Source organism: Helianthus annuus, chromosome 2 (genome assembly GCF_002127325.2).
Source record: "Helianthus annuus cultivar XRQ/B chromosome 2, HanXRQr2.0-SUNRISE, whole genome shotgun sequence".
NCBI lineage: Eukaryota > Viridiplantae > Streptophyta > Magnoliopsida > Asterales > Asteraceae > Helianthus > Helianthus annuus.
Window position 1 is genome coordinate 147919239 of NC_035434.2, and position 72089 is coordinate 147991327.

General features: G+C 38.7%; 3 protein-coding genes across 4 annotated transcripts in view; 2 read left to right on the forward strand and 1 right to left on the reverse strand.

Annotated features, from left to right (window-relative positions):
• Window positions 1–17164: 17164 nt before the first annotated feature.
• Window positions 17165–19565, reverse strand: LOC110923725 (protein NONRESPONDING TO OXYLIPINS 2, mitochondrial). Of its 2 annotated transcripts, none has more exons than XM_022167791.2 (3): window positions 19328–19565; window positions 19067–19185; window positions 17165–17404 (listed from the first exon to the last, which is right to left on the reverse strand). In XM_022167791.2, exons 1-3 carry the CDS (start codon window positions 19459–19461, stop codon window positions 17379–17381), a joined length of 279 nt encoding a protein of 92 aa, XP_022023483.1. In that variant the 5' UTR covers window positions 19462–19565; the 3' UTR covers window positions 17165–17378. The 2 variants fall into 2 exon arrangements, with proteins under 2 accessions (XP_022023483.1, XP_022023488.1); XM_022167796.2 differs by having other exon boundaries at window positions 19012–19185; window positions 19328–19561.
• Window positions 19566–21193: 1628 nt separating this feature from the next.
• LOC110897740 lies at window positions 21194–21799 on the forward strand. Its single transcript, XM_022144473.1, has one exon. It carries the CDS (start codon window positions 21194–21196, stop codon window positions 21797–21799), a length of 606 nt encoding a protein of 201 aa, XP_022000165.1.
• A 47823-nt stretch (window positions 21800–69622) lies between these two features.
• LOC110923720 (probable transcriptional regulatory protein At2g25830) overlaps window positions 69623–72089 on the forward strand; it is a 7395-nt gene continuing 4928 nt past the window's right edge. The window contains exons 1-4 of the mRNA XM_022167783.2: window positions 69623–69848; window positions 69963–70126; window positions 71501–71562; window positions 71630–72067. Coding sequence (XP_022023475.1) covers window positions 69758–69848; window positions 69963–70126; window positions 71501–71562; window positions 71630–72067 — 755 coding nt within the window. The 5' untranslated portion in view covers window positions 69623–69757. The remainder of the gene's footprint in view (window positions 69849–69962; window positions 70127–71500; window positions 71563–71629; window positions 72068–72089) is intronic.

Sequence of the window (72089 nt, forward strand, 5' to 3'; positions counted from 1 at the left end):
TTGACCATTGTATTCACGTATAAGCATAGCAGTTCAACAGTAACCTCACATAAACGAAGTCCAATATGCGGCCCAATCAGCTGGGCTCGTAACAGTGTGCAAGTCCAACAGTGTGTATGTGTATGTGGTCTCGAGTCGAGACCAGAGATCTCGAGTCGAGACTAGACGGTCTCGGGTTGTACTGGTTTCACAGTCTCGAGTCGCAACAGGGTAGTCTCGAGTTGTCACGTTCTAGTCGGGACTACACGGTCTCGAGTCGCAACCGGACCCGCAACCGTGGTCTCGGTTTGTGCTGTTTTGTGTCGGTGTGTTGGTCTCGAGTCGAGACAGTGAGTTCTCGACTCGCAATCCAAGCTGTAACTGATTGCCTTAGTTGCAGTTTATGATTTCCGTGATATCAGCTAACATCTTTGGCAGTTTCACAAATCAGATCAAACACAATTATTTCAATATTCAAACATTCATATCAATTCCAAAATCACTAATCAATAACCTATGAACATGTAACCAGATCATGTGATTAACGGATTCAAGAACTATCATGCAACCCTAATCCGATCAACATGAACAAACACAATCACGATTAACACTCGGCTCATGATCCTGATTTTCTAGCATGCATCCTAACAACAACAACATCATCCGGTCATGAACATATGACGGATTAACATCTATATCAAAACCGATTCACATGGACTTTATATCATCTTACAAATGTGGCCGATTAACCAATCATCACATCATTAGCTTATCATGCAATCAATCCGAAACAATACATCATAGCCGATTATACATATCCCGATTTACTAGCACATCATCAAGCTAACAATCTGAATCTTAGAAGCAAAACAGTGGATTAATCATCATTGTACAATTCCAATTTCATAATCATGTAACCGATTAACACTCACATATTTGAAATCAGGCAATCATTCGGTTCATGCAAATAACTCATATTTATTTCGATTACATTCATATGTCCAAACAAAGTAACACGTATTCATCCAGTTTCATATATCAAAGGAACTCGAATCAACAATGATAATGATATACTAACCGATTAGAATCAAACAAGGAGAGAGAGTGATCCGAACAACGAACAAGAAAATCTTCGAGATGAGTGATCCGGCTGCCTCGAGTAGTTCGTGAGAGAGAGAGAGAGGGAGAGAAAACTAGGGTTCTTGTGTGTGTAGGTGTTTAGCAAAACAAATGAGGAACAACCCCCTTATTGTGTGTTGTACGTATAAGAGGAGTGGGCCGGCCCTTACTTGGGCTGCCCCTAATCCGAACCACAAATGATACGGCCCCTAGTGGGCTTGTGTGCATTGTGCGATCGAGTGAGTTGTGCGGTTTGGGCTCAATTAACACAAACAGTTAATACACAAAGCATACAATCATAACATTCAATTAATCATAAAAGTTCATATAAGCACGTAACGTTACGCCAAGTGGGTTCGAAATACGAGTTGTCACAGTATCCCCAACTGAAAAGAAATTTCGTCCCGAAATTTGGTACGCACTCACTGAGAAAGCTAGATAAGTTAAAGCTAGGTAAGTTATATCGTTTGCTGGTTTTCCTGGGGTGTCACATCCTCCCCAACTTGAAAGAAATTTCGTCCCGAAATTCACCAGTGATATCAAGAGTTGGTTCAATCCCTTGAACAATTGAGAACATTGAAGTTTTAACATATCCTTCCGTTCCTATGTGAACTTCAGTCCACGTATTGAAGTTTAACAAGCCCTCACGATTGTCATATGACTCATGCTAGCGAACCTTGACTTCTTAGCCCATGCTATCGATAGATTCCCTGATATATACAACTGATCCGATGACCTCAAATTCCGGTAAGGGTATCACCAGGGTTTCATCGGGCAACCACTGCCTTAAACCTAGGGCATACATACCATTACGATAGTTATCCCGTTTCATCAATTAGCCTGAGTTTGTGAGCCAAGTCACCGTTTGTTCCAGTAATCCGAATGTCTCACGCGTCGTAAAGTAAGCTTGCCATGTTTTCTATAGCATACCGCACCCCCCCCAGGGTGATGCTTTCGATTATGACACGTTTGCCTACAACAAACTCCCAGTGTTTCCTAAGCTAATCAGCTTTCCTAGCGCTCATGCGCTGCCATCAAACAATTTCCGATCTAAGCAATGTTCGAGAGTTTTGAGCTCAAGTCCTGGACCTGCGATTACGTTGTCAACTACATTAGTCCAACAAGGAGATTAGAGTTACTGTCCAGGTTATGCCTCAGCATGGGCTGTATGCATACTATCATGGTGCAGCTGCATTAGAGCTTCTCCCCAAGATAAGTGTCCTTCCCAAGCGTTTACTAAAGTCAGTTATGCACATACTTACAACATGCCTTCGTGTGCTCAGATGGTTCGTCACTTTGCTCGATTGTCCTACAGTAATAAGCCATGTTCATGTCAAGACGTGAGTCAAAGGTGTGCGCCATGCCCGCCTTGAATTAGGTATAATCCAATAGGTAATAGGAGTTGGCACCTCATGCCTATAATCCGTCTCTTCCAGAGAAATTTTCACAAGCTGAGAAGACTCATCAGTTCCCTTGACTGCAAGGAGGTGTGCTGGTCACATTCAGCGATCAACGATTGTTACTGTTTGTGTTTCCATTTCGAGTTGTAAATAGACTAGTGGCAGCATTCATAGCAGTCTGCTCCCATCTTCCACATAGGTGTTGCCAGTTTCTTATACTTCGCCTTGACTTTTCCCAAAGTCAAAAGTCATACCCATACATTGTTAGACGGGTTTTCATGCCCAATCATCAGTACAAGATTTACATGTCCAAACATCTTTCTTTAAAATCCAGTTGAATAGAATTTTCGAAGCCGGTGTGTTTTGCTAACCACAACTTCCCTACCGTTGCTGTGAAATGAGATTTATAGTCGTTCTATGAGTTAATGAATATCGTTCGTTTCACCAAGGTTGCTCTTCCATGCCCCGCATGGACTCAACTTGAAAAATTCTCTCCCGTTAGTTCCCTAGTTTGTACAGGACGAGTTGGGTCAGGTGGGTTAGAGTCGATGGCGAGCTGCAAAGTCCATACACGTTCAGGTTCCACAGTCGTAATCCACCCAGAAGTTCCATCCAACGATGCCATTTACTGATTTAGCTCTTTCGAAACCAGAGTACACGGAAGGCCCTTGTGATCGGTCTAAGTAACGCATTTGGTACCGTCCAAGTAATGCCTCCGTGTAACTCCAAAGACCACGGTTCCCACCACCAGTTGTGTGTCATGCAGTTCTTCTTTGTAATTTCATTACGTAAGTCGTTATTCTCTCGTGTTGCATCGGCGTGTAACTAGGACTCTGATTCGGACCATCGTGGTATACCACTGAATCACCCGCACCCTCGGGTAAAGATGATGCTCAGTGAGTTGTAGGGTTGGAATTCAAAAGCTGAAAAGACGCCTTGCTGTTTTGTCTTTCACAAACGCAACGCCCTGCTGCACTAAAGAGATTTAAGCTGTGCAACCTTCGAATATCCGGTGAGTAAGCTGCGATAGTATCTAGCAAGACCAAGGAGTTGCTGCATCCCCGAAGGAACCTTTGGTGTCGGTCAGTCTCTAACAGGATGCATCTTGGCGAGATTCACGTGCATTCCCACTTCGTTGGTTATATGACCCAAAAAGGGTACATCTCGCATCCAGAAGTTACTTTTATCAAGACTTCGCGCGGTGTGGCTCCTCCCTCAGGAGCTCTCAAATAAGATACAAAGTTGTCCATGATGTTCTTTTCTCCTGAAAAGGGTTCAAAATGTCACCCAATAGCATGGTCGGTTCGCATGATCCATGAGGCTGCTGGTGTGATGATCACTCTAAAGGTCATGGAGTACAAAGTTGTATGGCTGAATTACGTCTGGTAAGCTTCTTTAAGAACTTTCTTCCCTTGGATTTCCATCTGATAATAATGCGCTCGTAATTTAATCCTCGAATGAAAGCTCGTCTCTTGTAACTAGTCGATCGGTTTTCGATACATGGCCGCGGCAAACGGTTCTCAACTGTCGTCTCGATGGGTGCTCGATAATTGGTACGTACACACAAAAAGGCTTATCTTCACGGATATAACTGGGGCTTCCCAAAGTGAGAATTAGGTCCAACAAACTCTTGTGCAACAATTCTCGTAGTACATTACACAGTTCTTGCAACCCTCCTGGTGTAAGACGGTAAGAGTATGAGTATTCGGAGCTCCCTCTAATTGTGAGATCACTGAGTTTCTGACTAATAGTTGTGGTAGTAGACCTGAAAGCTCCTCCAATTGCACTTTGAGATGAGTCACAACAATCGGTGGGTCCTTGATCCTATCTTACTTAGTCTGATCATTAGATATAGTTGCTAATACAGTGAGGTCCTCCTTCCATAGGCGCTTTCGAGGCTGTCATTACTGACATGATGCTAATCTTTTCACCACTCTGGTACTTTAGAGCATATAGTGACGCTAAATTTCTTCTCACAGGGTACGTCCGGGCGATATGTCCTAATACCCACCAACACTAACTATTGCGTCGTAACTACCAAGGATAGCAGAGGTAACACCGGTGTCGAATGTCTGTCCCCCGCAATATCGAGTTTGCATCCCAACTAACATATGCGGTTTCCGCTGACCTGCCATCAGCCGGTTTCATAACAGGTTTGGTTTCAAGAAGCATCAGGGTTAAACGGAATCGAGCCGAAGCGATTTGCTATCCATCCAAACTACCATGTTGTTATTGTCCTGTCGTCGCCCACGTCAATCCTAAATACCCTTTCGCGAGCACCACTGCCGGTGTTATTGTTACAATCACACGGATTTCTACCATACTGTCATCGCTCCCTTGGTTGTTGTCGTCTTGAATTATCAACTGCCATTACATGCCGTAGGCACCTTCATTTCCATACTGTAAGCTACTATTACAAGTACCTTGATGTCACGATAGTTGTTGCTTCTAATGTTGTTGCTCGAAACAGGACTCTACGATCCTTCACCAACGATGTCCATCTCTTCATATTTCGTGCTAAGTTCCAGGGTGCTACTCGTTGTGTTGGAAGTTACACAGTCCACATCCTGGTCGATTGTCATCGTTTACGTTTCGATTGATTCATAAAAGTCGGCCCCCATAAGTTGCTGACTAGAATTAAGGATTCGTTTGGAGTCAAATCGTTGATGTTCATTGTCAATAATTGGAGTCGTTCAAATGCTGAAGTCGGTAGAGTACTATATTTACCCTTATGCCCATCGTTCTTACAAGTTGACTGAGTAAAACACGGTAGGTTTCCAGAGTGTTGCAGGTGTGACCGCCCTTCAGGGTCTGAGATGTGAGTATATTGAGTTCCAACAACAAAGAGGAGTGGGGGGGGGAAAGAAAAGGGGTATAAACCAATCATGGACGCTGCAACATCCACTCAGGGACGTTCGTACAAGCACCTAGCATTCTACTTAGTTCGCTAGGCGTTCAAAGGGACGTTCAAGTAATACTCGATAGCATTGCGATTTCAAAAGGATTCAAAGAGAGGTGAGAAAGTCACATTTGAGTAGGAGACGATCACTGTTATGACTCCTATTAGTTTGTTACGTTTCACACTGATCAATTAACAGAGCGGAACCCCTCCTTCACTTGTTAAGCCTCACTGGGACTCGCATGCACCCCACATTATTATTATGTGTGCACCCACAATAATATTGTGATTTGCATGCTCATCTCAGCTCCTCCTAACTCATGTCGAATGGTTCCCCCAACTCGAATAGTAAACAAAGAGCATCACATAACATAAGTCACGAATGTTTAGGGAATTACCACCCTATCAGTCATATAACACGTGCAAGGGATACGTAAGTTCATACTATCGTGTTTAACGTGCACCAGCATGCAATATCATGTGTAAGTGTCCACTAGTTACGTAGTACAATGAGTATACGAAAGACGAACCTTGCAATCTGGAGCTGAGTGTCATGATCGATTTTCGAAGGTGTTCGGTTATAGTCTGGTTTTACAAAAACGTTTTAAAACCTAGTTCACTATAACCAGTGGCTCTGATACCAACTGTAACACCCCCAAAATTCCACCTGCGGAAACCCCGCGAGGCGTGTTACGCATCGAAGTTCGAGCCACCAATCACATTGAACCAATGTTAAGTATTTAAATAAGTCATGGCATTAGTTACTAAAATAAGATGTCAACACGATATCAATTCTCAAATGTTGTGTAGCGGAAGCATGTAATCGTTTAGCAATCGTTTCATAATAATAATCAAAATCAATGTATCGTTTATAAGTGAATCCAAGAGTCTCGATCCATGACCACTCCAGCACTCCCAAATAGCAAGTCCATGTTCCAAGGTTAACGACCTACAAGCATGCAAACAAGTGTGTCAGACTACGCTGGTGAGTTCAAGGTTTTGTTAACGTGTTTTGTTACCAGATGTATGTTAATGCGATTCAATGTTGCGTTACGATGTTGCTCATGCTAGTTACCCTAGGGAGTGTGCCCATATGTAACCGAGGAGTGTGCCTCTTAGCAACCCACTATGTTGTTCACGCTAGTTACCCTAGGGAATGCGCCCTTACGTAACCGAGGAGTGTGCCTCTTAACAACCATAGTGATACCCAGATAATTAGTTCACGCCCGTCCTTACGGCCCGGTGTGAGGTCTCCCACCTAATAGCGCTATCAACTAATTACCCCATTGCCCTCCAGGCAATCCGATGATAGATTCCATGTTCAATAACCAAAACCGATTAAGTTGTTTACCCAAGGTTTCCCTTCCAAATGTTTACCAGTTGTCCCAAACCACCGGGACGCATGCTTGAGAAAATGCAATGAACTCACCTGGGGTTGCTCGGTATGATACACGAAAAGGTTCAGTTAAGCTACAATGTGATCAACCACGTCCTAGCATGTTTATCATACAAGTCAGGTTTGTATTCAAGTATTGCACGTATGTTCTACACGTATCGTAACAAGTTGTGTACAAGTATTGACCATTGTATTCACGTATAAGCATAGCAGTTCAACAGTAACCTCACATAAACGAAGTCCAATATGCGGCCCAATCAGCTGGGCTCGTAACAGTGTGCAAGTCCAACAGTGTGTATGTGTATGTGGTCTCGAGTCGAGACCAGAGATCTCGAGTCGAGACTAGACGGTCTCGGGTTGTACTGGTTTCACAGTCTCGAGTCGCAACAGGGTAGTCTCGAGTTGTCACGTTCTAGTCGGGACTACACGGTCTCGAGTCGCAACCGGACCTCTCGGTTTGTGCTGTTTTGTGTCGGTGTGTTGGTCTCGAGTCGAGACAGTGAGTTCTCGACTCGCAATCCAAGCTGTAACTGATTGCCTTAGTTGCAGTTTATGATTTCCGTGATATCAGCTAACATCTTTGGCAGTTTCACAAATCAGATCAAACACAATTATTTCAATATTCAAACATTCATATCAATTCCAAAATCACTAATCAATAACCTATGAACATGTAACCAGATCATGTGATTAACGGATTCAAGAACTATCATGCAACCCTAATCCGATCAACATGAACAAACACAATCACGATTAACACTCGGCTCATGATCCTGATTTTCTAGCATGCATCCTAACAACAACAACATCATCCGGTCATGAACATATGACGGATTAACATCTATATCAAAACCGATTCACATGGACTTTATATCATCTTACAAATGTGGCCGATTAACCAATCATCACATCATTAGCTTATCATGCAATCAATCCGAAACAATACATCATAGCCGATTATACATATCCCGATTTACTAGCACATCATCAAGCTAACAATCCGAATCTTAGAAGCAAAACAGTGGATTAATCATCATTGTACAATTCCAATTTCATAATCATGTAACCGATTAACACTCACATATTTGAAATCAGGCAATCATTCGGTTCATGCAAATAACTCATATTTATTTCGATTACATTCATATGTCCAAACAAAGTAACACGTATTCATCCAGTTTCATATATCAAAGGAACTCGAATCAACAATGATAATGATATACTAACCGATTAGAATCAAACAAGGAGAGAGAGTGATCCGAACAACGAACAAGAAAATCTTCGAGATGAGTGATCCGGCTGCCTCGAGTAGTTCGTGAGAGAGAGGGGGAGAGAAAACTAGGGTTCTTGTGTGTGTAGGTGTTTAGCAAAACAAATGAGGAACAACCCCCTTATTGTGTGTTGTACGTATAAGAGGAGTGGGCCGGCCCTTACTTGGGCTGCCCCTAATCCGAACCACAAATGATACGGCCCCTAGTGGGCTTGTGTGCATTGTGCGATCGAGTGAGTTGCGCGGTTTGGGCTCAATTAACACAAACAGTTAATACACAAAGCATACAATCATAACATTCAATTAATCATAAAAGTTCATATAAGCACGTAACGTTACGCCAAGTGGGTTCGAAATACGAGTTGTCACATGAAAACCGTAACAAATTCTCAATGTAATACTTCATCTATAATCACATACCAAAATGATCAATGAATACCTAACTCATGTACCAGATACTCAAATGTATACCAAAATCTAGAATCACGTATCATGTGTGCAAAAGCAGTATCAAATGCTCAATGTAATAATCACGTACCATGTGTGCAAGCAATAACAAATGTTCAATGTAACACTACATATATAATCACGTAATGACTTATATTACAGATCTAATCATGTAATAGCATAAAACAATTAAGTTCTCATTATAATGAATGTATAATCACGTAATAAGCATAACTTTAGAGGAAAAAAACATTATACAATAAAAAACTATAATAACGCAATTACGCATTGATACACTGTCACACCCCTATTTTCCACGTGTCACCGGTGGGCCCGGTGGGGGGTTCCGTGACGTAGTTGATATCGTCATAGTCAAACATACAATATATAAATGCACAGCGGAAGCAAAGAAAGATTTATTTCAACTTAATCATATTGTAATATCCAAGTATCACAAAATAGTCGAAATAGATCCACAGGCGGATCCAAACAAAAAGGAAACTTTATTTCAACAGACTTCATGCATCCTAAGCTTGCGAGACTTCTACGGATGTTAAGGAGTGGCCAGCCTATTACGCGTAGTACCTGCACTTAGCCTTTTTGGAAAATATGTCAGTTTACACTGGTAAATACAATTTAACTTACTCATTTTGAAAATGTTTAAAAATTGATTTAAATGTCCGTGGCACTAAACTTTTTATAACTTGGGATAATTATTTGCTTAATAATCTTGTAAAAGAATTACATGTCTGTTATGCGTTCAGTTGCCCGGGTCGTACCGGGTTAAAGATTAATAGACACCCCACTTAATATAATTCCGCCGTGAGACTTCTCTCGACCGATGATTATACTTTATTGAAATGCACCACGGGTGTACGCCTACACCCGTGTGCGAAGGTCGTGGCCATTCTTCGAATGATGCCAAGGATATCCGGGACATGGTCATCAAACCCCCAAAGGTGTTAAACAAACACCACAACATTTTTAAACGGGTTAATTTGACAACACTTAACCACCGACCGGTTAAGGTCAATTCCCCGACTAAGCGGTATTTTATATACCGTACCCCAAGCCCGTATAAGGGAAAATAAGTTAAACGTATTTACCTGAGCAAGTATAATTCAAATACAGCAAGTACACGTAGCTTTTAGTGGGCTCCTATATCTGGAAATGAAGGTTTTAATAACCTATTAGAATTTTAACGGGCCCTAAGCTTAGACCGGTTAGTTCTAAAATGAAGATTACGGTTTAAACGCACGATAAGGCGAAGACCGTTTTAGAATGTGGTTTTAACCCAACAAGCTTGCATACTTGTTTAATATGGGTAACTTAATCACATTCTGGATTTTGAGACTTAAATGATATGGGTTGACCCGTTTCGGCTAAAATGGGTAAACTAGTTACATAAGCCGATCCGAACGCGTAAAGTGCGTAACGAGTAACCATAAGAGTCAAATACAAGTTTCTGAAGTTAATATGCCTAATATATATTGTGATATCAGAATGATACTTTCCATTATGCCCCAAATGGTTTTAAACCCAAACTATGCCTTATAAGGGCATTTTGGTCATTTTAAAAGGGTGTAAAAGAGTTTAATTAGTATTCTGATTTACAGGTCTGAATAAATCAGTAAGTATACTCATATTATCAAGTTATAACAGTAGGGTAGTAAATATATGTGAACTTTATTACTTCTAACCATTCTATGCTCCGAAGGGGCATTTTGGTAATTTCACTTAGGCCTAAAAGGTCAAACTGGGAATCTGAGTTTAAATTATTTTCCTACTGTTTAAAATATAAGAATTTACTGATTACATCAGTAAGTTTCAACCCCTTATGCTTAACGAGGTTCTAGTGCATACTTGGCGCTAAAAATGCTTAAAAAGGCGATTTGGAGCCAATTCCGGGTTTTATATAAAAAGCTGATATTTTTAATATTCCAGGAGGCTCAAAATAATTTATATAACATATTGAATCAGTAGAAAAAGGTTTGGGGTCAAAAGGATTTGTAAAACTCATTTTATGGCTTAAAAGGGCACAACCGGCATAAACCGAATTAAGCTTAGATCACTAAGTTATGCTCAGCCTAAAAATAAATAAAAATCTCCAAAAATCCCAAAATATTATTTTATAACAGTAGGTACAAAGTTTTGTATAAAAATTTGGGTTTAGATAGGTTATATGCAATTTACGCTATTTAATTACTAAAGAAGCTTCTAATTACGCTAATGAGCATAACTCTTAATCTAGACCTCAAACTGATTTCAAATTTTGGGTGCAAGTTTATAAATCAGTAGCTAAGGTGTCTACCCTTTCACATTTTCGAAAATCATATTTTAAGGTCATTTGGCATAATGGTCAACATATAGGCATTTAACGGAAACATGCATGCGAATAGAATCTCTAATGAACCAAGTTGCATAATCTCAGGGAGTTATACTAACATGAATATAGGTCCAAAAGAAGCTCTAAGGCAATCCTAGACTTGGCTTAAATGGGTCAGAACTGATAGTCAAAGCAATAGTCAAACTATGCGACTTTCGGCTCCGAACCGAGCTTAAACTGAAAATTGTCGAGTTGAACATGTTCTTACATTAATTACCCAAGTTATTTTAATGATCAAACAGGTTGCATGTATCCTACATTGCTAATTATGCATTAATTTGAAAATAAACATTATGTTGACTTTTTAAGATAAGCTTTGACTCGACAATTAACATAGTTAAAGTGGGATTCTGGAAATACCCTTTTAAGGGTTTGTTACCCACATAATTACCTACTTATAGGTATTTTTAATTCGAGATATTAGTGAGTAATTATTGACTAATTATTGACTAATCTCGAAGTCAAACCTTAATTACGATGGTTTGACTTTTAGCTAATTAACTAAGCTAAAATGAATTAAGGATGATTAAGGACACTTACAAGAGTCCTAAAAAGGATTAGGGACCTAATGAGAACTTGTTGTTGTCCAAGGAAGCTCCAGAGAATGCTCCAAGTGAGTGGCACAAATGAATGATCAAAGTTCACAACACTCACTCCCTTATATAGTGGCCAAGATGCTCTAGGATCAAGACATGGAAGTCTAGGATGGTTATAAGATCATCCCAGGTGTCCCTAATAGGCTAAATACTGCCTAGCAAGTCCATTGTTTCGAAAACCATCTCAATAAGGCGGTGCAACAGGCTGAACAGGCAGCTGTCCATTTTCTACTGCCAGCGACAGGCTTACGGACCGTAAGCTTAAGGCCTTGCGGTCCGTAAGCTCCTCTTGCGGACCGTATGCTGAAACAGTTACGGTCCGTAACCGACCTTTGCTGAAATCGCCCAGGTATGCACCTTACGGACCGTAAGCCTAGGGCCTTGCGGTCCGTAACCGGTGGCCAGAAAACAAAAATTTTACAAACTTCAAGCCTTGACCATGCAACTTCGTGGATTCTGAATCTCATGCTATCCTTTTCAGTTGTGGGACCAGTTTGCTCAGCCATTGCATGCTTAGCATGCTCTTACAACTTTGGCATCTTGTAAAGGTCTAAATTGACGGAAACTTCAAGGTTTCAAGTCTTGGATTCTCACAAGGGTTAATTATGTTAGTTAACTACTTTCAATTCCTCTTGTACAAAGGTTTAAATCAGTATTTTAGTAGTAATACCCTTAATGACCCAATTTCCATATAAGAGATGGAATTTTATTTATTTAGGAACAATCGGCTAGATGTTTATCAAATGACTTAAGGATCTTGGGATTTATAAATTTGGGTCGCTCAGAGGTGTTTTAATAACATGTCGTCCTCTTTAAATCCTACCATACATCTCTTTATTAGATCCGGGTTCCTGACACGTTTGTCTTATGACACGTGTCTTTATTTTATTGGACAGGAATTTTCGAGGTGTTACATACACAATCATGTGATATTACACTTGTTACATATGGTATGTGATTATAGACGTAGGGCCACATTGAACATTTGTTACTGCTTGCACATATGGTACGTAATTACAAACTGGAACATAATCACGTAACGTTACACAAATCACGTAAACTTTATAATCATGTAACGTTACACAAATCACGTAAACTTTATAGCATGTAGAATATAATTATTAAAAATTAAGAAAACTATAGCTATAGTTTGCTCAAATTAAAGAGAATGAAATGCTCGTTAATATGATGTAATTTATATATATATATATATATATATATGTATATATATATATATATATATATATATATAGGCTAATGCTAGACAAAAAACCCTTAAAATTTTAAGAAACCCTAGAAAACCCAACCTTCCGACATTTTTTTTTGAAAAAAATAACATATGTAATATACATGTTTTTAAGAGTTTTGGGCCAAAAAAACAAAAAAGCGCCGAAGGATTTTTTTTTTTTTAAATAAACAAATTTCAGCAACTTTTGTGACTAACATGTGTTAGACAAAAAATGCTGAAACTTGTTTATTTTTTTTAAAACACTCCTTCAGCGCTTTTTTGTTTTTTTTTTTTTTTTTTTTTGCCCTAAACTCTTAAAAACATGTATATTACATGTGTTATTTTTTTCAAAAAAAAAAATGTCGGGAGGTTGGGTTTTCTAGGGTTTCTTAAAATTTTTAGGGTTTTCTATATAGCCCAACCCGATATATATATATATATATATATATATATATATATATATATATATATATATATATATATATATATATATATATATATATATATATATATATATATATATAGGGGAATGTTCAAATGAAAACCAATAGTTATTGTGAAAACTCGAAAACTAATTAAAAAAGCCAAAAAAAAATACAATTTTTTTTATTTTTATTATTTTGCAAACCAAATTTCGCAGGTTTTTTTATATAAAAAAAAAATTTCAAAAAAAAAATTGTGTAGTGCACATGTGTAATACTACACATGTGTACTACAATTTTTTTTTTTTGAAAAAAAGTTTTTTTTATATATAAAAACCAACGATTTTTATAAAAAAATTGAAAAAAAAAATTTTGTGTGTTTTTTAGGGTTTTTTTTAGTTAGTTTTCGAGTTTCCACAATAAAAGTGGTTTTCATTTGAACCATCCTCTATATATATATACATATATATATATATATATATGGTTTTCATTTGAACCATCCTCTATATATATATACATATATATATATATATATATATATATATATATATATATATATATATATATATATATATATATATATAGGGAGCCTATAGAATGAGAATCACCTCGAGTTGTAAGAACCGCGAGAACTACACCCCACGGAGCGCCGTTCGCCGCGATTTTTTTTTACAAGTAGATGTGTGCATTATAAACACGGCCGTAAAAAATCACGGCGAACGGCGCTCCGTGGGGTGTACTTTTTTACACCTCAAGTTTGGTGAAAAAAAAAAGAAAAAAAATTAAAAAACACCAAACTTGAGGTGTAAAAAAGTACACCCCACGGAGCGCCGTTCGCCGTGATTTTTTACGGCCGTGTTTATAATGCACACATCTACTTGTAAAAAAAAATCGCGGCGAACGGCGCTCCGTGGGGTGTAGTTCTCGCGGTTCTTACAACTCGGGGTGGTTCTCATTCTAGCAGCCCCCTATATATATATATATATATATATATATATATGTATTATCGTATGAAAAAGTTATAATTGTTTGAAAATTAGGGGTGAAGTAGGTTGAAGGATGAAAAGACCATAATATCTTTCCCTTTTAAAATTTAAAAGAACACTTGCCATACCCAAATTTTTACGTACACTTCGTATGAAAATATTTTCCTTGTATTAGATCCATTACCTATAAAGTTTACTGTCATATTTATTTACTCTACTAAAGATATAAACTGTATATAGTTTTTGTATAGCTTTGATAACATGAAAAGTTAATTATATCTCATGATGCACACTTAATTACCCATTTTCACGTAAGGGTAAGATAAAAGCATGGTTTTAGATTTGATTTCATGGTCTTATATAGGTATAAGAGTGATTAACAATTCTAATTTATTTTTTATATAGTCTTTAATAGAAAATAATCATATTAAAAATAGTGAATTAACATAATTTGGATGATTGATAAACAATTATTAAAAAATAAATGAACAGGGGTTGATAATCGTGTTATGTTCACGGTAGAATTGATGAACCGGAATACTACACACGTATTTTCAGGTAGAAAAAAGTCAAATCTAACCCGAGCACACGTAAAATCACGTAAACTAAACATAATACATATAACCTGTTTATCTAAATGTATCGAACATATTGAATATTGAATGTATACAAAGGGGTTAAACGAGAACATGTTTGATTTATGCAATGATACATGTAGTCTTGTTTAGTTGTTTTATATACTTACACATCATAATAATTGTATGAAATGATGAAACATGAAATTTTATGAAATGGTTTAAGAATGCAACTAGGGTAATGGTGGGAGAAAGTATTTTGAATTTAGAATTTAGAATTTAGAATTTAGAATTTAGAATTTAGAACTTAGAACTTTGACTTTTGTTTGAAACATGGTTGACTAGCAGGTAGTGGTGTAATGGTGTATGGCGTGCGCTTTACGTGAGACAGGATTCATAGACATATCTTTGCTTTGCTGACCCCACACGCGTGACTCACATACATGGACACCAAAACACTTTTCAATCTTTCAAAAATATATATTATGTTTTTTCTTTTTTTATTTAGTGGTTAACATGTACTAACTACTTGAGATTTAATAAATAAGTAGTGAAATGTGAATCAGATTTTCATAAGGCGCTCCCTAGTCGGTCGACCGGAGAGTTGAGAGTACCCGGCCTAGGCTGAGAGTACACCGGAGTACTCGGAGATGCCAAATTATAAAGAAATTAATTTTCGGAAATTAAATATATGTCAAATAACATAAATTACTAATATTTATAACAAAATACGTGAAATTGATATTCATTTTTTAATATGATAGGAATAGAAATTATGTTTTACTTTATTTTAATTCAAACTCGGCCCGAGTTGACCTACTAGATCCGATTTTGGCCAATGTTGACCGCATTTGATCAATTCCAAGTAATTAGTCGGAGTTGAAGAAAGTCGCCTCGACAGCCTACCTTGTAGCGATTACTCGGAGAGTACTCGGCCTTGGAGACCTTGTTTTACAACCATGCGTGAGACAGGATTCATAGACATATCTTTGCTTTGCTGACCCCACACGCGTAACTCACATACATGGACGCCAAAACACTTTTCAATCTTTCAAAAATATATATTATGTTTTTTCTTTTTTTATTATTTAGTGGTTAACATGTACTAACTACTTGATATTTAATAAATAAGTAGTAAAATGTGAATCAGATTTACATAAATTACTCTTAAACAATTGAGAGCACATCTTATGGGTAAAAAGTAAATACGGAAGGTTACATCACCATTGGAGTAACCGTCCGGAAATATATGTGTGTGAGGGCGTCCGGATTTTCAAACACATCTAGATGAGTGGAGGTGGGCCTCTCTCTCACATACAACGCTTATTTAATACATACATGTTGGTTTTATAAGTTTTTCTTTTAACAAATGGTGTTTGAAAGTGGACGTAGCATTGGAGAGATAATGAGTGTGTTTGAATATAAGTGGAGATTTGATGTGTTAGCGTTTGTGAACGTTTGAAGGTGGATGCATTGGAGTGCCCTAGAAATTGTCGATTTTGTAATTTAAATAACTTGAATAGTTTTTTTAATCATGTGTGTTTCATTATCGGATTAAGGGATATCGAGCAAACCAAAAATTCTGTAAAAAACCAACAAACTTTATGTGAAAAACAAAGTTCTGATTTTTCAGCGTTGTAACCCAAAAGAACTCCTTTAAGGGGGGTTAAACCATCACAACGATTGATTTGAAACGTTGCAACTCTCTGTGAAAAAAGTACAAAAATTAACGATTATAATTGTTGATGATTATTAGTTATATTAGTTAAAGCTTTATGAGAAACTACATTAGTAGTAACCATCTTGCTACTAGCTACTACCGCCATAAGTAGTTGCTCGGTTGATGCTAAACTCAGTTACTATTGCTCAATAGTAACTTACTACTGGATGACTTATTTCTCGCCGATTAGTACATTGTTATCTACCATATGCATTAGAAAAGCATGATGCATTCGGAGGGATTCATACCGAAGTGATAGGTCGCCGGTGTAAACACGAAGACGCATGCATCATGTACATGAGACGCAAAATATTTATGTAATGTACATGAGACGCAAAATATTTATGTAATAAAATTTAAATTTATGATAGATTTCTATAAAATCTGTCGATGCACAAAATCTACCATGTACAAGTGTCGCGCCTCATGTGGACCTGTTGCCTTGCACTATCAAAGGCGACTCTTTTCCCACATGAGGGCAACTGGTTTCTAGACGCACCTAAACGCTCCTAAGACACGCCGTTTTAATCCAAGCTCATGTTGACCTATTACAAAACCCAAACCGGGCGATCTTGCTACCCCTCATGCGTCACTTTCTTAACCTAATTTTAAAGTAAGCACAACTTGACCCGTTACCTAAACCAACGGATCTTGCCATGACTCACCCAAAATCCAACAAATCGACGGGATCAACTGTAAATCCAAGATCATATCTCAAAACAGGTATTTTCAAGAAGCAACTCAACAAAAAGATCATGGTATGTTTCATTTTTAAATCTTCATAAAAAACCGAACTCAACAAACAAAATATAGCAAGACAAGTCTGGAAAACGAAACAATAATATTATAGAATGAATTTTGAGGACAACTGTTGCAAAGCTATTGCCACGTTATGCGAAACTGTTGCTAAAAATCTTGTAAAATCAAAATGCCGCCTTCCGTGCATGATCCTTCTTTATCGAGGCACGCTGAGACCCATCTCTGGAGGAAAAAAAAAGTTAAAAAGTGCATCAGTTATGATTAAACATGCACATTTGAGACCAAGCGTTTTACACCTCCATGCATATGATACGATGCCAACAAAAGTCGGCATATAGTTGCAATTTTCTAACCATAAAATGTTGGATGTTTATCTAAAATGCATGAAACTTGGGGAACAAGCAAAAACCACGTTAATAAGCTTCCCTATTAAACCTGATACGACCTGGATAAATATTGACGAACAAAATATGGCTTAAAGATATGCCTTGAAGGAGAAGGCTAAATATAAGATTTTTGTTAGTTTTCTTATTGTAGGTGTTTTCTAGTTTTCATATAGTAAACGTCTATGTAGTCAAGAGACCCAGGTGAAAACACAGCCAAAATGCCTTGCGGCCAATGCCATCAAGACGCTCCAACAAGATTCTAGACAGATTCTGCAATTCCGACCTGAACAGGTCTGAACAGTTGATAGTGGTCTGGAACCAGCGTTAAACTAGGCCTAAAACATGTCTAAAGCCCCTAAAAATTAATGTACTTTAAGCGCACTCAAGGCGCATAGGACTCGCCTGGGGCCTAAGCGCAAAGCGCAAAAAAAGCGAGGGCCTGAGAAAAATTAAGCGCATAATGAAAAAAAGTTAAAAATATATTATGTATTAGAAAAAGAATACTATTCTTCAAATAAAATAAACAAAATCTATTATATAAAATTATATGTCATCTATTTAGAACCAAAAGTTCTAAAAATATTAGTGTATTAGTGTAGAAAAGTAGTTTCCTTAGATAAAAGTAGAAATCTGGCTAGAATTTTGTCGGAATTTAGAGAATTTGGCCGGAAACTATCCAGAATCTAGGAATCTCGCCGGAATGTGCGTCTGAACCATCACCTGGAGAATTAAAGCGCAAATTCCTCGACTTAAAGCGCAACTGCCTCGCCTCGCCTGAAAAATGGGCCTAGGCGCAAGAGGCGATGGCTTTTAACTACTATGACTTATATCGTATGCGTGCTTAAATAAGCCCTCGTTTATTAAAGTGCACCTAGCGCCTTCAACTACCTAGATAAAAGTAGTTTTCTACTTCTATAACTATTAAGTTTCTTTTAGTAGATCTTCATTATATTGCTTCAAATGACTTTCTGAACTGTTCGAAAACCCAAGCCATCTGTCCCCAAACCACCACCCGGGCATGTTTCCTTTTTTTCCGAACTGAAACCAGCCCATGAAGCTGTTCCAACACGACCCGCGGTTATGCCTACGCTGTACAAACTAACCGAAACCCGCTCAACAACATCACCTCCACCCCCTTTGCAAGATCCATTTCCGCTTCGACCATAATTTGTATTTTGTAGTCCATAGAAGGTTAGGACCTCACTTCAGCTAGCTGTGAAGAAACATATCGTGCCGAAAAAGAGAACAGTTTATCCTTGAGGACAAGGATCATTCGAGCGGGAGGAAATGTTACGCGTATTGCTTCTATCTCTCAAATCCTATAAAACTATCCAGTCCATACACATGTCAACAATCACATTCCATCCAACCCTCAAACAACTAATTCTAACTATATAAAAACATGTCATAACGTAACAAAATATAACAAAGTAGTATGCTTACAGATAAACACAAGAGAGAAAATATCAAACTCCCGGATTTGCACTGGAAAGCATACCCTGAGACAAAGACCTCGACCCTTTCGAGTCAATCCCAAGACAAGACGTCAGCCGAGCAGACGACACCGCTGTATGTAGCGGCAACAAAGATTGCACACAACCTGTTCGACGAAATGCCCTGCAACAAAAAAACAGTTTTTTTGGTTCAACTTATGAATTTCAACTGACCCACTGTTTCAAGATGTGTAAAACATGAAAAGCCCTAAAAATGGAGTTATAAATTGGGTGAATTTGATGGGGGGGTTTGGATAGGGTTTTACCTTGTTAGAGATGATGTCGTTGGAGATGAATGAGTTGTGAAAGATGGAATTGAAGTGGGTTTAGGAGATGGGGTTCTCATGGATTTGAAGATTGTTGAAGCTGGTTTACAGATTGAGCGGTATCGAGACGCCATTGATGATGATTGTGAAATGTTTTCGAGGGTTTGTTAGGGTTACAGATGGAGATAGGTCGAAGAAGGGTTTAGGGGAGAGTTTCTGGTAGGCCCGTCCACTTTTACCCGGAATCCAAAATCCGACCCGATTCTGAAGCCACCAGAACTTAATGCTCGAAAAACTCGAACCTCACCAACCTGAACCTTATATGGACGGTTATCGAGTCGCTTGTTTTCAACCAAAAACCTGAACAATCCAACCTGATAAAACACGAAAACCTGAAAAACTTGAAGATTTATTGTTTTTTTTATAGATGTGTTTTGGTTTGGAGTCTCTAGTATTTGAAACATTAAGCTTTGAGATTTTCGAATATTATCATATCATATTGTCAAATTCTGTTTGAATTTTGATAATATTTTTTAGTAGCAATATAAATTTTGTAAAACCACCCTTTTTTTCTCATTTTACATATAAACCCGAAAACATAACAGCCTAACTAATCCAAACTAAAAATGGGTCGGTTATCATGTAACTTTTTCACGGATAAAAATCCAAATAACCCAACCCAAAAAACCCAAAACCTAAAAACACCCTAAGTTTGTATGAGGAAATGACGGTTGATACCCTTTTTGCATATGCGAGCAAATTTAAATCTCATGTATGGGGAAATGACGGTTGATACCCTTTTTGCGTATGTGAGCAAATTTAAATCTCATTTTCTACAAACCCATGGTTGTGATTGTGGGGTTGGTTAATTTTTATTAAGTTTTTAAGATATCGTTGTCTTTTGGCTGTTTTTTGGTTCATGTTAAAGAGAGTAAAGGAGACGCGACTGATGCAGTGGAGAGAAGTGGCATTTTTTTTGTGTAAAAAGGCTCAATTACGGATTATGTGACGATTGGAGGCTAAAACGGGCCTTAAGATCCTAGTTGGCAAAAACGGGCGATGTTGGGTAGTATGAGATGTCAAACGTTACAAATAGTAGTAGAGTCTCTAGTGTCTTTCATGATGGACTCGTTAAAGATGATGAGTCCCCATGGGTGTTTGGAACACCTTAAAAGAAGCCTACGATGGCGAGCAAATCTCATTGAGAAAGAAGGATCCATAAAGATGGGTAATTGTAACACTTATAAAAGATGTTGGATCGTAACAAAAAGTGTCACATCTCAAATATCACCGATGCGTTATCGACGCTATATACATCCACAGTTAAGCATCATCAGGTAGAGTAATATGAAAATGAGTGACATATTCTCCATCTTGTTAATAACAATCTAAGAACTCATAGCTTGCAATATATACACACAAATATTACAATACCAAGTGTATATGTATTGTTTTCTCTGTAATATAACTAAGTGACAGTTGACATGACACCTACAAGTCTACAACTAAGTTATATAACTTATAAGGTACAAGTTGACATCGCTTGTTGAGTACCTCAAATCCACTTCCATAGAAAACCACCTTAACAATCAACATACCCATCTTTTCCGCCTTATTCCCCTCCATATTCCTTACTTCAAAACGTAACCAATAAATTCATCCAAAGAGTTTTATAACTTACCCATAAATCTAGGAAATCAATTTCTTCAACCTTAACAAAGTCAACACACTAAATTTAGCAACTCATTTTAATTCACATAAACATGTCTCAATCTAACTTATCAATCAACACTAAACACACCTTCCCCATTATCATATAAATAGAACATAACTTCACACCAATAACATTCATTTGTACACCTCAAAATGCAACAATCTCCCCTTTCACATCCACCACAACACATCACCCGCATCCGCCTCCTCCACCGTTCCAACGCCACATTCTTCATCCTCGGTACCACCGGAAACGTCTACACAGTCACCCTCGCCACCACACCGACATGCACATGCCCCGACCCCACCGTACCATGCAAACACATTCATTTTCTCTACGTACACGCTCTCTCACTTCCCCTCAACAACCCATGTCTCCATCGTCGCACTCTCCGTCCATGTCAACTCACACGCCTCCTCTCCACCAAAATCTCCAAAGAAGCGGTCGCTAGTGCACCGATAAGAAGGCGTTTCCATGAGTTGTACCGTCGTTCGAACGGTGGCAAGTTGTTGGTGCATGTAGAGGATGGTTCTAAGTGTCCGGTTTGTTTGGAGGAGTTTAGGGTGGGTCGTTGGCGTGTGGTGGCGTGTGGCGCGTGTAAGAATCCGATTCATGTGGTGTGTTTGACGGCATGGAAGAGTAAAAGTTCGAGAACTTGTGTGATTTGTAGAGCAAGGTGGAGAGAGACAAAACAAGAAGACAAGTATCTTAACCTGTCGGCTTATGTTGGTGAAGATGACAACATGGTTAGGACTTAGGAATGTTATTGTGGAGATTAATGTTAATTGGTTGTGTTTGGGCTAATGTTTATAACAATGTCTTAAATTTTATGATTCATGGTGAAAATATTAGTTTCGTATCATCGTTAATTCTCCTTCTGTCATCATCAGTTGATTAATTTAAAAAATAAATTATTTATTTGGAATGAACCAATTACAATTTTTGGTTCATTATGATCTAAAAAAAAAATTACAATTTTTAGTGACTTGGTGATATATTATTGTTATTGTTATTTTTTCGATTTGTTAACTTATGAACCTTATGTCCTTAAGTTTTGTGAACCGTGAAATTAAGTGATTGTTAATTGTTAAAATAGATTTGTATTGTAATTTGCTTAAAATTTGCTAAGTGTTTCTAGGAATATTAAATATTGTAGTGTGTTTCCGACGACTTTCCCATGAAAAACGACGTTGAAAAATAATCAGTTGTTTGGTAGCTAGTGTAGTCTTGTGAGCTTCATTAGATGGGTATGCTAGTGATCGGTTCATTGTAGGTTTTATGGTGCCTGAAGGTTAATATAAAACTTGCATTAAACTTAAAGATATTAATTACTATTACTATTGAATTACAATTGAAGTTTAATGTAATGTAATGTATTCCTAAAATACTCCTAGACTTAATAAAAAACTGACATATTCCTAAAATACTCCTAGACTTACACATTGTAGGATTTGTATCTTTCACCTTTTGGATGGAGGAAAAGAACCTTACCACTACTTCATGTCTCTTGGACAGTGGCGGAGCTTGACTAAAGGTTCCGCGAGGGAGGGGGGGCGGGGAAGTCATGAAACCCAATTTATTTATTGTATAAATATTTAGGGAAAATAATTGGTGTAACAACCCGACTTTTGAAGTCAAAGTACAAGTCAAGGTCAAAGTCAAAGGAAGAAAAGATTGCTAATCAGATCTGTTATTTCTGACTTAATTATTGCTTGTACTCGCCGACCTCGATAATCGATAATTTAATTAACGCTGTTTTATACTACGATTTGTTAAATGTGAAGTAACAATGCAATAAACGCAATTAAACGCTAATCTACTTAACGCTATTACATCGCTATCGCATCACAACTCGAACCGCAGTTATTTGATTGTTCTATGTGTGTGTGTTATTATGTGTTTTACTTGTGCATGTTATATATGTTAACGGTGTTTAATCGTAAACGCAATCGCAACTTTGTCGTAACGCAATCTCATCGCGGGCTCGAAAACTAAGTTATACGTTTATGTTATGCGTTAGTTATGTTATTTGTGTAACTATTGTTTAATACTATCACATCGCTTACTCATAACTCGCTTAAACGCAACGCAGCGCTCAACGCACGAAACGAAAGTCGGAAAACTAACCCACACGCGCCGTCCGAACGGATGACCATTCGATCAAATGAACATCCAACCGGATGACCATCCGATCAGATGGCCATCTGATCGAACGGCCGTCCGACCCGTCAACTCTGCACCGCCTCTTCTCCTCTTCACCTATAAATACCCCTCCTGTCACATCACTGTTCATTGATGGGACAACTGTTGGATCGTCGTTGACCCTGAATGAGTCGATCAGAAGAGTCGTTTTCCAATTCAAAGGCGGAATCAGTGAATTAGATGCTCAAACTAAATAGCTTGGATCGCTTTTATGAACATTGTTCATATAAGCGGTCCAACATGATAATTCACCAGTTCTCGTTTCTCGAACCTCGTGCACTGGTTTTTCTAACCTATCCTATCCTATTACATGATACAAGACGAAGTCAATAGACGTAGTACACCAACAGACTCCCCCTCGGATATTGACGAAGTCTTCAGTGAACATTCTCTGTTATGCCACCTCTTCAGTCTTGATCATCTTTGCCAACTTGTTCAGATTGTAACTATATAAGAATCCTTTAATCTTTCACTTTGATCATCTTTACAACTTCATCATCAGTAGGCTCCCCCTCTCGTCAAGCTTCTGTGCTTTTAGAGATCATCACCTTGCTTTTCTCACTTACAACTTATCTTCAGACTCCCCCTTAGACTCGGCTCTTCGGGATCGTAATCTGAATCTTTCCTGTAATTCTCAAACATTCATAAGTAACAATATTTTCAAAATCATTAAACATGTTCTCTAATACACTCCCCCTGTCAACAAACTTAACAGATATGGCAATATAAAGAATCCAATTCTCTCACAAATTATCATTCCAGTTCAAGTTAATGACCTTGAAGATATCACACATGTTTTTTTTTAAAATTTTCAAAGAAATTTCAAGTTTCAAATTAATGAACTCTTTTTGTTTTCAGAAACACAATCAGCATACTTAGATTTTGAAACTCAGCAACTCAGACATCGGTTTATCGAAAATAACGCAGAAATCAAAATCTTTTTGTGTTTCCTGAAAATATAACGCTGTAAAGAAATATATACAAACATATTTACAAACAATATTTTTGTTTGAGAATGCACCAGAGGATCATATCAGTTTTTGACTAGTCACAAGTACCGTTAAGCTTTAAATCATACTTAGAATTAAACAATTCACTTAGATTATCGATATACTGATCCATTTAAATTTTCATACAAATTTCAACTGATTTAGGATACTATTTAGATGTTTTAAGACTTAAACTCATTCTTGTGTCCCACCTCTTGAATATACTCCCGTATCCAGAACCCCAATATTCAGTCTTACAGGTAAGAATACTACAATGATGTCTGTACATAAATTAGGGTATGCGAGAACTGAGGGATCTCAGGTCAGAACTTCCGTTCAGCAGAGAGATATCAGCTTCGACTTTGCAGTGTGTTCCCTTTAGAGAATCTTTTCAGCTACAACAACTGATTATCAATTTTATTGTCTAATCAGCTGAGGGCTATAATGCTATGTTTCAAGCATTTTGGATAAAGTATTAGCCAAGGACTAGGTCAGAACTACCGTTCAGCAGAAGTCCCGGAATAATACCCCAGACATTATAGAGTATAAACACCTAGTATATCAGAATACGAGACCTTTCAAACGAGATTTCAGGAGTTACCTATATATCCAAGTAGTGTTCCCCACGAAATAAGCAAGTTTTGAATTTAGGTTTATATCCCGAAAAAGCTTACTAAATGTATAAAAGCCTATCGACATATCATCAGTGAGACTGTTTAATGCTATTTAATCATTACATTTCTTTAGCATACTGTAACTGTCTACTGATGTACTATCATTTCCTCTTTTTACGCAAAACTCAAATTTTTTTGATTTTATCATGTTTTTGGCTTTTTCAAATTTTTCTAATGTTTTTGTATTTTCTAACAATTTTTCTCCCCCTAAAATGCAAAATCATTAAAGCAATTTGACAAACCGATACTGATAGCTTTGTCTCGCCATCCATTTTCTGCTTCTCATGCTCTATTTTGCAGAAAATATAACCACAAGTACCCCCATGATTTATAACCCATTGATTTTGACTGTTAGAAAACCGTTCTTCAACTTGTGAGTAATCATGTTTGTTCCGCCGTGAGGGTTTCGGCATAGTCCATCACCACTTATTCTAAGTAAACTAACATCAAACATCACAATCATCAATCCAAACAAACAAACAACAATCATCAAACACAACACAAATTCATACAAAACAACAAACAAACACCCTGTCTGACCAAAACCAGGGATCTTTAACGTCTTCCCGTGCAACACTCTCACAATCTTCATCAGCATTTAGCACCTGCACATTCAAATTTTATCAAATACTCAAACAATTTTGTATAAAACTTTCAATCAATAAAGATAGATGCCGATTCATGCTTCGCGATAAAGGAAGCTCCGGCAATTCCAACCGCTTAATCAAACATGGTGTCCACCCAGGCCTCAGCAGCCTTAGGTGTAACCTTGATTCTAGCAACCTGAATTTTAAAGTTTTCAGCCTTGAGCGGTGGAAAATTTGCATCATAGGCAACCAAAGCTGAATCCTCAGAAGTTTTTACCTCAGAAGTTGAACATATTGTTTCAGTTTTTGGTTTCCACATTTGTTTCTGTTTCTCATCTTTTATCAAATCAACACGTTTCTTAACCGACCACTTTTGACCTTCAGGAACACCTCTTTTATAAAAATTTGTTTCTTTCTGAACCTGTTGCTCGTGAACAACATTTTTAGGTTTCCAAATCTTTTGAGGTTTTGTCACACCAACCGATGTTTTCTGACTCCATGATATTCTCATTCTGGGTGTGTGAGAATTCCAGGTCTGTCTAGAATTAAAGTTGTTCGGGTTTGATTTCCAATTTTGATTTGAGGCAAACTTGTTTGTTGTAAACCTCCAAGTTTGTCTTGAATCAAATCTGGTTGACCTCAGTTTCACACTCTCAGATTTCTGTAGCTCACCATCAACAGACTTTAGATTTGGACACTTTCGTGCAACATGTCCAATTTTATCACATTTAAAACATACTTTCTTTGAAACATCCTTTGCCTGTTGTTGTTTCTTTTTCATAGCCTCAAACTCTGCATTCGATTGTTTTCCAATTTTGAATTTTTCTTCTTCGGTGAAACTTTTTCCTTGAACAAAATTCATTTTTGTCTGAAAATTGGACCTTTCAGTTCTGTTTTGATTATGTTTCTTCTTATACCCCAAACCAGACTTCATGTTTTTCTTCTTAGAACTAGGTTTGTTATACGACCCTTTGAAACCTTTACCAGCAAACTTCGACATTTCAGACTTCTCAATTTCAACCATCTTGAAAACTTTGTCAATTTTCTCTGAAATCACATTCTAAATCGGGAAAACCACATCCAAGAATAATTTGTCCGATCCAATCATGGTATAAACCAATCCTTTTGAATCATCATTCAAATTCTTCTCGGATTTTGTATCTTTCAGATATCCATCATAAAGATTTCCTTCATCTTCATCCTGTGATTCAGACTTTCCTTTTAAAACACTATCAACCACCTTACTCACCACCTCTGAATCATCAGCATCATCAGATTTGGTGTAAGTAACATCGATACTTTCAGGTAGTTGGTCAGCTATGTTCAAACCCTTTGCCACCTTTTCCTCATCATAAAAAGTGTAATTGTCTCTCAATGGTGGTGGTACTTGATGATATTCTGAACCAATACCCTTTTTACAATGATTAGTATCTTTGTTATCAGGTGTGATATTGAAAATACGTTCGAGAATGTACGAAGAGTCATGATAACTTTGAAGTTTTGTAACAATCTTTTCTTTTTCAGCCAAGACTTGTTTAAGATTAGCAATTTCATCAATACGCTTGTTCAATTCAATTTGCTTTTCTTTAAACTGTCGTTCATACAAATCTTTAGTAACTAAAGTTTCAGACAAACGTTGATCAAAACTCTTGACTTGGCTCTTCAAAGTATCATAAGCTTCTTGTACTCTCTGACTTGATCGTTTTAAAGAATCATATTGCTTTTGTAATTCTAGAAATCTAGATTCTTTTTCAATGCAATTAACACATTTTGTAGAACATTTTTCTTTCAAAACCATATTTTCTTTTTCAAGATTTTCACATTTTTGTGTTAATTTCTCGACTCTTGATTTCAAATTTTGTTCCGATTCAATTCTTTCTTTACATTTTTCTTTTAAAGCATTTTCAAGTTTATGCATTTCAGCATCTTTTGTTTTTATTCTATCTTCTTTTTCAGTACAGTTTTTGCATTGTTCAATGCAATTCCTGCACTTGTTTTCTTTATCCACCATCACTTCATCATTTAATGAGTCAGAAAATTTTCTTACCTCAGTGATCGACGACACATCGGCTGCCTCTGTCTTCTGTATCTTCTCAATCTTCTCTTCAGCATCAATCTTTACCACAGCCTTGACTTCTTCAATCATTTTCTTCAAATCTTCTTCTTTTCTCCTCTTCATCTCTACCACCTTCGGTAGGCTTGCCTCAAAAACCTCTTTCAATTCTTTCATGAATTCCACCAAATAGTTTTTGTCAGAGAGCCTTTTTGTGTTGTAAACGCCTTCACTTGGAAACGCATTAGTTACCGCATCAAAATCAACTTTCGCTGGATCAACCACCGGATTACCATACGGATCCAAATAACATTCCAACTCTTCACTCCACCTCCCAGCTCTCTGTGCTTCTTGAAACGGAGCATACAACTTGCCAATCTCCCATCTTGCTCTGTCTCTTCTCCACCATTTATCATGCTCATCATTTGCAACAAATGCATACCCAACAGCATCTTTTTCCGGAAGAACTTCTTTGCTCCAGTCATATCCTTCATCATCATAAATGACCGCAAGAGCTCTTGATTTCTCTTCCTGCTGCTTTAATCTTGGTGGCTCAGACTTGTTCTGATGGTAAATTGCTCGTTTGTAATAATCTTCAGTGAAAGGATTCTCAGAGTCATCAGCAACATATGAATTACGGCACTCGCGTTTGAAGTGACCTTTTTGTTTGCATTTAAAGCATGTCACCTTGGATTTATCAAAACCCAATTTGGTAGATGGCCCTCCAATCGACTTTCTCCCCGTGATCTCCATAAAACGTTGTGCACGTCTAACAGCACTTGCCATAGCCCATCTGATATCCATCAGCTCCATTTCTTCAGGGTCTATTTGATCATACTCCTCTTTAGTCAAGTTGGTATTTCCAATCTTACCTGCAACAAGACCTTCATATGATTCCAATACTGATGCCAAAAAGACCATCTGTTGCTTAGCCATCTCCTCATTAAAATTTTGTCCATTCTTCAAATCTATCGCGATATTGCACGAAAAATTAGCATTAGACTGATTTGTAGAAGATGTAGAACCAATGTGATAACCACTGTGAAGACTCTCTTTGTTCACTGAATTCGAGCTTTCTGCAGAAAAAGCTGTTTTTGGAGACCCAGCTTGTGGTATATGACTTCTGTAGTAAAGTTCCACATTCTGCTGATATGATGGATTGTTGACTTTCGATCTCTTCAATTCTAACTCATGGCTTTCAAGCCTTTCAATCAGCACGTCAATCTTTAACTCCTCTGGCTTAATTGTGTTTTTCAGCATAAGCGCGAAATATTGCCATTCCTGGTCATTTGGTAACGAATCAAACAACTTATCTACCATCAGATCTTCATCATAACTAATTCCATGCCTTGTCAACTCCATCTTCAAATGTCCAAACCTTTCAAGCATACTACAAACCGATTCATTTTTCATGCAGCTAAACAAATCAAACTCTCTACGCAACAACTTTTTCTTGTTTTTAACAATCTCATTACTCCCAATGCATTTTCTCTCCAAAGCTTCCCATAATTTCTTTGACGTTTTTTCGTTTTCAAGCAATGAGATGATATCTTCTCTAACTGATTGTTTGATCAATGTTATCATTCTGTATTCAGCCACAACATGCTTCACATCTAATTCTGTAAAATCTTTCTCTTCGATAGCCCCTCCATCTGTTTTCTCTGGTGCTTTGTATTCAGTCACTAACTTTAACCAACTCTCCGGTGCAAAAGCTTTCACCCAACCTTCAAACCTATTCTTCCACCAATTGTAATCTTCGACTTTCATCAATTTCGGTGGTTTTTGTTGACTACCATACATATTCTCAAACTTCAAATTTTCTGATATCTCTTTTGAAACTTCTCGCATCTCAGTTCTTCTTTCTGACGATTCGGAAGTAAATGCGTTGTAAAATGTGTTGAAAAATTCTTCTCCATTGTTCGACATCTTTGAATACCTGAAAATCAATGACCTGGAAGCAGACAAACAAACTTAATCAGATCAAACAATATCAAGTAAATTGAAATACACTAACACTCGGTTGTCGTGAAATAATCTTGACACTTGAATGAAATCAAATTGATCGTATGAGCGAAATCAGAATGTTCAAATAAGCGGACCAAAAACTTTGACAAATGAGCGAATCTGGATCGGACCAAATAAGCGAACCAGGACTTGTTACACAAGCGGTCCAGAAAGTGTCACTCGAGCGGTTCAAGGTTGTTTATATGAGCGGTCCAGAATGATTGTTCGAGCGGTTCATAAACGCGGACCAGATATCATCATACGAGCGGACCAGGATAGTACACTCGAGCGGTTCAAATCAGCGGGCCAAGTTTGTCCGTTCGAGCGATCCTAGTTTGTACGCTTGAGCGGGCCAGATGCAACAATTGTACAAATGAGCGGTCCTAAATTGTTTGGATGAGTGGTTCAAACACGTTTTTGGAGCGGTTCAAACAACTTCTTTCGAGCGGTCCAGAATGTTCGAAAAACGTGAACCTTAGTTTTAAGCCTGTTTAACCCATTTTTAGTCCGAGTTTTAGTCTGAAAGTTTCAAGGGTTTGTTATTGTCCAAAAATACACGTCCTGTGAAAAATTCGTCCGATTTTAACCGTGGAAACTTGTCTAAATCGAAAAAGAAGGTGTAGAAGACAGAAAACGGATCAAATTTGAGCTGAACTCTTCTTCCTGAGCTCTGATACCACTTGTTGGATCGTCGTCGACCCTGAATGAGTCGATCAGAAGAGTCGTTTTCCAATTCAAAGGCGGAATCAGTGAATTAGATGCTCAAACTAAATATAATGCTTCACTTTATTGATTCTGATAATGTTTACAACCTGGAAGCAATTCGGCAGCACTTCGTTACAAGTTCCGAGCCATTACAAATGAATCAACCAGTGCCCTATTTATAGAGATCTTGAACCGCTTATACGAACATGACACAAAAGCGGTCCAGACAAGATAGCTTGGATCGCTTTTATGAACATTGTTCATATAAGCGGTCCAACATGATAATTCACCAGTTCTCGTTTCTCGAACCTCGTGCACTGGTTTTTCTAACCTATCCTATCCTATTACATGATACAAGACGAAGTCAATAGACGTAGTACACCAACAACAGCTCCCTCCAACCCGTGCACTCCCAAGCTCTTTTCTCTCGATTTCTCGCGATTCTTGTAAGTTTTCACTCTAAATCTTGTACTTCCTTGTTCACTACGCACTTTCTCATCATCCTCACCATCAAATCTTACATTTCCAAGAATGGTTCTTATGAACATTGAAGTGTGACCTCATCTCACCAAGAATGGTTCGGATCTAATGGATTTCTACATGTTTAAACACTGATTTCATCATAATCTAAACATTTTCCAACTAGATTCAAACTTTTCTTCAACATCTTTCACTTTTTACTCAAAACCATTAGAATCTGTGTCACACCCCCAAATCCACACGTGGAGTATCACCGCTTAGAGGTGTGACTGACCAGGATCAAGCCACCAATCATATTGAACATTGCAAGTAATAAATAAAGTTCAACCCATCAATATAAAAGGTGTTCAAATCAAATCATAGTTAAGTGTTTAGTGGAAGCATAAATGTGAAAACCCAACATAAGTATAAAGTTCAAAATGTCATAATGTTTTTAACATGGCATCCACTGTCCATGTCCCACAACGACCGCGCCTCCCTGTGCAAGCTCCATGAGTACCTATCAACCTGCAAGGCATGTAACAGAGTGTCAACAACAAAGTTGAGCGAGTTCACAGTTGATTGTTCAGTTAATGCTTTTGTACAGAAATCGTAAGTTCGTTCGTAACCATGCGTTACCCAGTACCCTTGTTTCCAAATCTATATACAGTAATAAGTGGGGGCTTCCCATGTTGTAAGTACTAGACTAGTTGCATATATAGGTGTCCTTCCCAATCCGAGGACAGTGGTAAGCATAAGTTTACGTAGGTTTTACGTAAGTGCCCTTTCCTACCCGAGGACAGTAGTACGTAGCGAGTACGTAGGTTTAGCGCTGGTGTCCTTCCCAATCCGAGGATAATAGTACGTAGGTTTTACGTAGGTTCTAACACTGGTGTCCTTCCCAAACCGAGGATAATAGTACGTAGGCTTTACGTAGGTTTTAGCACTGGCGTCCTTCCCAAACCGAGGACGGTGTTAAGTAGTCTAGTAGTGATGAAAGTACGGGTAGTCATACTGTGACAACCCTCACCAAATCAGGTATTCGTACGACCTAATTAATATTTAATTACTGCTTAGTTACTGTAGTTGCTTACAATTGTGGGTAAACTGCTACATGATTTCTGAAAATTACATAACCATGCATCATACTTTATTAGCTGTCACTCCATTTATTTACACAAACTATAGTGACAAACTTGATGTACAAAAGCACAGTAGCACCATGAACGGATAACCCAGTAAACGTGCTGACATAGCCAGCACCAGGCAGACACTGCCTCTAAGGCCAGTATGAGCCAGAAATAGTTTACTACACCTGTAGAGAGTGTAGGGAAGTGAGGATTGTAGAACTGCGTCACTAGGTATAAGTTATAGTGACCGGATGTGCCAAAAATATGATTTAGACACAAAATTCTGCACTTTAATATAAAATTCAGCATTTTAGCTAACTGGTAAAGTGCAAAAACATGGGAAAATAATACCAGACACTTTCCAAAGTGTCGGGAATTCTTTGTGTCACTAAAAATAACATTAAAGACACCTTAAAGCTTGTTAAGCACTTTAACGGATCAGTATCCAACCGAACAACCGGACTTTACCCGGAACATAAAAATATTGTCATTGACACTGTTTTTCTTTTTCTGGGCTAGTTAGGGTCCCTGAATACCCTAACACCCGTTATATCTTACAACACACATAACACACTAATTAGACTTCTAACTAAACTAGACTCTCACTAATCATCTAGTTGGAATTCAACCATGAACCCCCCCCCCCCATGACCGAACTCGGTTCCCATGTGGGGACACCCCACTAATTTTTTTTATTATAATAATCCTTCATGCTTAAAATCTTGGAGACACTTTATCCCATGGTTAAAACATTCACAAGGTCTATAAGTAAGACCTTAGGATCACACATTCACATCAAACACACTTAGACAAAATTTGTTCTTCTCCTTGATTCTCGGCCGAGAGCCAACCCCCACCCATCATCATTTTCCGACTTTGATCTTGCAATTCCAAGTATACTCAAAGGTGAAGGATCACGTATAAGGAAGCTTGGTGCTTACGGATTGCCAAGGACCTCACCACAACGCTATTAACCACCCATTTTTCGTCTAGTTTCTTCCCTTGCCTTGAGCTGGTAGTAAGTGACTCTAATCACCTTCTTGATCTTGTCTAAAGTGGTTAATAAGAGGTTTGTCGGATGAAAATCATAAACACTCAAGAACAAAACGTAAAGTCTACTAAAAATGATGAACATGGTGGTTAATGAGTAAATATTAGTGTAAAACTCTTGGATCTTATTTTGTTATGATTCTTTTATGTTGTTTGATGCTAGTAGTAGTTCGGATCGTCATCTAACCCGGCTAGGTCATGTTCATGGAACATGAACTAGTGTATGTTAAAGTGTGAAAATGATTAGATGATGAACTCTACTACTTATGAACATGAACTTGTGTAAAAATGATTTTTCTTATAAAATGAAGTTCTAAACTAGTAGATCTAAGGATCTACAAGTGGTATTTTCGAAGAACCAAGTGTAAAATGAAATCATGTTTAGAAGCCGGATCTTTCTTAAAACAAAGGTGTTTTTGCGAACGAACAAATGTGTAGACACTTGTGTAACAAAAAGATTTAACAAAAGAATGTTTTTGAGGTTTCTGACTAGAAGTTGTATAAATGCAGTTTCTTTAAAAATAAGATTTTAAAGAAACCGATTTCATTTATAAAAATAGAAAGATCTACTAAAAACATCGGAAGGTTACTACCTACTTTTACACAAACTGCAAGTTCATATGTTTGCGATTTATGTATATTTTTGACTAGTTGATGTTGGAATATTGTTTGTTGATGTTGGGAAAATTGTTGATTGAATTTTGAAAAGAAAATGATACGCTAGAAAGCGTGGCCACCTCCAGTTACAGAGAAAACTCTGACGAAATTTTTCCAGAAATATAACACTTGGAAATATTTTTACAACAAGTGTTATGAATATATTTTTAACTTGTTTTCCAAATAAATTTCGCCATGATTTTGTTACAAGATTACCAAGTGTCGGAGGTGGGCTATTCATAAACAAAACTTGTTAAATATATATATTTAGTATATATTTTTCATAGTAACACTAGTGTGAATTTCATGATTATTTTGTGAACTACATAAATATTATTTTTAGAGTAAAAATAATATTACTGGATCATACTGAATAATAACGACTTCAAAATAATACTAACGCCCTCACAGTAAATATTGAAGTTACACCGGTATTATTATTATTACCACCCGAACTTTAACTGTAACTTACGTATTTTCAGAAAATACTCTTAAACGCGTATTTTGATAAAAGTATTATTTTGGAAAAATCATATGGAATAAAATATAATATTTTTGGGAAAAATATTTATATTTTGGAGATAGAATTAAAATGTATTTTTAAGTGAGACTTAATAATATATTTCGAAGTTATACGAACGCACATGTATTAAAACCCCCATCCTTGGGAAGGAATAAAATTACTAAATCATTGAGAAGTGTACACACGAAATAGTTGTCTAACTATTTCCCAAAGACATTTAACCTTAAGCTAAGGCACGACCGTCCGTCTAATAGAAGTTAGTACGTGTAGGTCGTCGCACAGCAGGTTAACTGGGAGATTTCTAGTTAGAGACGCACTTCGGTGAGTTCATGTCCCCCTTTTCTCTTAACTGTTTTCAGTTTTTAAACTACGGGGGTGAAATACATGTTACTATGATTATGAGTACTTTTACACATGGTATGATTAGCGTAAGGAGGGTTACTACTTAGATCATGTGAGTGGGTAGGCGGGAACTGAAGGCCATTAATCCTCAGTGTAGGACCGAGGGACAGTAGCGGTAGATCTATCTGGGTGTAGCGAGCCCAGCCCCAGGCTCAACAGAACGGACCTCGGGGTGACTTTGTACCCAACGCAAAAATCTGCGAGGTTTGAGTCTTCCTACTGCACATCACACATATCAATGGCCTTGCAAACCATTGGTGATCTCTTTATTTCCTTATTTGCTACATACCAGGATTTTTATACTTATAAAGGTTTTACATACTCACTACACATGAACTCGCTCAACAATTTTTGTTGATTTTTCCAACTTACATGTATTTCAGGGAACTAAGGATCTGGCACGGTATGATACGTTTCCACGCTGCGTTAGAGTTATGGGATCATCCTCGTTTAGGGATTGCGACTTTTACCTGGACGAGTCGCAAGTCTTAAACGGTGTTTAATTTATGTTGTGGTTGTGTCTTAAGAACAATGTTTTTATTTTGTAGTGTTGTAAACTCGATGCATGTGTCTGCATTTTAAAACAATGTTGTGGTATTTTGTTTTTAAGACTTTAATCAATGGATGATCTGCATGGTTTTACTTTCATATAGCTTTGTTGTGATTAAGCTATGGTATTAAGAAGTCACACCAAATAAACCCACGCTTCCGCAAAGCCAGGGTGTGACAGCTTGGTATCAGAGCTTTGATCATAGCGAACTAGGATTCCTTCTCGAGTCTAGACTATGATCACTAGGGCTCTCACGAAAACATTTTTACATTGCATACCACTTAAGTCCAGATCCAGGTCACAAAAAGTTTTTACAAACAAAAGTTGAGCACATTTTATTTGTTAGTTATGGCTCAGTCTGGGAGGCTGAGGGAGTGGTCTAGTGGGACTAGGAGGCTCAGTCTGGGAGGCTGAGGGAGTTGTCTAGTGGGACTAGGAGGCTCAGTCTGGGAGGCTGAGGGAGTTGTCTAGTGGGACTAGGGAGTCAGTCTGGGAGGCTGGGAGAATTGTCTAGTGGGACTAGGGAGTCAGTCTGGGAGGCTGGGAGAATTGTCTAGTGGGACTAGGGAGTCAGTCTGGGAGGCTGGGAGAATTGTCTAGTGGGACTAGGGAGTCAGTCTGGGAGGCTGGGAGAGTTAACTAGTGGGACTAGGGAGTCAGTCTGGGAGGCTAGTGGGACTAGGAGGACTATTTGATTGCTTATTGTTGATTAACGTGCTTATATGACTATATGATGATTATTTGTGCATATGTGTGTTTGTATTACAGACGACATGCCTTCATCCGGCACCAGAGAGTCGGACACCACAGACCCTGTGCCCATAGTATCGGACGACAGAGTGTCATCAGAGCACGAGGTGCATACTTTGGACACCACTAGCACGGACGACGATGATTTCCAGCCTTTTGCGCTGCCCGATGTTGTTGCTGAGCCCGCTGATGGCCCTATCGCCGGGGACTTGCCACTCGTGGTGATCCCTGCTCCTATACCCCTTGCTGCATACCCTATTATTGACATGCCCCTTGACGTAGTCGCTGACGACGACGTCGACTTGTTTGACATGGATCCACTAGAGGATGACTTTGAGGGCGAGTCCCACATAGCTGCTGGCGATCTCTTACTACTCGCGGATGCTCCTGCAGAGGAGGCACCCATCCATTCACCCGTCCCAGACTCCTTTGAGTCTGTGGCATCTGCACCATCACATGCGCAGGGAGTGCAGCACTATTCGGATGATATAGACCCTGATAGAGCGTCATCCGCTGCACCTGCCCCTGCCCCTAGTTTTGCGATCGATCATGACATTGATGATGATTCAGACCCCGTTTTCCCCCTGGTTTTGATCCAGACCAGAAGATTGAGTTTATTCATTTAGATCAGCCCATGGAGGATCCCATGGCTCCTGTTGACCCTGTTTGCTGATCACGCTGATTTCGAGATGGAGTTTGACGATCCGGAGCCTGCTGTGGCCCCCGAGCCAGTAGTTGCTCTAGACCCCGCCTTCGAGCATGACCCTATTCATGCTGATGTACCCTCTGTTGATCCTTTGATTGCTGATATACCTGTCGATGATCATCCTATTGTTGCTCCACTGTTGGAGGATGATCATGCTGTTGATGCTCATATTGATGCCCCTCACATTGCTGACATTCCGGCTGATCCTGTTATTGCCCCTCTTCCTGACCCAGTGCCTGTGGAGCCCGATCATGTGCCCTTTGCGACTCATGTTGACCCTCGATATGCGCACACCCGAAATGGGTGGATAGACGATGACGATGACTACCCGCCTTTTGTGGTACCTGTTACACCTGCTTCAGTTCCTATTGATGCACCTTTGTTTCCTGCACACGTCACTGATGCGCATCGCGCAGACCTTCCTATTACATTTCTCCAAGACATACCCCCACCACGTCCTGGAGAGGGTTCATCTCGTCAGCCTTTTGACCATGCACCTTTCATGCCTGGAGGAGATCAGTTTGTACCATAGATCTCTCATCATACTGCGGTTCCCCCTGTTGCACCGTTTGCGGTACCATCCTTTGCTCCATCTAGTGAGCCTTTTCTTTGGACTTCGCCACCCATTATGCCGCCATCTGATCCTTATCATCCTTATCACATGGGTTCTTCTGCAGAGGATGTTCTCAGGTCTTTCATAATACAGCAGGAGGCGCTGACTCGTCACGTGCAGGAGCTTGAGAGAGCTCAGCGACCATCATGCCAGTGCCAGGGCCAGACTCACCCTGCGATATCACACCCTCCTCGTCCATTATCTCCTGATTACGCTGCTCGTTTTTGGACTCAGGAGCAACAAATAGCATATCTGTTGCATTCTCATCGAGCCATGGAGGAGGATTGGCTTCACATGCGACGTTTGCTCTTTTCTCATTTTCCCCCTCCTCCACCGCCATCAGTGTAGGACTATTTTGTACGACACGGGTAGACTTTTGTTGAGAAGACGGCGATTGCACAGATTGCACAGCTTTTGGGAGACTGCATATTGATCCTGACTTTTGTTGTTATGTATATTGGATATTGTTGACACTGATTTGATATTTTTGACTGGGGTGATGTAGCCCTTAGTCGTTGGTGTTGTATGATACAGTTATATACTTGTAAACATTACATTGTGGTCTCGATTTATGGCAATGCAATCGCAGTATTCTCATCATATGTGATGTTTGATTGATTGTTTATGTTCTATAACATGAGATGTTATGTGTTTGGTTTATTTATAACATGGGATGTTATGTGTTGATATTATTGTTACATACGTATACCTTTATTTACTATGGCCTGACCCACATGAACACATCTTTTAGAAGATGCCACCAAGACGTCAGACACGCATGCCTACCAATGAGGCAGAACTTCAGCAGGTTATCGCTGCCGCCATTACGCAGTACGCAGCCTCACAAGGAGGAACTAGCGGGAGTAATTCAAACAACAATGGCAATAACAATCAGACTCATGGTAATACTAAGTCATTAAGGCATACCATGATACAACTGGATGTGCACCCTGCACATACGTTAGAATGTACAAATGGCATTAGCAAACGTGTTGTTAGAATGTACAAATGGCATTAGCTAACGTATGTGCAGGGTGCACCTACAAGCAGTTCCTAGATTGCAAACCTGTAAACTTTGACGGCACCAAATGTGCTGTTGCTTTTGTTCGATGGGCTGAAAAGACAGAGTCTGTTCTCCGGATGAGCAAGTGCGCTCTAGACCAACAAGTTACTTACATTTCTGGGCTATTCTTGGACGGAGCCCTGTCTTGGTGGAACTTACAAGTTCAAACTCTTGGTGAAGCCGCTGCATACGCAATGACTTGGAATGAGCTGAATGAGCTCATGCGAAGGAAGTATTGTTCACGCGCTGAAATTCAAAAGTTGGAAACTGAGTCTTGGCATTTGAAAATGGAAGGTCCGAAAATTGCGGAATATGTTCAGAGGTTTCACGACTTATCTCATGTGGTACCTTATATGGTTACACCAGAATTCAAGCGAATCGAGCGCTTCATTTGGGGTTTAGCTCCTCAAATCATAAGTATGGTGACCTATTTAAAGCCAGCAACAATCACTGAGGCAATTGATCTGAGCGTGGCTCTTACTAAGGAGGCTATCCGCCTAAACAAGTTTTCTGATGTTGAGCAAAAGAAGAAGGAGACTCACGTAGAGTCGTCCGGGGGTAATAAAAGAAAATTCTCGAACTTTAAACAAGGCACAAGCGGTGATGGCAGGAAAGGAGAACCAAGCGCACCAGTCCAAGCTACAACTGGTATTGGAAAGAAGGGAAAGGGAATATGGGTACACACCCCAAGTGTAACACCTGCCAGCGTCACCATTCTGGCCGATGTGGGTCAAAAGTATGTGAAGCATGTGGAAAGGTTGGTCACTCGAAGGATACTTGCTGGGCCACTGTTGGCCGGGGAGGCCAAGGAGGTTTTGGAAATAGAAACAATAACCGGGGTGGAAATGGAAATCGTGCACAAGGAAATAATGGAGGAAATGGAAATCGAGGCAACAACGCGAATCAAGCTGGTACAGTGAATCGAAATCAAAACAACAATCAAGTTGGGAATGGAGGTGGAAACGGGCAAAGACCGGGTTGTTTTAACTGTGGTGACATTGGGCACTATAAGAGGAACTGCCCAGAATTGAACCAAGCTCGGGGAAGAGTCTTCAATATCGAAGTGAGGGAAGCGCGCCAGGATCCCAATGTTGTTACTGGTACGTTCCCTATAAACCAACGCTTTGCATCCGTTTTATTTGATACTGGTGCCGATTATAGCTTCGTGTCGTTAGAGTTTAAGAATATGCTTGGGTTAGCCGCTAGTAAATTAGATATTCCCTACTCAATCGAATTGGCTAATGGAAAGCTGGTTGAAGCTAATGAAGTTGTCAGAGGTTGTGTAATCGAGTTGGGAGAGCGTGAGTTTGCTTTGGATCTACTACCAGTCGAGTTGGGAAGCTTCGATGTGGTAGTAGGAATGGATTGGTTATCGAGCAACAAGGCAGAGATTGTCTGTCACGAAAAGGTCGTACGCATCCCAACCGAGGATGGTGAAATAATTGTGGTTCATGGGGAGAAACGTGATACACCTTTGAGAATCATCAGCTGCCTGAAAGCCCGTAAGTGTTTACATAAAGGATGTGCTGCCTTCCTGGCACACATCATGGATAAGAAAGCTGCAGAACCAAAGATCGAAGACATCGCTGTCGTGAGAGAATATCCGGAAGTCTTCCCAAAAGACTTTCCAGGATTGCCACCCCAGAGACAAGTGGAGTTCCGTATTGACTTAGTTCCAGGCGTCCCGCCTGTAGCTAGGGCACCATATAGACTTGCACCGTCAGAGATGCAGGAATTGTCGACACAACTTCAAGAGTTTCTAGACAAAGGATTCATCAGACCAAGCTTCTCACCTTGGGGAGCTCCGGTCCCGTTTGTCAAGAAGAAGGACGGTAGTTTTCGAATGTGTATCGACTACCGGGAGTTGAATAAGTTGACTATCAAGAACAGGTATCCTCTACCAAGGATCGATGATCTATTTGACCAGCTGAAAGGTTCAAGCTTTTACTCGAAGATCGATTTGCGATCAGGTTACCATCAGCTAAGGATACAAGAGGAAAGTATCCCGAAGACAGCCTTTAGGACTCGTTATGGACACTACGAGTTCCTAGTTATGTCGTTTGGGTTGACAAACGCGCCTGCAGTTTTCATGGATCTAATGAATAGAGTTTGCAAGCCATACTTGGATAAGTTCGTGATTGTGTTTATCAACGATATTTTGATTTATTCAAAGACAAAGGCTGAGCACGAACAGCATCTAAGAGCTATTTTGGAGCTGCTAAAAAAGGAACAGTTGTATGCCAAATTCTCTAAGTGCGAGTTTTGGCTACGTGAAGTCCAATTCCTTGGACATGTAGTTAATGGGGATGGGATTCATGTGGACCCCACAAAGATTGAAGCGATAAAGAATTGGGAGACCCCAAAAAAGCCAACCGAGATTCGACAATTCTTGGGTTTGGCTGGCTACTATCGAAGATTCATTGAGGATTTTTCAAAAATCGCTCAACCACTGACACTCCTCATGCAGAAAGATAAGAAGTTTGATTGGGGAATCAAACATGAAGAAGCATTTCAGCTGCTAAAAGACAAGCTCTGCAATGCGCCAATCTTAGCACTACCAGAGGGTACAGATGATTTCGTGGTATATTATGACGCTTCGCGTCAAGGATTGGGTTGCGTGTTGATGCAACGCCAAAAAGTTATAGCTTACGCGTCCCGCCAATTGAAAGGTCATGAAAAGAATTATACCACACATGATTTGGAACTCGGCGCAGTGATATTTGCATTAAAGATCTGGAGATATTATTTATATGGTACGAAATGTACAATTTTCACAGATCATAAAAGCCTGCAGCACATATTCGACCACAAAGAGCTGAATATAAGACAAAGACGTTGGGTCGAGCTGTTAAACGATTACGACTGCGAGATTAAGTACCATCCAGGGAAGGCGAATGTGGTCGCCAATGCCCTAAGTCGAAAGGAGAGAATCAAGCCCATAAGGGTTAGGGCTTTAGAGATGATCATCCATACAGATCTTTCCTTGCGCATTCGTGTCGCGCAGAAGGAGGCGTTGAAAGAACGAAACATTGAAGAGGAGTATCTCCGTGGGATGGAGAAGCAATTAGTGCCAAACGAAGAAGGAACGTTATGTTTTATGAAAAGGATTTGGGTTCCTTTGTTTGGTGGTTTGAGAAATGTTATTTTTGATGAAGCTTACAAATCACGGTACTCTATCCATCCAGGAGCGGATAAGATGTACCAGGACCTTAAAGACTACTATTGGTGGCCTAGAATGAAAGGCGACGTTGCTGTTTATGTGAGCAAGTGTTTAACGTGTGCTAAGGTTAAAGCTGAATACCAGAAGCCTTCGGGACTACTGCAACAACCTGAGATTCCTAAGTGGAAATGAGAACAAATTTCCATGGATTTTATAACGAAGTTGCCAAGAACGCCAAAGGGTCATGACACTATTTGGGTAATAGTGGACCGGCTAACGAAATCTGCGCACTTCTTACCTATCAGAGAGAAAGATAACATGAGCAAATTGGCTGAAATTTACATGAGAGAAATCGTTACACGCCATGGAGCGCCTCTCTCAATCATCTCTGATGGAGACGGAAGGTTTGTGTCAAGGATTTGGCAATCCTTCCAAGAAGCTTTTGGCTCGCAATTGAATCTGAGCACTGCATTTCACCCACAGACCGATGGACAAAGCGAACGAACCATTCAGACGTTGGAAGATATGCTGAGAGCATGCGTTATGGATTTGGGCGGTAGCTGGGATAAGCATTTACCATTGGTCGAGTTTTCATACAATAACAGCTACCACACCAGTATTGGTGTCACGCCATTTGAAGCTTTATATGGCCGCAAGTGCAGATCACCGCTTTGTTGGTCTGATGCAGGTGATAAACAATTGGTTGGTCTTGACGTGGTCCAAGAAACCACAGATAAGATTGCACAGATCCGGGATCGCATCAAGGCGGCCCGCGATCGTCAGAAATGTTATGCGGATCGAAGAAGGAAACCTCTAGAGTTTGAGGTAGGCGATATGGTATTGTTGAAAGTATCACCCTGGAAGGGTGTGGCACACTTCGGGAAGCGTGGAAAGTTGAACCCGCGATATATTGGTCCATTCAAGATTCTAGAAAGAATTGGGTTAGTAGCGTACAAGCTGGACTTACCTGCCGAACTGAACGGTGTTCACGATACATTTCATGTATCAGATTTGAAGAAAAGTCCAACGCAAGATACTGTTGTTATTCCCGCAGACGAGATCCATATTGACGACATGCTCCATTTTGTTGAAGAACCCGTTGAGGTTACAGATTGGAAGGTGAACAAAACCCGCCGGAGCAGTGTCAAACTCGTCAAGGTTCGTTGGAATGCAAGACACGGTCCAGAATACACCTGGGAGCGTGAGGACCGAATGAAAGAAAAGTACCCCCACTTATTTCCCAAGACTCCTGCAACTAGAAGCAGAGCCTAAAATTTCGGGACGAAATTTTTCTAACGGGGGGAGAATGTGGCAACCCTCACCAAATCAGGTATCCGTACGACTTAATTAATATTTAATTACTGCTTAATTACTGTGCTTGCTTACAATTGTGGGTAAACTGCTACATGATTTCTGAAAATTACATAACCATGCATCATACTTTATTAGCTGTCACTCCATTTATTTACACAAACTATAGTGACAAACTTGATGCACAAAAGCACAGTAGCACCATGAACGGATAACCCAGTAAACGTGCTGACATAGCCAGCACCAGGCAGACACTGCCTCTAAGGCCAGTATGAGCCAGAAATAGTTTACTACACCTGTAGAGAGTGTAGGGAAGTGAGGATTGTAGAACTTCGTAACTAGGTATAAGTTATAGTGACCGGATGTGCCAAAAATATGATTTAGACACAAAATTCTGCACTTTAATATAAAATTCAGCATTTTAGCTAACTAGTAAAGTGCAAAAACATGGGAAAATAATACCAGACACTTTCCAAAGTGTCGGGAATTCTTTGTGTCACTAAAAATAACATTAAAGACACCTTAAAGCTTGTTAAGCACTTTAACGGATCAGTATCCAACCGGACTTTACCCGGAATATAAAAATATTGTCATTGACACTGTTTTTCTTTTTCTGAGCTAGTTAGGGTCCCCGAATACCCTAACACCCATTATATCTTACAACACACATAACACACTAATTAGACTTCTAACTAAACTAGACTCTCACTAATCATCTAGTTGGAATTCAACCATGAACCCCCCCCCCCCATGACCGAACTCCGTTCCCATGTGGGGACACCCCACTAATTTTTTTATTATTATAATAATCCTTCATGCTTAAAATCTTGGAGACACTTTATCCCATGGTTAAAACATTCACAAGGTCTATAAGTAAGACCTTAGGATCACACATTCACATCAAACACACTTAGACAAAATTTGTTCTTCTCCTCCCTCTCCTTGATTCTCGGCCGAGAGCCAACCCCCACCCATCATCATTTTCCGACTTTGATCTTGCAATTCCAAGTATACTCAAAGGTGAAGGATCACGTATAAGGAAGCTTGGTGCTTATGGATTGCCAAGGACCTCACCACAACGCTATTAACCACGCATCTTTCGTCTAGTTTCTTCCCTAGCCTTGAGCTAGTAGGAAGTGACTCTAATCACCTTCTTGATCTTGTCTAAAGTGGTTAATAAGAGGTTTGTCGGATGAAAATCATAAACACTCAAGAACAAAACGTAAAGTCTACTAAAAATGATGAACATGGTGGTTAATGAGTAAATATTAGTGTAAAACTCTTGGATCTTGTTTTGTTATGATTCTTTTATGTTGTTTGATGCTAGTAGTAGTTCGGATCGTCATCTAACCCGGCTAGGTCATGTTCATGGAACATGAACTAGTGTATGTTAAAGTGTGAAAATGATTAGATGATGAACTCTACTACTTATGAACATGAACTTGTGTAAAAATGATTTTTCTTATAAAATGAAGTTCTAAACTAGTAGATCTAAGGATCTACAAGTGGTATTTTCGAAGAACCAAGTGTAAAATGAAATCATGTTTAGAAGCCGGATCTTTCTTAAAACAAAGGTGTTTTTGCGAACGAACAAATGTGTAGACACTTGTGTAACAAAAAGATTTAACAAAAGAATGTTTTTGAGGTTTCTGACTAGAAGTTGTATAAATGCAGTTTCTTTAAAAATAAGATTTTAAAGAAACCGATTTCATTTATAAAAATAGAAAGATCTACTAAAAACACCGGAAGGTTACTACCTACTTTTACACAAACTGCAAGTTCATATGTTTGCGATTTATGTATATTTTTGACAAGTTGATGTTGGAATATTGTTTGTTGATGTTGGCAAAATTGTTGATTGAATTTTGAAAAGAAAATGATACGCTAGAAAGCGTGGCCACCTCCAGTTACAGAGGAAACTCTGGCGAAATTTTTCCAGAAATATAACACTTGGAAATATTATTACAACAAGTGTTATGAATATATTTTTAACTTGTTTTCCAAATAAATTTCGCCATGATTTTGTTACAAGATTACCAAGTGTCGGAGGTGGGCTATTCATAAACAAAACTTGTTAAATATATATATTTAGTATATATTTTTCATTGTAACACTAGTGTGAATTTCATGATTATTTTGTGAACTACATAAATATTATTTTTAGAGTAAAAATAATATTACTGGATCTTACTGAATAATAACGACTTCAAAATAATACTAACGCCCTCACAGTAAATATTGAAGTTACACCGGTATTATTATTATTACCACCTGAACTTTAACTGTAACTTACGTATTTTCAGAAAATACTCTTAAACGCGTATTTTGATAAAAGTATTATTTTGAGAAAATCATATGGAATAAAATATAATATTTTTGAGGAAAATATTTATATTTTGGAGATAGAATTAAAATGTATTTTTAAGTGAGACTTAATAATATATTTCGAAGTTATACGAACGCACATGTATTAAAACCCCCATCATTGGGAAGGAATAAAATTACTAAATCATTGAGAAGTGTACACATGAAATAGTTGTCTAACTATTTCCCAAAGACATTTAACCTTAAGCTAAGGCACGACCATCCGTCTAATAGAAGTTAGTACGTGCAGGTCGTCGCACAGCAGGTTGACTGGGAGATTTCTAGTCAGAGACGCACTTCGGTGAGTTCATGTCCCCCTTTTCTCTTAACTGTTTTCAGTTTTTAAACTGCGGGGGTGAAATACATGTTACTATGATTATGAGTACTTTTACACATGGTATGATTAGCGTAAGGAGGGTTACTGCTTAGATCATGGGAGTGGGTAGGCGGGAACTGAAGGCCATTAATCCTCAGTGTAGGACCGAGGGACAGTAGCGGTAGATCTATCTGGGTGTAGCGAGCCCAGCCCCAGGCCCAATAGAACGGACCTCGGGGTGACTTTGTACCCAACGCAAACATCTGCTAGGTTTGAGTCTTCCTACTGCACATCACACATATCAATGGCCTTGCAAACCATTGGTGATCTCTTTATTTCCTTATTTGCTACATACCAGGATTTTTATACTTATAAAGGTTTTACATACTCACTACACATGAACTCGCTCAACAATTTTTGTTGATATTTCCAACTTACATGTATTTCAGGGAACTAAGGATCTGGCACGGTATGCTACGTTTCCATGCTGCGTTAGAGTTATGGGATCATCCTCGTTTAGGGATTGCGACTTTTACCTGGACAAGTCGCAAGTCTTAAACGGTGTTTAATTTATGTTGTGGTTGTGTCTTAAGAACAATGTTTTTATTTTGTAGTGTTGTAAACTCGATGCACGTGTCTACATTTTAAAACAATGTTGTGGTATTTTGTTTTTAAGACTTTAATCAATGGATATTCTGCATGGTTTTACTTTCATATAGCTTTGTTGTGATTAAGCTATGGTATTAAGAAGTCACACCAAATAAACCCCCACTTCCGCAAAGCTAGGGTGTGACACATACAATTCCATTCCCAACCCACCGGGAATCCCATGCCTTGGAAGAGTGTTAACTCACCTTGGTTTGCTCGGTATGCTAAGGTATATGCTCACAAATAATCAGTCAAGGCCTATGGTATACACGTGTACATAATCAGTTTATATTCACAAAGTTCACGTATAAGTACAATCACAGTGGGTATTGAATCAGTGATCACCAAATAACACAAAGCACATATTCAATCTCATGCAATTCATGCTTATCATTTAACAACAGTTAACTAACCCAGTTATCCCTTAACATACTCAAACTTAGTTACTGTGCAGATTAGCAACTCGACGAAACACCCTTGTTTCGTCGTGATTTCTTTTCGACGAAACATCCTTGTTTCGTCGTGCATGTCCTCGGCGAAACACCCTTGTTTCGTCGTGACTGCCCTCCGGCGAAACGCTTCCGTTTCGTCATCATCGGCGTTTCGCCAATTATGTCAGTTACGTCATGCCAACAGTTACACACAAAAAACCCTAATCATCTTGAACAGCCGTTTTACACTAATCATCAGCATTAGAACTTATTCATGAATCGCATATTACCTGATTATTAACATCACATAACTGAAATGCTTATTCCTTTAACCACCCTAATAAATGACATCAAGATACAACAACATCAACAGAAAAGTATTGAGGGCATAAATAAATGCAATCGCAACATCAGATTTAGTCTCGTGGATTAGCAGTAGGGTACCCAACTCTATCTATTTACAATACCATCATTTAATCATCTCAAAAGCGGTAATCGGATCCGCCATTACAATTATCATTAACAATTAAATTTCTATCTACATAATCATCATAGCAATCATCATTAATCAGTCAGTGAAATCAAACTATGAGAATAAGCACTCAAACAAAACAATCTAACACTTGAACCGAGTCGGGTTATCACGAAACTAACCGGAGACGAGATGGGTTATGCAAGGACTTCTGGAGATGGAGAGGATGATTGCCGTCGAGTTGTTTTGAGAGAGAAGAGTAGGGTTTCTAATTGCCAAAAAGTGTAACGAATGAACCATAATAGTCGATAAATATCCGCGTAACGGACTAGGCCTTTACTGTGCCTCGGCAAATCAATGGGCCGGCGAAACGGCTTGTTTCGTCGGGGTACTTGTGGCGAAACACTATCTGTTTCGTCGATATGGGTTATGATGAATGATCCGGTTTCGTCGAGTGTGGGTTATGGCGAAACACTCCTGTTTCGTCGATCACCTTCAGGTTTAACAGTTTAAGTTTTTCAAACAGGTTGCATGTTATTTCAACAAACATACAGATGCAACAATCACAAAATGTTTCAATACAAATCATGCACGAGTACAATTACAAGGCAAACAATCAAACAACTAAACAGTTAACGCGCAATTAATGGGAATCTGGAATCTTGGAAACTCGAGTTGTCACATTATCCCCAACTTGAAAGAAATTTCGTCCCGAAATTTAGCATGCGGTTACTGAGGAAGCTAGTTGTGTTGTTTAGTTTACTGGTTTTCCTGGGGTGTCACATCATCCCCCCGTTGATTTGGAATTTCGTCCCGAAATTCTGTAGTAGCTTCAACCTTAGTAGTAGTTGCATTATTCTTGAACAACTGGGGATACTTGAGTTTCATTTGATCTTCTCATTCCCAGGTGAACTCTGGGCCACGACGGGAGTTCCAACGAACTCGAATAAGAGGTATTCTGGTGTGCCTGAGGACCTTAACATCTCGGTCCTGATTTCAACTGGTTCCTCGACGAATCGCAACTGATCGTCGATAGTGAGCTCCTTCAAAGGAACTATGAGGGTCTCATCTGACAGACATTTCTTCAGATTTGACACGTGAAAAACGTTGTGAACTCCACCGAGTTCTGCTGGTAGGTTCAGTTTATAGGCCACCTTGCCTATTTTCTCGATGATTTCGAACGGTCCAACGTAACGTGGGTTAAGTTTACCTCGTTTGCCAAAACGAACTACACCTTTCCAAGGAGAGAATTTGAGTAGCACTCGATCCCCAACCTGGAACTCGAGTGGTTTCCTGCTCTTATCAGCATAGCTTTTCTGACGGTCACGAGCTGCCGCCATTCGTTGTCGTATCTGAGCAATTCTTTCCGTTGCGTCTACTACAAGTTCTGGACCCGTGATCTGACTATCACCCACCTCTGACCAACAAAGAGGTGATCGGCATTTACGCCCGTACAATGCCTCAAATGGAGCTGCTTGAATGCTGGTGTGGTAACTGTTGTACGAAAACTCCACCAAAGGGAGGTCTTTTTCCCAGCTGTTGCCGAAGTCGATTACACATGCACGGAGCATGTCTTCTAGGGTTTGAATAGTGCGCTCAGACTGCCCATCCGTCTGAGGGTGATAAGCTGTGCTCATGTCCAATCGTGAGCCAAAAGATTTGTGCATAGCTTGCCATAGTTCAGAAGTAAAACATCCATCATGATAAAAAATAATGGAGGTTGGCACCCTGTGCCTCGAAACAACTTCCTTAAGATAGACGTCTGCTAGAGTGGAGAACTTATCCGTCTCCTTGATAGCCAAGAAGTGTGCAGACTTAGTGAGTCGATCCACGATCACCCAAATAGTATCATTCCCACGTTGAGATCTAGGCAGCCCAGTTACAAAATCCATGGAAATTTCCTCCTATTTCCATTGTGGTATCTTTGGTTGCTGGAGTAGGCCTGATGGTTTCTGATATTCCGTCTTGACTCTCGCACAAGTCAAACACTTGCTAACGTAAGTTGCTATGTGAGCTTTCATGTTAGGCCACCAATACGTAGTTCTGAGATCGTGGTACATCTTATCCGAACCTGGATGTACTGAGTAGCGAGACTTATGTGCCTCATCCATCACTAGCTCGCGTAAGTTTCCATAATGTGGGACCCAAATGCGTCCTGTTACATAGTAGGCACCGTCTTCCTTTTGTTCTAACCGTTGCCTGGAGCCGCGTAAGGCTTCAGCCCTGACGTTTTCTGGTTTCAATGCTTCTACCTAAGCATCTCGTATCTGTGCAGGAAGATTAGATTGAATAGTGAGTTGCAACGCTCGTACACGCCTAGGTGTAGTATCCTTTCGACTGAGGGCGTTGGCCACAACATTTGCTTTGCCCGGATGGTACTTGATGGTACATTCGTAATCATTCAATAGCTCGACCCATCGACGTTGTCACATGTTTAATTCCTTCTGTTTGAAGATATGCTCGAGACTCCTGTGATCGGTGTAGATGGTGCACTTGGTACCGTACAGGTAATGCCTCCATATCTTAAGCGCGAAAACAACAGCTCCCAGCTCTAGATCATGTGTAGTGTAGTTCCTCCCGTGAACCTTAAGTTGGCGTGAGGCGTACGCAATGACTTTATCCCGTTGCATCAATACACAACCAAGACCCTGAATTGATGCGTCGCAGTAAACCACAAAGTCGTCTGTGCCCTCTGGCAATGAAAGAATAGGTGCGCTGCAAAGTCTATCCTTTAAGTGCTGAAATGCTGATTCCTGTGCATTGCCCCAACGATAAGTGACGCCCTTCCGCGTTAGTGAGGTGAGAGGTTGCGCAATCTTAGAGAAATCCTTGATGAACCTCCTGTAGTAACCTGCCAAACCCAAGAATTGGCGAATTTCCGTTGGTGTGCGAGATGCAGGCCAGTTCTTAATCGAGTCTACCTTGGATGGATCAACATGAATCCCATCCTTGTTTACCATGTGGCTTAGAAAGTGGACTTCACGAAGCCAGAAGTCGCATTTCGAAAACTTGGCGTACAGCTGTTCTGTTCGAAGGAGTTCCAAAATGAGTCGTAAATGCTCCTCGTGTTTCTCCTGACTCTTAGAGTAGATCAGAATGTCGTCGATGAATAAAATAACAAACTTATCCAAGTAAGGCTTGCACACTCTGTTCATAAGATCCATGAAGACTGCAGGCGCGTTTGTTAACCCGAATGGCATGACCAGAAACTCGTAGTGGCCGTAGCGAGTTCTGAATGCCGTTTTGGAGACGTCCTCGTCCCGGACTCTCAGTTGATGGTAGCCTGACCTCAGATCAATCTTTGAGTAGTAGCTCGACCCTTGCAACTGGTCGAATAAGTCATCAATGCGTGGAAGAGGATAGCGATTCTTCACGGTCACCTTGTTTAGTTCGCGGTAATCTATGCACATGCGGAAAGTACCATCTTTCTTCTTAACAAACAACACTGGAGCTCCCCAAGGCGAAGAGCTAGGACGTATGAAACCCTTATCCAAGAGTTCTTGTAGTTGTATAGATAGTTCTTCCAATTCTGATGGAGCTTAGCGATACGGTGCACGAGCTATTGGTGTTGCTCCAGGAGCTAGTTCGATTTGAAATTCGACCTGGCGATGAGGGGTAGCCCAGGTAAATCTTCAGGAAACACTTGAGGAAAATCGCGTACTACTGGTATATCCTCTAATCTCTTCTCTTTCGTTGATGCGTCAGTAACAAGCGCTAAAATAGCGGTGTGGCCCTTTCGCAAACACTTCTGGGCCTTAAGAAAGGAGGTGATGCCCACCACAGCACCACTCTTGTCGCCTTGAATTTCGAGAGGTTCTTTACCAGAAGGGGGAATACAAACAATCTTTTCCTTGCATAGGATCTCTGTTTGCTGTTGGGATAACCAATCCATCCAAATGATGATGTCGAAACTACCCAGAACTATAGGAATGAGATCGATAGAGAAGGTCTGACCAACGAGGACAAGATTACAACCCTTAACTATGTGTGTGGCCTCTAGACTTTTACCATTTGCTAACTCTACGACATGCTTGGTGTTCAAAAGTGTTGGTGTGTGCTTGAGCATTTGACTAACTTTTAGAGACACATAACTGGTATTGGCACCCGAATCAAATAAAATAGTAACATAAAAGTCGTCGAGAAGAAACTTACCCATCACCACGTTAGGATAATTCCTTGCTTCACCCTGACCCAGCACGAACACACGACCCCTAGCACCGTTGTCATTATTGTTTCCCCCATTGTTGTTCCCGTTATTGTTCCCGTTTCCTTGGTTGTGGTTCTGATTCTGATTCTGATTCAACTGTGGGCAGTGTCTCTTGAAGTGACCTTCAGCGCCACAATGAAAGCATCCCCTGTTACCCTGTTGCCGCTGCTGATTCTGTGGTGCTTGCTGTTGCTGCTGACGATTCTGATTTGTAGGCCGTGAGCTCCTGCAATCCTTAGCTTCATGACCCATCTTGAGACACCTCTGACAACGACCCTTGTTGCACTGACCACTGTGGTGTCTGTTGTATCTGTTCCACCTTGGGTGATTTCCTCGATATCTACCCTGCCCCTGACTACCAAAAGATTGCTGACCAGGACTCTGGTAGTCATCAGTCTTTCGCTGCTGTGTCTGGGACTGAACTGTAGTCGAACCCTTGCTGGAATCTCCATCCCATTTTCGCTTGTTGTCACTGGGAATAGCAGAAGTAGTAGTAGTGGTAGCAGCACTGATACGTTTAGGCAGCTTGTTCTGTTCCACTGCCTGGTCTGTGAGACGATGAGCAAGACGAGTAACATCCTGGATGGTAGCAAGATTAGCAGAGGTCACATGGCTTTGAATCTATGGTACTAAGCCTTTGAGGTACAGCTTGATACGCTTGATGGGAGGATCCACCATAGTTGGACACAAGATGGCCAGCTTGTTTGACCTTTTCGTATACGCCTCTATCTCTGACCTTGTCATCTTCAGGTTAAAGAAATCCACTTCCAACTTGTGGATGTCATCACGAGTGCATTATTCCCGCTTGATCAGTTCCTTGAAGTCGTTCCATGGGGTGGCATTAGCAGCCGCCAACCCCAGCATCTGAACTTGCGCATTCCACCAAGTCAGCGCAATGCCTTCGAGAGTACCAGTGGCATACTTCACCCCACGAGCCTCAGGGCATTCACACATCTCGAAGACCGATTCGAGCTTCTCGAACCAGTGGAGGAGTCCAACGGCCCCTTCAGTGCCACTGAATGTGCGAGGACGATAGTCCATGAAAGTCTTGAATGTGCATACAGGTGGCTAAGCGTTCTGACCTGTTGTGTATAAGAACAGGACAAGGTTAAACACAAGAGTTGGTTTAGGAGTGTAGGATCTAAAGATCCTAGTGTGAGTTGCGACTGCAGGGTATACCTCCTGCTTGAGCGACTGCAAGTGCCGCAACAACTTGTTCGTTGATCAAAGCCGTCAAATGGGCTTGAGTCATATTGACACGTCCACTCATGATCTTCATAACAAAAGGGAAACATGAGTGAGAGAGGTTTGCAAAAATGCGATGACAGAAGAGAGTAAGCACACATGTGTTTCAAACGATAGTTGGTACGTTTATCTAAGCATATCATGAGCAAAGTTCTATGTAACTAACAAGTAGGCAATAAAACATAAACCATATCACCTATAGTGTTGAGTCTTGCACGTGGACCGAAGCATCGTTGTGGATCGTTGAGCATTGTACAGGTTACAGTCTGGTTTCAATAAAAACTTTTTCCCTTATTAAAACCAAGTTCACACCCCCAAATCCACACGCGGAGTATCACCGCTTGGAGGCGTGACTGACCAGGATCAAGCCACCAATCATATTGAACATTGCAAGTAATAAATAAAGTTCAACCCATCATTATAAAAGGTGTTCAATCAAATCATAGTTAAGTGTTTAGCGGAAGCATAAATATGAAAACCCAACATAAGTATAAAGTTCAAAATGTCATAATGTTTTTAACATGGCAGCCACTGTCCATGTCCCACAACGACCACGCCTTCCTGTGCAAGCTCCATGAGTACCTATCAACCTGCAAGGCATGTAACAGAGTGTCAACAACAAAGTTGAGCGAGTTCACAGTTGATTGTTCAGTTAATGAGTTCGTACAGAAATCGTAAGTTCGTTCGTAACCATGCGTTACCCAGTACCCTGGTTTCCAAATCTATACAGTAATAAGTGGGGGCTTCCCATGTTGTAAGTACTAGACTAGTTGCATATATAGGTGTCCTTCCCAATCCGAGGACAGTGGTAAGCATAAGTTTACGTAGGTTTTACGTAGTGCCCTTCCCTACCCGAGGACAGTAGTACGTAGTGAGTACGTAGGTTTAGCGCTGGTGTCCTTCCCAATCCGAGGACAATAGTACGTAGGTTTTACGTAGGTTCTAACACTGGTGTCCTTCCTAAACCGAGGACAATAGTACGTAGGCTTTACGTAGGTTTTAGCACTGGCGTCCTTCCCAAACCGAGGACGGTGTTAAGTAGTCTAGTAGTGATGAAAGTACGGGTAGTAATACAATCCCATTCCCAACCCACCAGGAATCCCATGCCTTGGAAGAGTGTGAACTCACCTTGGTTTGCTCGGTATGCTAAGGTATATGCTCACAAATAATCAGTCAAGGCCTATGGTATGCACGTGTACATAATCAGTTTATATTCACAAAGTTCACGTATAAGTACAATCACAGTGGGCATTGAATCAGTGATTACCAAATAACACAAAGCACATATTCAATCTCATGCAATTCATGCTTATCATGAACAACAGTTAACTAACCCAGTTATCCCTCAACAGACTCAAACTTAGTTACTGTGCAGATTAGCAACTCGACGAAACACCCTTGTTTCGTCGTGATTTCTTTTCGACGAAACATCCTTGTTTCGTCGTGCATGTCCTCGGCGAATGTAACAACTCTCACTAAAATCATTACTTAGGATGGTAATTGTCTATTAAGGAAACTCTAATTGAGACACCCAAGTAATTTGGCATAAACCCTAAAATTTCCAGAACAATCGGAATCAGGATCAGAGCCCCTAAAACTCAGGGGGGGTAAAACCTAGCCAACGATTATCACAATAACTCGTTGTCAAAATTTTAAAATAAAATTCTGTCAAGTCAGCAAGCCTAGTCCCGAACCCAGCTACCCTATAAATAGACTGCTTCCCTTACGGACCGTAAGGGACAAGGCTTACGGTCCGTAAGCGAGGTCCAAAAATTAGTATAAATAGCAGACTTCGGGACTTGAATTCTGTCTTTGGAACGACGAAAAAACTCACTGTGGACGTCGAGTTATAGCAGAAACAATACAATTAACACACACGATTCACGAATCGCTGCCGCAATCAGGGTAATAACTCGATTGCTATTACGATTTAACGTCCGATCGATTGTAACTATCCAACGATTGTTTAAGTGCTGCTCAAATTGAGCTTATACTTTGTTATTCATCGTGATTTCGACTTGAATATTTGAGTATTGTCTGAATCCAGACTATGCTCTGTTATTCGTTGTGAATCCGTTGAATTGTTAAGTATTGCACCTTATTAATCGTTGTGAGGGTTTAATCTCGTGAATTGTCGTAACTGCTGTATTAAGTTACTAACCCCTTTGTGTATGCATTGTTGTTTAAATTAGGTTAATCAAAGGCTAATCAGTAGGCTTATACACTGCTCGTTAAATCTGCAATGTGAGTCATTCTCTTTTTATAAACTATTTTACAAAATTCCCAGTTATTTTTCAAAGTTATAATTACAGGGATTAAGTCTTTGTAATCACCAAATTACAGCCGGTATGTGGGGTTTTGTATACATTACTTGATAACTGTCACTATTGGACAACGAGTTAGCCAATGAGTGATATGACCATAGTCACAGACACCATCGGGTAAAGAGGCTACCGATGGATGTTCGAGTGACAAGTACTGTGGGTAGTTGGTTTGATATCAGAAACATTGTAATCGCTCTTAATACTGTAAATTATAACCAATGTGTCATTTTTAGTAAAATGAATGATTCACTCAGTATTTCCCTGCTGACAAAACCTTTTTCAAAACATGTTTCAGGTGATCTGTTGTGAGCAAAGAAAAAGTGCCGTGGAGCACTACAAGCTTAGAAAAGTGGCTCAATGTAAATAAATAAATAAAGAAACATGTTTTGAGAAATAAAGATTTCCCAGTGAAATCACCTTATTGTAAATTATGGGATTTATCCCTGTATTATATAAACGAGCAGTTTTAATATTTAAAGATCCTGTTTTAAAAAAAAACTTCCGCTGTCGCCTAAAATAAATACCACGGGATTTCCTGCCTCGCGGCTCTGGACCGGGTCAAACCGGGGCCGAGGGTCGTGACAGGAAAAGGTGGTATCAGAGCCACTGATTTAAGCTTACTATTGATTTTAGCCTATTGAGAAATTCTGATTGCCATTCTGTGAATATATGCTTTATTAACTGATTAATTGTTAAGTTACAGTATGGGTAAACAAAAGCTTTCTGCTATCTACCACAAATTAGATACTGCAACCACAGAAAAAGGAACCTCTTCCTCAAAATACCCAGCAGATCTGGAAGAAGGGATTTTTGTCCGTAAGGCAAACTATGAAAATCCTCTCACCCCAGATAAAAGAAATGCGATTCTTAGGAAGGGACAGGAGAAAATAAAGAAACCTCAAGTCAAGAAAGTGAGGTTTAATCCAGAAATCCAAGAATTAGGCAATAGTCCACCTTGGGAAGACAAATTAGATGAAAAACGGGCAAATCTTTATATGCTAGCTACCGTAGCAGAGAATGCAAACCTTTAAACTACCAATAAGCCTCGTCTAGTAGAAAACTACTATCCAGTAAATAAATAAATCCTAGTGTGTTCTCTTTCCTGTTGTCTTTTGTACAAATTAGTATGCAATAAAATTGCAATGTTTATTTGTAAAACTTTGTTCCAAAGTTTTAACTTAGCATTTTTGTGCATTTTGCATATATGCTATCCAGCATGAATGAGATATCGGAAGCATTTCAGAATCTCAACCTATACCCAGTACCAATTGAAGTCTCCCACGACTTTACTGGTTATATTGCTGATATAGAGGAACCTCTGGAATTCCAAGCTCCACCGCTGGAAAAAGCCAAACCTAAAAAGAGAAGAAGATACGTAGGATGGAGGAAAGTACGCAGAAGAAAGCCAGCCACTAGGAAACTTCCAAAAATAGAAAACCCTATAGACAAAGGAAAAGGAATCGAAACCGGAGAAAGCTCTAAGCCAGCAGAAATAGAAGCCAGGAAAGATTCTAAACAAAAAGGAATAGAAATTGGAGAGAGCTCTAGACAACCTGAAGAAATCACCTTTCAAAACGAAATAGACCGTCTACTGTCAAATTGTGATGTTATTAGCCCTATCCACAATAATCTATATCCTTACCCGGCCGAAAACCAACTTCCTATAAATCTGGAACCAGCTATTCCAGACCCACTAATCCACACTCGACCTTTAGGCCAAATGGAAGAATGGTGGACAAATGACTGGCAATTCCAAAATATGATCATCAGTCCTTATTCCTTCCTCCCACAGTTTAATCCAGAACCTATCCCCAATCCTCCAATGAGCAACGAAAACTTAGCCGAACTTCGTCAGTTCGGTGAAGAGCTGATAGGTACAGGGAATAGGATCCGGGAAATGGGAGAACAAATCTCCTGGAAGTACGACGAGAGGGAGTGTCGCTACTAAAACTGCCAGTTGACCAAAGGATAGTGAGATGGGAAGTGTGTCTGTATCATAACAGTAGTAGAAAAAAATATAACTCTGTAAAATGGGAAATAAAACATTGTAAGATAAACAGTGTGTATGGATGCCTATATAATCTATAAAACAAAATAAAAGTCGAAACATCGACAATTTTGGCTGTATATATATGTGTGTTGTAGATTTATGTGATTACTTGCTATTGTTTTATTTACAATCATTTGATACTAATAGTTATATCTATAATAATTATCAGATGGAAAACGCTAGTAATGAACCAGTTAATGAAGGAAATCAATCTGAGCAAAATCAGGAAAACCAATATATGACTAGACAAGATATTGAAAATATCATCACTCAAGGGATAGCTAATGCTTTTCCTGCAATCATGGCTGCTGCTCAGAAACCTGTTGAACCGCAACAAATCATTCCTAGTAAACGTACTCAGGAAGACAATTTTAGTCATAGTGTAAATGGAGGCGGCAATCATGATGATAATAATCCACGACAAGCTCCACTTCTTAAGAAAATGAAAGCTGCAACGCCTGGTTGCACTTACAAAGAATTTCTTGCTTGCAAACCCGCTGAATTTGCAGGTAACGAAGGAGCAACTGCAGTACTGCGTTGGTTAGAGAAAACCGAAGCAGTAATTGCAATAAGTAAATGTGCCGAAGAAGATCAGATTATGTATGCGTCAAATTTGTTCAAAGAAGGGGCACTAGAATGGTGGAACACCGTATTACAAGCAAAAGGAAAAAGGATGGCTTATGCTATGAACTGGGAAGAATTTAAGAATCTTGTAGAAAGAAAATTTTGTCCCGAATATGAAAAAGAGCAAATGGCAAATAAGTTCCTAAGCCATCGTATGGTAGGTGTAGAGTGTCGCGGTTATACTTCGACATTCTTTGAATATGCTAGAGTGGTACCAACACTGGCTTCGCCAGAACCGGTACTTATTTCCCGTTACGTTTGGGGATTAATTAGTGAAATCCGTAACGTCGTTAAAGCTGCGAGACCTCGCACTATTGACGATGCTGTGGAATTAGCTTATACCCTAACTGATGAACTGGTACGTGCAAGAGAAGAAGATCGAAAGAAGTAATTGGCACAAAAGATTACCCAAGGATTTCGTTTGGGTAATAATAATAATAATAATAGGTTTAAAGAGAGAGGAATGAGGCAAGCCGCAAATCCGCCTTTTTGCAGAAATTGCAGAAAGAATCATTTTGGAAGATGCAATGTAACCTGCAACTTTTGCAAAATGATAGGACATCGCGAGGAAGATTGTAGAAGAAGACCAGGGTCTGCTATAATTGCGGAGAAGCTGGACATTTCAAACCTGAATGCCCTAAATTGGTTAAACCAGCAGATAACAAAGGCAAACCAGCTGACGAAGCTACTAAGAAAAATGCTAGAGCATTCCAGCTGACCACTCAAGAAGCAGAACTCATCCCAGATGTAATAGCTGGTACGTTCTTAGTCTACGATGTTTATGCAAAAGTATTATTTGACTCTGGTGCAAACCAAAGTTTTATCAACACTTCATTCTGCCAAGCTCTTAACTTACCCTTAACCACCCTTAGGCAGATTTTTACAGTTGAAACGGCAGATGGGAATTCTGTTAACGTAAGTAAGGTTTTGCAAGAAGAAAGATAGAACTTTTAGGTCATAAGTTTTCTGCAAACCTGTTACCTATGAAATTAGCCGGATTTAATGTGGTATTAGGAATGGATTGGTTAGTAGCCAACCATGCTCGAATCCTTTATGATAAGAATTCCGTAGAAATCCGTACTCCCACAGAAGAGGTAATTTTAATTACAGGAGATAAACCACGAAAGCCACTGAAATTCATTTCAGTAATGAAGTTGGCTAGTTATTCAAGAAAACATGAAATGGTGTATATGATTTCGGTAATCATTAACACTAAAAGTAAGGAACTCCAGGACATCCCTATAGTCTCAGAATACCCAGACGTCTTTCCGGAAGAATTACCTGGGTTACCACCTGATAGAGAAGTAGAGTTTAGAATTCATCTAATTCCGGGTACTACACCGATAGCCAAGGCACCTTATCGATTAGCACCCACCGAAATGCAAGAATTGAAGAAACAGTTAGATGAATTACTAAGCAAAGGATTTATACAACCTAGTTCATCCCCTTGGGGAACACCAGTGTTGTTTGTGAAAAAGAAAGATGGATCGATGAGAATGTGTATCGATTATAGGGAACTAAATAAGGTTACAATTAAGAATCGGTACCCATTACCTAGGATTGACGATCTTTTTGATCAACTTCAAGGCGCTAGGTATTTTTCTAAGATAGACCTAAGATCCGGATATCACCAGCTAAAAGTACAAAAAGAAGACATACCTAAAACTGCTTTCAGAACTAGGTATGGCCATTATGAGTTTACAGTCATGCCCTTTGGACTAACAAATGCCCCAGCAGCATTTATGGACATGATGAATCGGATCTGTAAACCATATTTGGATAAATTTGTAATCGTTTTCATCGACGATATACTTATTTATTTCAAAAGTCAGGAAGAACATTGCGAGCACCTACATGCACTCTTAACTTTGTTAAGAAAGGAAAAACTTTATGCCAAATTCTCGAAGTGTGAATTCTGGTTACAAGAAGTACAATTTTTAGGTCACATGGTGAATCACGAAGGAATTCACGTAGATCCTGCTAAAATAGAAGCAATCACCAAGTGGAAGGTCCCGCAAACAGCTATGGAAATTAGAAGTTTTCTAGGCTTAGCAGGATACTACAGACGATTTATTAAGGATTTCTCTAAAATAGCTGTACCCTTGACTAAGTTGACCTGTAAAGCCGCTAAGTTTGAATGGGGACATAGACAAGAAGAAGCTTTTAAAATTTTAAAGCACCGATTGACGAATGCTCCAATTTTAGCATTGCCCGAAGGAATAGAAGATTTTGAAGTATATTGTGATGCTTCAAAATTAGGATTCGGATGTGTGTTGATGTAACGCAAGAAGGTAATTGCGTATGCCTCCCGGCAGTTGAAAAAGCACGAGGAAAATTATACAACTCATGACTTAGAATTAGGAGCCATAATTTTTGCCCTTAAAATCTGGAGACATTATCTGTATGGAAGTAAGTTTACCATCTATACAGATCATAAAAGTTTAAGGTACACATTTGGGCAAAAAGAGTTAAATATGAGGCAAAGAAGGTGGATGGAAATCCTGAGCGATTACGACTGTGATATTCAATATCACGAAGGAAAGGCAAACGTAGTTGCAGACGCCTTAAGCCGTAAATATCATGAGAAGCAAAAACGAGTCCGTGCTCTTAGATTAAATCTACAAGTAGATTTAATGGAACAATTGAAGGAAATTCAGGAAACAGCAATCAAGGATGATGCTGAAGGAATGAAAGGTTACATAAAAGAACTAGAACAAGGAAATGATGGAATTTGGAGATTCCACAAGAAACGAATTTGGGTACCTAAGAAGGGAGAATAAAGAAATAAGATTCTAGAAGAATCTCATAAATCTAGGTATACCGTACATCTAGGAAACAATAAAATGTACCAAGATTTAAGAAACAATTTCTGGTGGATAGGAATGAAAAAGGATATAGCCGAATACGTATCTAAGTGTCTAACCTGTTCACAAGTTAAGGCCGAACACCAGAAACCTTCAGGACTACTACAACAATTGGAAATGCCTGTATGGAAATGGGAACTCATAACAATGGATTTTGTTACTAAGTTACCCAAAACTAGAAAAGGTAATGATGCGATTTGGGTAATTGTGGACCGATTAACCAAATCAGCTCATTTTCTACCAATGAAAGAAACCTTTAGCATGGAAAGGTTGGCCAAGTTGTACGTAGATGAAGTGGTATCCTTACATGGAGTTCCACTCTCCATTGTATCGGACAGGGACAGTCGTTTCACTTCCCATTTCTGGACTAGTTTCCAGAAAGCAATGGGAACCCGACTAAATTTGAGTACTGCATATCATCCACAAACAGACGGACAAAGTGAAAGGACGATACAAACCTTGGAAGACATGCTCCGAGCATGTGTGATAGATTTTGGTGGAAATTGGGATAGCCACCTACCTTTAATTGAATTCTCCTATAACAATAGTTATCATTCAAGCATTGAAACTGCTCCATTCGAAGCACTGTACGGACGCAAGTGCAGAACTCCAGTTTGTTGGGCAGAGATAGGAGAAAGTCAATTATCAGGTCCTGAGATTGTACAAGAAACTACTGACAAGATAACTCAGATCAAGGAAAGACTGAAAACGGCTCGAGATTGTCAGAAAAGCTATGCAGACAATCGCCGCAAGCCGTTAGAATTTCAAGTCGGAGACAAAGTACTCTTGAAAGTTTCTCCTTGGAAAGGAATAGTACGATTCAGTAAGAAAGGAAAATTGAGTCCAAGATACGTAGGACCATTTCCAGTAATGCAACGGATAGGACCAGTTGCTTATCGTCTACAACTACCAGAAGAATTAGCTGGAGTACATGATGTATTTCATGTATCCAACCTCAAGAAATGTTTATCAGACGAATCCCTGGTAGTACCTCTTCAAGATGTAGAGGTAAACGAAAAGCTGAAATTCATAGAAAAACCACTACAAATAGAAGACAGGAAAGTCAAGTTTCTCAAACACAAACGACTAGTGCTGGTCAAGGTCAAATGGAATTCAAAGAGAGGACCAGAATACACTTGGGAGCTGGAATCGGAAATGAAGCGAAAATACCCTCATCTATTCCAGTAAATCTCGAGGACGAGATTTTTCTTAAGGTGGGGAGAATGTAACAACTCTCACTAAAATCATTACTTAGGATGGTAATTGTCTATTAAGGAAACTCTAATTGAGACACCTAAGTAATTTGGCATAAACCCTAAAATTTCCAGAACAATCGGAATCAGGATCAGAGCCCCTAAAACTCAAGGGGGTAAAACCTAGCCAACGATTATCACAATAACTCGTTGTCAAAATTTTAAAATAAAATTCTGTCAAGTCAGCAAGCCTAGTCCCGAACCCAGCTACCCTATAAATAGACTGCTTCCCTTACGGACCGTAAGGGACAAGGCTTACGGTCCGTAAGCGAGGTCCAAAAATTAGTATAAATAGCAGACTTCGGGACTTGAATTCTGTCTTTGGAACGATGAAAAAACTCACTGTGGACGTCGAGTTATAGCAGAAACAATACAATTAACATACACGATTCACGAATCGCTGCCGCAATCAGGGTAATAACTCGATCGCTATTACGATTCAACGTCCGATCGATTGTAACTATCCAACGATTGTTTAAGTGCTGCTCAAATTGAGCTTATACTTTGTTATTCATCGTGATTTCGACTTGAATATTTGAGTATTGTCTGAATCCGGACTATGCTCTGTTATTCGTTGTGAATCCGTTGAATTGTTAAGTATTGCACCTTGTTAATCGTTGTGAGGGTTTAATCTCGTGAATTGTCGTAACTGCTGTATTAAGTTACTAACCCGTTTGTGTATGCATTGTTGTTTAAATTAGGTTAATCAAAGGCTAATCAGTAGGCTTATACACTGCTCGTTAAATCTGCAATGTGAGTCATTCTCTTTTTATAAACTATTTTACAAAACTCCCAGTTATTTTTCAAAGTTATAATTACAGGGATTAAGTCTTTGTAATCACCAAATTACAGCCGGTATGTGGGGTTTTATATACATTACTTGATAACCGTCACTATTGAACAACGAGTTAGCCAATGAGTGATATGACCATAGTCACAGACACCATCGGGCAAAGAGGCTACCGATGGATGTTCGAGTGACAAGTACTGTGGGTAGTTGGTTTGATATCAGAAACATTGTAATCGCTCTTAATACTGTAAATTATAACCAATGTGTCATTTTTAGTAAAATGAATGATTCACTCAGTATTTCCCTGCTGACAAAACCTTTTTCAAAACATGTTTCAGGTGATCTGTTGTGAGCAAAGAAAAAGTGCCGTGGAGCACTACAAGTTTAGAAAAGTGGCTCAATGTAAATAAATAAATAAAGAAACATGTTTTGAGAAATAAAGATTTCCCAGTGAAATCACCTTATTGTAAATTATGGGATTTATCCCTGTATTATATAAACGAGCAGTTTTAATATTTAAAGATCCTGTTTTAAAAAAAACTTCCGCTGTCGCCTAAAATAAATACCACGGGATTTCCTGCCTCGCGGCTCTGGACCGGGTCAAACCGGGGCCGAGGGCCGTGACAGCGAAACACCCTTGTTTCGTCGTGACTGCCCTCCGGCGAAACGCTTCCGTTTCGTCATCATCGGATTTTCGCCAATTATGTCAGTTACGTCATGCCAACAGTTACACACAGAAAACCCTAATCATCTTGAATAACCGTTTTACACTAATCATCAGCATTAGAACTTATTCATGAATCGCATATTACCAGATTATTAACATCACATAATTGAAATGCCTATTCCTTTAACCACCCTAACAAATGACATCAAGATACAACAACATCAACAGAAAAGTATTGAGGGCATACATAAATGCAATCGCAACATCAGATTTAGTCTCGTGGATTAGCAGTAGGGTACCCAACTCTATCTATTTACAATACCATCATTTAATCATCTCAAAAGCGGTAATCGGATCCTCCATTACAATTATCATTAACAATTAAGTTTCTATCTACATAATCATCATAGCAATCATCATTAATCAGTCAGTGAAATCAAACTATGAGAATAAGCATTCAAACAAAACAATCTAACACTTGAACCGAGTTTGGTTATCACAAAACTAACCGGAGAGGAGATGGGTTATGCAAGGACTTCTGGAGATGGATAGGATGATTGTCGTCGAGTTGTTTTGAGAGAGAAGAGTAGGGTTTCTAATTGCCAAAAAGTGTAACGAATGAACCAGAATAGTCGATAAATATCCGCGTAACGGACCGGGCCTTTACTGGGCCTCGGCGAATCATTGGGCCGACGAAACGGCTTGTTTCGTCGGGGCTTGTGACGAAACACTATTTGTTTCGTCGATATGGGTTATGACGAATGACCCAGTTTCGTCGAGTGTGGGTTATGGCGAAACACTCCTGTTTCGTCGATCACCTTCAGGTTTAACAGTTTAAGTTTTTCAAACAGGTTGCATATTATTTCAACAAACATATAGATGCAACAATCACAAAACGTTTCAATACAAATCAGGCACGAGTACAATTACAAGGCAAACAATCAAACAACTAAACAGTTAACGCGCAATTAATGTGAAGCTGGAATCTTGGAAACTCGAGTTATCACAATCTGAACTCGTTCGGGTTCTCTCTACTCACTTCACCAGTAGAGAATCGGTCTAAGAACGGATTACTATCGAAGAGACGACTGATACACGGGTTAAATATGAAACACCGTCAAGTACAGATGGTTCTGATCGAACGGGGTGATTCCCATCCGATCGGACGAGTTGGACTTGATGGGATTTTCGTTGTTAACACGTCGTCATACCGTCTCGGTTAAACCGCAAACTTTCTAAACTTAATTGATTTTACAAGTTTTAAAACGAACCAGTTGCTCGATCGAATGGCCATCCGATCGGACGACCATTCAATCGAACGGCTATTCGACCAAGTGATTGGTAACCTTCAACACCTAAACAATTTTCAAAACTTCAAAGAATACCAGTTTCTAAACGAATCACCATCCGACCGGATGGCTGGACATATAGAGATATTTCTCATTTTTCAAAATGCTACAACGAAAACTTCAAAGTTCAAACATTTCACAAACACACCTTACTCAGTCGAATGACCATCCGACTGAACGGTCAACGTTCGGATGACCATCCAATCGAACCACCCTTCGTTCGCTCATCCCATCGATACACCGTTTTACGCACTGTTCAACGCTTATACTGTCGTACTGTGATCAGGCTAATCTCTCAAGCGCTCCCTTCAATCCAAGCTTGTGTTTATTCATTAAGCACGATATGTGAGTATACTCGATCCCTTTTTGCTTAACGCACTTTTGGGTGTTACATACATTACTTATAACAAATCACTTCGACACACAGCGCAACTACTTTTATACACTAACCGCCCTGCATGTTATACGTGTTATTCGATGAATGCTTGTATGTTAGGTTTACACAGTGATTGTTGCCTGACACTTTAGCAACGATAGTACTATAATTTGGACTCAGCACCTGTCGTGGACAGGGGTTGTTAAGGGTATTTCTTCACGTGTCACAGCGGTGATATGTGTTGCGCATTCTACAACTCGCAGTCATGTCTGTGCATATTTCATTGTCGATAGCTTACATGCTTCACATTTTTACGTGTTACATGTTGGTTATGCGTAAATTGCTTTTGCTACTATTATGCTATCAAACTTGTATGCTCACCCTTACACTATGTGTGTTGACTTTATAATTTAACATATGTGACAGGTGTTTAGGATGCTGTGTTTTGTTGTACTATGTGGAATCAAGCTAGGGGAGTCTAGAAACAAACTAAATAATATTTGAGTTGTCGGAACAATGATTTGTCTTTAAGAACTATGTCTGTAATGACTGTTTTACTTTATATGTTCATGGTATGGGACGTGAATGCTAAATATATGGTAATTTAATAGTTGTTATGGATTCTCCTGGACAACCTGTTTCGCTCAGTGCCTCACCCCGATGTTTCCGCCATCGGTTGGCGTATGACAATTGGGGGGCGATCCTTTATAATTTTAAAATTTTTCGGATGAAAAATCAGAAATTTTACACTTCTCACCCAAACATTCGAGGGGGGGGGGGGACGAGTGTACGCCCGAGTTTCCACTAAGCTCCGTCCCTGTCTTGGGGGCACTCTGTACATCACTTAGAGTTTATGAATTTGAAGTTCTAAATATTTAAGATAGAAAACATCACAGTTAGCTAATATTTCTATAATAATAAATGAAATTTTTTTTTGGACACATGTCACTTCCTGTGCTTTCTCACCTTATTTTCCTATTTAACTCACATTATTTTCCTATTTATCTCTCATATTAAATAATAACAATAATTTTAAACAAAATATTAGATAAGAATAAATATTTAGATAAGGATAAACATTTGTTTTTATTATGATCATATTAAATAATAATAATAATAATAATAATAATAATGATAATCTTAAACAAAAAGTTAGATAAAAATATAAACGTTTGTTTTTATTATGATCATAGTAAATAATAATAATAATTTTAAACAAAAAATAGATAAGAATAAATATTTGTTATTTTATAAATAACTCTAAACAAAATTTAAGCATAAATGTTTGGTTTTATTATGAGTAGATATATATACTCTGGAGTTTGGTGATTGAAATTATGGTAAATTAGTAATCAAAGGTTCTCGTTTGATATATACTTAATAATTGTATTATTGTTTTTTTCACTAGTATTAAATAATTATTCTAGATCAAACATATGTTTCTATCAATTGTAAGTGTTTTTAGACGCATCGCTATAATGGTAGGCGTACCATTATAATTGGTTTAAACCAATCATTTATCGCAACGCCATTTTTAAATAGAACAATTTTGCACTCCATTCAAAGAGAATTTAATTCTCGATTTTACGGTATGATCCATAACAATGATGAAGTATATAAAAACGCAGGGATCGAACTCCACCTTTTGTACCGTAAACTGTGTTGAATACAAATTTAAGACGAGTGTTTCATGAATGAAATAAATAAAAAAGCATGAAGGTGCATAAAACTAACTAAAATAATTGTATCTCATAATTTGAAAGTATCATAAAAATGGGATTCAACCCCATATAATACATGTCTTTTTAGCCTAATAATAAATACAAAACAAAGTAAAATGTTATAATAAGTAAATACTACATCAAAGTTCATTTTAAAAAGATAAATATTGACGACTGTATGCGTTAACATATGACATTATATTTTATTCAATATGTGCAATATACGAGTTTTTGTAAAGATATAATTTTTTTTTGTTATTTATTATATAAAATTATATTTATGTAACTCGTGTAATACACAGGGTTCTAACCTATTAAACACATTAATTAAACCTATGATATCCTAGTATTTATAGTTGTTAGGAGTTGGCATCCTTTATCATGTAGCAAATGCATTAAAAAACTGTGAAAGAAGTTAAATTATACATTTTGAAGATCCATCTTTGGTTCCATTTGGTTGTTTCAAAGAGTATGGAGCAATTCTAAATATCATATAGTTATCTTAAGTGATATTTGACTTTATGATCAAATTTTTGTCATTTGCAAAACAAGACAGTTGATATTGGGCATGAATGCACCATAAATCTCCGACTTTTATTATATAATAATAACGATAAAATCTATCTATCTACTATAATAAAAGAAACCAATTAGAGGACACTTGTCATCATATTAGGCCATGTTTTATAGATAAGTATTATTTTAGTTTAATCTTTTCTAATTAATTATAGATAATCCTCATACTAAATATCATTTAGTCTAATTTCTTATGAATAATTACTATTTAGTTTAATCTCTTTCTCATTTATAATATTATTTATTTAACTAATAGAGTAAATTACGATTTTGGCTCCTGTGGTTATATCACTTTTACTCTTTTAGCCCAAAAGAATTTTTAACATCTGAGCCCTCAACGTTTTTTTTCTAATCTTTTTGGCCCCTAACGTTTTTTTCTAACCTTTTTGGCCCATAACATTTAATGGACGTGGTTAGTGTTAGGGGCCAAAAGGGTTAGAAAAAAAGACGTTGGGGGCTCAGATGTTAAAAAAAAAATTTAGGCTAAAAGGGTAAAAGTGATATAACCACAGGGGCCAAAATCGTAATTTACTCTAACTAATATTATTTATCATTTATACATTTACGGAGTTTTAAATAATGGGTTAAATTTATTGAGACTCCGTTAACAAATTTTGGTAGAACAAAATAATATATTTATATCAATCTAAATTTTTATCTATACTATACTATATAATAAAATATTAATGTGTGACACATGTCGTTCATTGTAGGTATTTATTTTTTGATTTTCTCGCATCATTCAAAAGTTATCTTATATTAATTAAATAAATAAATGAATAATGAGCTAATATTAAAATTTATACTACTTTAAATTTCGAATACCATTCTTCTATTTTTCTAATAAAATATTATCCGAAATTGTAAATTGTTAATTTAAAACATTTTAAATAAAACAAATTATTTATCACGAAAACCAAACTTTGTATTAATATATTAAATATTTTTATTTTCACTATACAAAATTACATTTACTAACTTTGTTATTTGGTATATAAAATTACATTTATTTAACTCGTTTAATAAATGAGGTTTTTTAAAGATGTATTATTTTATTATTTGGTAAACAACATTACATTTATTCAACCCGTGTAATACATGTGGTTTTACATATATAATTTTTTTATTTAGTATATAAAATTACATAATTTCAACCCGTACAATATGGTTCTTATATATATAACTTTTTATTATTTAATATATAGAATTATATTAATTCAACCCGTGCAATAAAGGAAGTTTTTAAAGATATAATGTTTTATTATTTAGTATATAAATTTAGTTACTTAACCCGTGTAATACACGGGGTTATAACCTAGTGAACATATATATGAATTGCCAAAGCTAAGATAACTATGTTAACATGTTGATAAGAACTTCATTCTTTTAGCTTCACCTTTTTTTACATGTCAAAAAGGGACCCCGGCCCTTTGTTCTAAAACTTGCTAGTGATGAGATCAGTACTGTGCGGATATCGAAAATACTGATACCGATTTATGGAAAAGCAAGTACCGAATACCATACCAATCTATTGTATGGTACCAATACGGTATTGGAACAATACTCTTGCTAGTGATAACGAATTTTTGCAAAAAATGGGTACATAATAAATACCATACCGAATCTAACGGTACCTAACGGTACGGTACGACACATGTACTCGGTACAAAATGCTCATCTCTATTTCCGGCACAGTTTATTCAAATCACCCGTCTTTTGAGGGTTACTACGTCGAGTCAAAGGTGTTTGGTAATACAGGAATGCTTTCATGCCAAATTTGAAAGGAAGACGAAAAGATTTGTAAACAATGTATTTTTATGCCTAAACTACACCGATTGTCATACCATACCAGTAACAATACAAACTGAAACCGATACCAATCAAACAAAATCGGTTCCGATACCGTGATTATCAAAATCAGTATCATTTACAATACATACAAATTAAAGTGGCCGGCGGAATAGTGAAAGCATGCTGTTGGCCAAAAGTCGCGGCCACTTTGTTTTTTTTGTTTTTTTTTTTTTTTTTCATATAATAGTTATTTATAGGTCCTGCCAAATTACAATTTTATCCTAAGTTTAAAATTATGATTTTGCCCCCAACTAGAGTCCTGCCAAATTACGATTTGCCGCCCCCCCCCCCCCAGTTCAAAATAAAACTTTGGTTTTGCCACAAGCTAAAAATTACGATTTAGCCCGCAGTTAAAAAATTACGATGTTGATCGCAATTCAAAATAAAAAAATGGTTTTGCCCTCAGTTAAAAATATTATTTTACCTCTATTATAAAATTATGATTTTACCTCAGCTAAAAATTGCAATCTTGCCATCGTTTTTTTTTGGCAAAACCATAGTAGTGTTTTATTTTACTTGGTTGACTCAATTTTGTTTTTATTCGTGCCAATCTAACACTCGCTAATTCGTCCAGACAAATTATTCTTTTGCCCGCAACTCTAAATTACACGTTTACCATCGTTTTAGTTATTTTTTTTATCATAACTATAGTACTGTTTTTCTTTAATTGGTTAACTTGATGTATCTTTTTTTATATCGTGTTATAAGTAGTATGTATAACTAACCGACATAAAAGCGTACATATTATGAAACTAAGAAATATTCGGTTTAGCGCCCCGCAACGCGGACGGCGCATAACTCTAGTTATTTACATTTATGATTTTTGATCAATAAAACATATTTTGCATCTTTACAAAAATGACCCTTCCAAAACTGAGCAAAACCCAAAAACCCCAATCATGTTATATCTTCTCCAAGGCATCTTCATCATATTCTTTGAGCCCTAGAATAGAACCTGCAACCAAAACAAACAAATCAAAACTCATTCAATCAAATCACTATGAGTTCTTCAACAAGAGCTTTCACTGCACTTCTACACAGATTCTCCACCAGCATCCCTCTCAAATCCCCCAATTCATTCAATATTCAAGGTTAAACCCTTTCCTATTTGATGCATAATATTTCTGTTGATGTAAATTGAATACATTTGAAGTTCGGTTTTATTATTATTTGTAGATGTAATTGTTGCTGTTTTTTGGTTGTAGGTGGTGTTAGGTTATATAAGAATCTATCATCTTCGTCATTGTATTCATCTTGTGCGAATGCTTTTGCTCCGGTTGAGTTTCGGTATGCGAATTCGGTTAGGAAGATTTGGACTCGAGGTCCTCTTTGTATGGGAAGAAGGTCCTGCAAAATTGCAGGTAGAAAGGTTAGTTAGGTCAACTATAAAAAAGTCAACTCTTTAAACATTAACTTAGGTTGTTAATATTCTTATGTAATGCTAACTTGCTAAGAACAGAATGTTGCTGCTATTCATTTTGTTAGAAAAACTAGTTGTGTTTTGAATGTGGAGGGTAATAGATTTGACTTGAAGAAGTAAGGGTGTTTATTGGTTCGGTTTCTGGGTTAATCGGTTTTCTTGTTCGGATTGTTTGATTTGACAACTTTTTTGGGTGTAACCGAAAACCAAACCGAATTCAGTTAGGCTGAAACTGAAATAGAATTTGGTTCGGTTTTCGGTTTTTGACCGATTAGACTTGTTTTCAACCGAATAAACCATGGCAATGGGTTATACACACACACGCACATATATATGTATATATATCATATATCTACATATATTGTGTGTGTGTGCGCGCGCTATGTAGTTAATGCGGTAAAATATCGGATATCGTTCAAGGACTGATATTTGAGATATAGGTTATTTCGGTGAGATATTGGTGGGATATCGGTAATTTTAATATCATCATCATCATCATCATCATCATACTCGGTAATTCCCAATTTCCCACCAATAGCAAAGCTAAGGTAGGGTCTGAGGAGGGTAAGATGTAGACAGCAATTGAGACAACTGCCGATTAGTGCATGTACCCCGTTGTCTTTCGGCTATCAACGCCACTACATGATGCATGATTAACCATCCCCCTCTTTTAAAGTTATTTTCACGAAATTAGTAAAGTAACATTAAAAGCAGTGCACTTTCACTTTTGCCCCCCGAGGACCCACACATACATACATTATATGCGCATACCGCAAGCGGGGCGTGATTGGTAATTTTAATATAATGAAGAATTTATATATATAGCAATTTAACACTAATAATTCATTGATATATCGATCGGTCAAATATCGGTGACATATTGGTTATATTGGTCACATATCGGTCAATATCGCCGATATTATCGGTACCGGTATTTTGACCGATATTTGACACCGATATTTTACTAGGGGACCGATATAATCGATATATCACCGATATAAATTGTATAGTGTGTGTGTGCATTACAGGTTTTTCTGTTTGAACCAAATTGGAAACGTTGGAACCATAAACCGAATTTGTGGTTTTAACGGTTCCGATTTGGGTTTAGTGATCGGTTTGAACTGAATATTGAACACCGCTACGAAAAAGTCAACTAGGACAACCAAATGTGAAATTTGACTCAACATTAATTGTTGTTTATGGTAATTTAACCGTTGTCTAAGTTGAGATGATATAGCAATGAAGTTTAACATTACTGTTAGCTGGAGTACGGTTTTTATTGCTTAATCCTGTTTCTGTATTCATTATTAGGCCTGAATGCAGGGGGTTCAAGATGCAAAGAAAGCTAAGCTCTATGCAAAAGTCGGAAAGGAAGTTGTATCTGCGTAAGTTTATCAAATTATTTACTTATCTACCCCTGTGGAACATGTTATATATAATTATATTGTTTAGTGTGAAGAAAGGGGGTCCAAGTCCAATATCAAATACGGCTCTCGCATCCATTCTCGAGAAAGCTAAGGAGCTCGATGTGCCAAAGGATATCTTAGAGCGAAACATCAAGCGAGCTTCTGATAAAAACCAAGAAGCATACATCGAGAAAGTATACGAGGTATACGGTTACGGTGGAGTTGGTTTAATAGTTGAGGTTTCAACCGATAAAATCAACAGGTCGGTGGCACGTGTTAGAGAAGTGGTTAAGGATTGTGGTGGAAAGATGGCGGATCCTGGATCGATTATTTTTAAATTCAAACGGGCCCGCGTTGTGAACGTAAAAGTTACGGATGCGGATAAGGACCAGCTACTTACCATTGCGTTAGATGTTGGTGCTGATGATGTCATCGAACCTTCCATGGATGATGATGACGACTCTGAAGAAGATAAGCCCGAGAGGTACTATCTGTCTTTAAAAAAA

Coding starts and splice junctions, on each gene's coding strand:
- LOC110923725 (XM_022167796.2), bottom strand. CDS start 19,461: ATGGCGTCTCGATACCGCTCAATCTGTAAACCAGCTTCAACAATCTTC. Junction 19,186..19,327: donor ACGACATCATCTCTAACAAG/GTAAAACCCTAT, acceptor TTTTTGTTGCAG/GGCATTTCGTCGAACAGGTT.
- LOC110897740 (XM_022144473.1), top strand. CDS start 21,194: ATGCAACAATCTCCCCTTTCACATCCACCACAACACATCACCCGCATC.